The 72089-nt window shown below is 43.6% G+C and overlaps 1 protein-coding gene across 1 annotated transcript; it reads left to right on the top strand.

The window, feature by feature from the left end:
- The first annotated feature begins 32115 nt into the window (after positions 1–32115).
- Positions 32116–35142, top strand: LOC125543204 (glyoxylase I 4-like). The gene is made up of 3 exons (XM_048706471.1): positions 32116–32648; positions 32746–32857; positions 34352–35142. The coding sequence occupies exons 1-3, from the start codon at positions 32449–32451 to the stop codon at positions 34775–34777; spliced, it is 738 nt and encodes a 245-aa protein (XP_048562428.1). The 5' UTR covers positions 32116–32448; the 3' UTR covers positions 34778–35142.
- The last annotated feature ends 36947 nt before the right edge of the window (positions 35143–72089 follow it).

Raw genomic sequence — 72089 nt, 5'->3', positions numbered from 1 at the left:
CAAAGATAGTAGTGATCTCGAGGGTATGATCATCTTGCCTGCACAGTTGTCAGAGTTAACTGGATCCTCGAAAGCAAACTCAACGGGCTTCTCGTTAGCGAACTCGTCTCCCGGATCTACCCAAACAAGACAAGCAAGCAACAAGGACACAATCAACCACGTGCAAGGATCAAACAATATGATGCCAAGATGATATGCTATGCGGGATGCGATGCGGGATGCATATGCAAGATATGACAGGGAATGCATGAACCTAGCCTCAACTTGGAAATCCAAGTGTGCCACTGGAAATATGAGATGAAATCGCTTGAAAACGATATAAAGAACACCGGAATCGGAGTTACGGTTTGGAAATGGCAAGCGATTCAAATATGACACCGGTCTGCGATTTACAGCAAGTAGCCATCTAAATGCAATGATATGAACATGTTACAGCACCCAAACATGACAACAAAATACATGGAAGGGATGCATTCAAGATGCTTAACAAAAGTCTAGCACTGAGCTACGGCCAATTCATCCATTAACAGGTTCAAACAATCATGGCAAAAATGCATATGGCAAACAGATCTCAGACTTCGTGAAATTAACACTTGTCTGGAATTCCAGATCAGGTAGCACTCTTCGGAGCAACAAAACTACATGCTACAGGACCTGAACATGGAAAAGTAAAGCATGGCATGGAGCTACTCAAAGAGCTTAACAAAAGTCCCTTAGTGACCTTGAGCCAAAAGGGATCAGAAAATACAATTGCAAGCATGTGAACATAGCAAAAACATAATCAGTTTTCAGACTTAGTGAAAACTGGCACATGCTGAAACATAACTCAAGTAGGCATGTTTACGAGCTCGATGCACTCACTACGGTGCAAGTCATGAAAAGATAAGCATACACCCATTAAGAACACACAAAATGCAAGCTATACATGGCAATAACAATAGCATAGCATGCACGGATCAACTACAACATCATCGGCAAAATTGCAAACAAGTTGACAATCTGCCCAGATTCACAAAGTAGCAAAAGTAGAGCTCGTTTGACTCAAGCTAGGGTGCTCCATAATTGCAAACAAAGACATGGATGGATAAAGCACTACAAGATTAACAAAACATCCTTACTGATCATCCTCAAAAGAGGCACGGAACACTAGGAAACAACACGAACATATGGCATCATGAGATAAACAGATCAAGGACTTGGTGGAATTGCTAAGTCCCTGAAAACAGAATTACCAAGTGCACCACTTTGCAAGCTTGTGCTAGTCACCACACGCATCACAAAAATACATGGGTTGCACCTCTGGAAAGATGACAAAACCCTTAACAAAATATATGTAGAACTCATGGGCATATCATGCACACAATAATCATGGCAAAAATGACTTAACGCCGAAACGGCAAGAGTTGGAGTACAAATTGGGAAAGTCGCATCCGGGGTGTTACACTAATGCTCGCAGTAGCACCTGGGTATTTGATACTGGTTATGTTGCTAATATTTGCAACTCGAAACAGGGACTATGGATTAAGCAAAGATTGGCTAAGGACGAGGTGACGATGCGCGTGGGAAATGGTTCCAAAGTCGATGTGATCGCGATCGGCACGCTACCTCTACATCTACCTTCGGGATTAGTATTAGACCTAAATAATTGTTATTTGGTGCCAGCGTTGAGCATGAACATTATATCTGGATCTTGTTTGATGCGAGACGGTTATTCATTTAAATCAGAGAATAATGGTTGTTCTATTTATATGAGTAATATCTTTTATGGTCATGCACCCTTGAAGAGTGGTCTATTATTATTAAATCTTGATAGTAGTGACACACATATTCATAATGTTGAAACCAAAAGATGCAGAGTTGATAATGATAGTGCAACTTATTTGTGGCACTGCCGTTTGGGTCATATCCGTGTAAAGCGCATGAAGAAACTCCATACTGATGGACTTTTGGAACCACTTGATTATGAATCACTTGGTACTTGCGAACCGTGTCTTATGGGCAAGATGACCAAAACACTGTTCTCCGGTACTATGGAGAGAGCAACAGATTTGATGGAAATCATACATACAGATGTATGTGGTCCGATGAATGTTGAGGCTCGTGGCGGATATCGTTATTTTCTCACCTTCACAGATGACTTAAGCAGATATGGGTATATCTACTTAATGAAACATAAGTCTGAAACATTTGAAAAGTTCAAAGAATTTCAGAGTGAAGTTGAAAATCATCGTAACAAGAAAATAAAATTCCTATGATCTGATCGTGGAGGAGAATATTTGAGTTACGAGTTTGGTGCACATTTGAAACAACGCGGAATAGTTTCGCAACTCATGCCACCCGGAACACCACAGCGTAATGGTGTGTCCGAACGTCGTAATCGTACTTTACTAGATATGGTGCGATCTATGATGTCTCTTACTGATTTACCGCTATCGTTTTGGGGTTATGCTTTAGAGACGGTCGCATTCACGTTAAATAGGGCACCATCAAAATCCGTTGAGACGACGCCTTATGAAATGTGGTTTGGCAAGAAACCAAAGTTGTCATTTCTGAAAGTTTGGGGCTGCGGTGCTTATGTGAAAAAGCTTCAACCTGATAAGCTCGAACCCAAATCGGAGAAATGTGTCTTCATAGGATATCCAAAGGAAACTATTGGATACACCTTCTATCACAGATCCGAAGGCAAGACTTTTATTGCTAAATTCGGAAACTTTCTAGAGAAGGAGTTTCTCTCGAAAGAAGTGAGTGGGAGGAAAGTAGAACTTGATGATGTAACTGTACCTGCTCTCTTATTGGAAAGTAGTACATCACAGAAACCGGTTTCTGTGACACCTAGACCAATTAGTGAGGAAGCTAATGATGATGATCATGAAACTTCAGAACAAGATACTACTGAACCTCGTAGATCAACCAGAGTAAGATCCGCACCAGGGTGGAACGGTAATCCTGTTCTGGAAGTCATGCTACTAGATCATGATGAACCTACAAACTATGAAGAAGCGATGGTGAGCCCAGGTTCCGCAAAATGGCTTGAAGCCATGAAATCTGAGATGGGATCCATGTATGAGAACAAAGTGTGGACTTTGGTTGACTTGCCCAATGATCGGCAAGCAATTGAGAATAAATGGATTTTCAAGAAGAAGACTGACGCTGACGGTAATGTTACTGTCTACAAATCTTGACTTGTCGCAAAAGGTTTTTGACAAGTTCAAGGGATTGACTACGATGAGACCTCACCCGTAGCGATGCTTAAGTCTGTCCGAATCATGTTAGCAATTGCCGCATTTTATGATTATGAAATTTGGCAGATGGATGTCAAAACTGCATTCCTGAATGGATTTCTGGAAGAAGAGTTGTATATGATGCAGCCAGAAGGTTTTGTCGATCCAAAGGGAGCTAACAAAGTGTGCAAGCTCCAGCGATCCATTTATGGACTGGTGCAAGCCTCTCGGAGTTGGAATAAACGCTTTGATAATGTGATCAAAGCATTTGGTTTTGTATAGACTTTTGGAGAAGCATGTATTTATAGGAAAGTGAGTGGGAGCTCTGTAGCATTTCTGATATTATAGGTAGATGACATATTACTAATCGGAAATGATATAGAATTTCTGGATAGCATAAAGGGATACTTGAATAAGTGTTTTTCAATGAAAGATCTCGGTGAAGCTGCTTACATATTGGGCGTTAAGATCTATAGAGATAGATCAAGACGCTTAATTGGACTTTCACAAAGCACATACCTTGACTAAGTTTTGAAGAAGTTCAAAATGGATCAAGCAAAGAAAGGATTCTTGCCTGTGTTACAAGGTGTGAAATTGAGTAAGACTCAAAGTCCGACCAATGCAGAAGATAGAGAGAAAATGAAAGATGTTCCCTATGCTTCAGCCATAGGCTCTATCATGTATGCAATGCTGTGTACCAGACCTGATGTGTGTCTTGCTATAAGTCTTGCAGGAAGGTACCAAAGTAATCCAGGAGTGGATCACTGGACAGCGGTCAAGAACATCCTGAAATACCTGAAAAGGACTAAGGATATGTTTCTCATATATGGAGGTGACAAAGAGCTCATCATAAATGGTTACGTTTATGCAAGCTTTGACACTGATCCGGACGATTCTAAATCGCAAACCGGATACGTGTTGACATTAAATGGTGGAGCTGTTAGTTGGTGCAGTTCTAAACAAAGCGTTGTGGCGGGATCTACATGTGAAGCGGAGTACATAGCTGCTTCGGAAGCAGCAAACGAAGGAGTCTGGATGAAGGAGTTCATATCCGATCTAGGTGTCATACCTAGTGCACCGAGTCCAATGAAAATCTTTTGTGACAATACTGGTGCAATTGCCTTGGCAAAGGAATCCAGATTTCACAAGAGAACCAAGCACATCAAGAGACGCTTCAATTCCATCCGGGATCTAGTCCAGGTGGGAGACATAGAGATTTGCAAGATACATACGGATCTGAATGTAGCGGACCCGTTGACTAAGCCTCTTCCACAAGCAAAACATGATTAGCACCAAAGCTCCATGGGTGTTAGAATCATTACTGTGTAATCTAGATTATTGACTCTAGTGCAAGTGGGAGACTGAAGGAAATATGCCCTAGAGGCAATAATAAAGTTATTATTTATATTATATCATGATAAAAGTTTATTATTCATGCTAGAATTGTATTATCCAGAAACATAATACTTGTGTGAATACATAGACAAACTAAACGTCACTAGTGTGCCTCTACTTGACTAGCTCGTTAATCAAAGATGGTTATGTTTCCTAACCATAGACATGTGTTGTCATTTGATTAACGGGATCACATCATTAGGAGAATGATGTGATTGACATGACCCATTCCATTAGCTTAGCACCCGATCGTTTAGTATGTTGCTATTGCTTTCTTCATGACTTATACATGTTCCTATGACTATGAGATTATGCAACTCCCGTTTGCCGGAGGAACACTTTGTGTGCTACCAAACGTCACAACATAACTGGGTGATTGTAAAGGAGCTCTACAGGTGTCTCCAAAGGTACATGTTGGGTTGGCGTATTTCGAGATTAGGATTTGTCACTCCGATTGTCGGGAGGTATCTCTGGGCCCTCTCGGTAATGCCCATCACATAAGCCTTGCAAGCATTGCAACTAATGAGTTAGTTGCGAGATGATGTATTACGAAACGAGTAAAGAGACTTGCCGGTAACGAGATTGAACTAGGTATTGAGATACCGACGATCGAATCTCGGGCAAGTAACATACCGATGACAAAGGGAACAAAGTATGTTGTTATGCGGTCTGACCGATAAAGATCTTCGTAGAATATGCGGGAGCCAATATGAGCATCCATGTTCCGCTATTGGTTATTGACCGGAGACATGTCTCGGTCATGTCTACATTGTTCCCGAACCCGTAGGGTCCGCACGCTTAACGTTACGATGACAGTTTCATTATGAGTTTATATATTTTGATGTACCGAAGTTAGTTCGGAGTCCCGGATGTGATCACCGACATGACGAGGAGTCTCGAAATGGTCGAGTCATAAAGATTGATATATTGGAAGCCTATGTTTGGACATCGGAAGTGTTCCGGGTGAAATTGGCATTCTACCGGAGTATCGGGAGGTTACCGGAACCCCCCGGTAACCTAATGGGCCTTAATGGGCCTAGTGGAGGAAGAGGAGAGGAGGCCTAGGGGCTGCCGCGCGCCCCTCCCCCCCAAGTCCGAATTGGACAAGGAGGGGGGCGGCGCCCCCCCTTTCCTTTCTTCCCTCTCCTCCTTCCCCCCAAGTCCTAATCCAACTAGGGAAAGGTGGGGAGTCCTACTCCCGGTAGGAGTGGGACTCCTCCGGCGCGCCTCCTCCTAGGGCTGGACGCACCCACCCTTTGCTCCTTTATATACGGGGGCAGGGGCACCTCTAGACACACAAGTTGATCCTCGTGATCGTTTTCTTAGCCGTGTGTGGTGCCCCCTTCCACCATACTCGTCGATAATATTGTAGCGGTGCTTAGGCGAAGCCCTGCGACAGTAGAACATCAAGATCGTCACCACGCCGTCATGCTGACGGAACTCTTCCCTGACACTTTGCTGGATCGGAGTCCAGGGATCGTCATCGAGCTGAACGTGTGCTAAAACTCGGAGGTGCCGTAGTTTCGGTGCTTGATCGGTCGGGCCGTGAAGACGTACGACTACATCAACCGCGTTGTCATAACGCTTCCGCTTTCGGTCTATGAGGGTACATAGACAACACTCTCCCCTCTCGTTGCTATGCATCACCATGATCTTGCGTGTGCGTAGGATTTTTTTTGAAATTACTACGTTCCCCAACATCTGTCACTCTAGCAACCCATCATCTACTTATTACTTCCCAATGCCTTCCTCTAGGCCCAAATAATGGTGAAGTGTCATGTAGTCGACGTTCACCATAACACCACTAGAGGAGAGACAACATACATCTCATCAAAATATCGAGCGAATACCAAATTCACATGACTACTAATAGCAAGACTTCTCCCATGTCCTTAGGAACAAACGTAACTACTCACAAAGCATATTCATGTTCATAATCAGAGGGGTATTAATATGCATATAGGATCTGAACAAATGATCTTCCACCAAATAAACCAACTAGCATCAACTACAAGGAGTAATCAACACTACTAGCAACCCACAGGTACCAATCCCTGACTTGGAGACAAGAATTGGATACAAGAGATGAACTAGGGATTGAGAGGAGATGGTGCTGGTGAAGATGTTGATGGAGATTGACCCCCTCCCGATGAGAGGATCGTTGGTGATGACGATGGCGATGATTTCCCCCTCCTAGAGGGAAGTGTCCCCGGCAGAACAGCTCCACCGGAGCCCCTAGATTGGTTCCGCCAAGGTACCGCCTCGTGGCAGCGGAGTCTCGTCCCGAAAGCTTGCTTATGGTTTTTTTCTCATCGAAAGACTCCATATAGCAGAAGATGGGCATCGGAGGGCCACCAGGGGGCCCACGAGGCAGGGGGCGCGCCCCCCACCATCGTGGGTAGGGTGTGGCCCCCTCTGGAACTTCTTGCACTCGGTATTTTTTATATATTCTGAAAATGACTTCCGTGAAGTTTCAGGACTTTTGGAGCTGTGCAGAATAGGTCTCTAATATTTGCTCCTTTTCCAGCCGAGAATCCCAGCTGCTGGCATTCTCCCTCTTTATGTAAACCTTGTAAAATAAGAGAGAATAGGCATAAGTATTGTGACATAATGTGTAATAACAACCCATAATGCAATGAATATCGATATAAAAGCATAATGCAAAATGGACGTATCAACTCCCCCAAGCTTAGACCTCGCTTTTCCTCAAGCGAAAGCCGAAATCAAAAAATATGTCCACATGTTTAGAGATAGAGGTGTCGATAAAAATAAAATACGGACATGAGGGCATCATGATCATTCTTAGAACAACAATTTATATAATTCTTGTCATATGATCTCTTATGCTAGAGTAACAATTCAATCACAATTTCAAGTATGAATCATAACTTCATTGAAAACTAAAAAACTATAATTTCAGTCATTGGAGCAATTGCAATTTATGATAACATAGGAAAGAGTCAATATAAGAGCTTTTCAGCAAGTCCACATACTCAACTATCATATAGTCTTTCACAATTGCTAACACTCACACAATACTTATGGGTATGGAGTTTTAATCGGACATAGAGAAAGATAGGGGCTTATAGTTTTGCCTCCCAACATTTTACCTCAAGGGTAATGTCAACAATAATAGTTCATGAAAACTCACATCCAATTAGCCATATATACCAGGATCTTTCCAACATGTTGTGCTTGCCAAAAGATAAAATGTAAAAAGGAAGGGTGAAGATCACCATGACTCTTATGTAAGGTAGGAGATAAAAGTAAAAGATAGGCCCTTCGTAGAGGGAAGCAGAGGTTGTCATGCGCTTTTATGGTTGGATGAACAAAATCTTAATGTGAAAGAACGTCACTTTATATTGCCACTTGTGATATGGACCTTTATTATGCAGTTCGTCGCTTTTCTTTCTTCCATATCACACGATCGTATAAAGCTTATTTTCTCCCACATTAATAAGTCATACATATTTAGAGGGCAATTTTTATTGCTTGCACCGATGACAACTTACTTGAGGGATCTTACTCAATCCATAGGTAGGTATGGTGGACTCTCATGGCAAAACTGGTTTAAGGGTGTTCGGAAGCACAAGTAGTATCTCTACTTGGTGCAAAGAATTGGGCTAGCATGAGGGGGAAAGGCAAGCTCAACCATGTTGGATGATCCATGACAATATAATTTATCTTAGATGTAAGAAAACATAACACATTACATTGTCTTCCTTGTCCAACGTCAACTCTTTAGCATGTCATATTTTAATGAGTGCTCACAATCATAAAAGATGTCCAAGATAGTATATTTATATGTGAAGACCTCTCTTTCTTTATTACTTCCTATTAATTGCAACGATGACCAAAACTATGTTTGTCAACTCTCAATAACTTTTATTCATCATACTCTTTCTATGTAAGTCATTACTCTCCATAAGATCCATATGATCTCTTTGTTTCTTTTTATTTCTTTCTCTTTTCTTTTATTCACTCAAGATTATGGCAAAATAATCAAGCCCTTGACTCAACACTAATCTTTATTATATATTGCTCACGGACTCGATTACATAGAAGGATCATAAAGCAAAACTCACAACTAGATCATACTAAAACTTTATGCTACTAGATCAAGATATTACCAAAAGGATCAAACTAAGAAAAACGGTAAAGATAGAAATGATGGTGATACGATACCGGGGCACTCCCCCAAGCTTGGCAGTTGCCAAGGGGAGTGCCCATACCCATGTGATTATATCTCTTTTGTTGGTGAAGAAGATGGTGGTGATGATGGATAGTCGCACATCGAGCGTAGGAGGTCTTCTAACTTGCGGATAATGCCTTTGAGTGCGATGATATGCTCCTTCAACAAAATATTTTCACGTGTGAGATACTTATTTTGTATACGAGCTAACTCAATCATCTTGAAAGCTTCGATCTCAGTTGGGGTAAGAAGATTGTGATCAAATTGAAGGATGTCTTCTGTTGCCGGAAATTGGTCCTCCATGGTTTTCTTGATCCCTTTATCCTTGTTGATCTCCATGGGTTCTTCTCTCTTCAGCTCTATCTTCATTAGCCAAGCATCGTTGCCCTCATTGTTGGAGGAGGAGGGAGACGACATGATGCTTGGCTTTGACAACCCTGGCAGAAAACAGCTCGAAACAAGAACATGAGATTTTTGCGTGATACGGGAGTCAAAACCTTCGGGAGATTATATAATGAATTTTTACCGACCAAAAGAAGTAACGTGTAAGAAAACGGAGTCCAGAGAGCACACGAGGTGTCCACGAGGCAGGGGGCGCGCCCAGGGGGTAGGGCGCACCCTCCACCCTCGTGGAGCCCTCGTGTCCCTCTCGGACTGCTTCTTATTTTTCTATTTTTCTAAATATTCCAAAACGGAGAAAATTGCCATTAGAACTGTCTTGGAGTGGGTTTACTTACCGTACCACATACCTATTCCTTTTCAGAGTCTGAAACGTTCTGGAAAGTGTCCATTATGTATTCTTCTGGGGTTACGGTTTCAATAATATTGGTTTCAACAGTTATAGGATTACCTGAGATATAATGTTTGATTCTTTGACCGTTCACCACCTTCGTATGTGTGCCTTCGAAGTTATTGATTTTTATGGTGCCGGAACGATAGGCCTCCTCGATAACGTAAGGACCTTCCCATTTAGAGAGAAGTTTTCCTGCAAAAAATCTTAAACGAGAGTTGTATAGCAATACATAATCACCTACATTAAACTCACGCTTTTGTATTCTTTTGTCATGCCATATTTTAACCTTTTCTTTAAACAATTTGGCATTCTCATAGGCTTGGGTTCTCCATTCATCAAGTGAGCTAATGTCAAATAACCTCTTCTCACCAGCAAGTTTGAAATCATAGTTGAGCTCTTTAATATCCCAATAAGCCTTATGTTCTAGTTCGAGAGGTAAGTGACATGCTTTTCCATAAACCATTTTATACGGAGACATACCCATAGGATTTTAATATGCAGTTCTATAGGCCCATAATGCATCATCAAGTTTCTTGGACCAATTCTTTCTAGATCTATTAACAGTCTTTTGCAAAATTAATTTGAGTTCTCTATTACTCAATTCTACCTGACCACTAGATTGTGGGTGATAAGGGGATGCAATTCTACTCGAAGCCTCGAAAAAATAACTTCTTTAAGCATCTTAATAGAGGTGTTATGATCAGCACTACTAGTTGGAATAGCTTCTACCCACTTAATAACGTAATCGACAGCAACTAAAATATGTGTATATCCATTAGAGGCAGGAAAAGGTCCCATATAATCAAAGCCCCAAACATCAAATGGTTCAATAACAAGTGAATAATTCATAGGCATTTCTTGACGTCTACTAATATTACCAATTCTTTGACATTCATCACAAGACAAGACAAACTTACGGGCATCCTTGAAGAGAGTAGGCCAATAAAAACAGGATTGCAATACCTTATGTGCAGTTCTATCTCCAGCGTGGTGTCCTCCATAAGCTTCGGAGTGACACTTGTGTAGGATCTGTTCCTGTTCATGCTCAGGTACACAACGTCTAATAATACCATCTACTCCTTCTTTATAAAGATGTGGGTCATCCCAAAAGTAATGTCTCAAATCATAGAAGAACTTCTTCTTTTGCTGGTATGTAAAGCTAGGTGGTATAAATTTAGCAACAATATAATTAGCATAATGAGCATACCATGGAGCAGTATGAGAAGCATTTATGACATTTAATTGTTCATCAGGAAAGCTATCATCAATAGGTAGTGGGTCATCAAGAACATTTTCTAACCTAGACAAGTTGTCTGCAACGGGGTTCTCATCTCCCTTTCTATCAATAATATGCAAATCAAATTCTTGTAGCAGGAGAAACCATCTAATAAGTCTAGGTTTAGCATCTTTCTTTTCCATAAGATATTTAATAGCAGCATGATCAGTGTGAATAGCTACTTTAGAATCAACAATGGACAGGACTTACCCACTGACTATCAGCAACGGGATAAGTTATACCTGCCTCAAGGAGCTTTAGTATTTCTTTTCTTACCACTTCTTTCATCTTAGGATTCAGTCGTCATTGGTGATCAATAACTGGTTTGGCATCTTTTTCCAAATTTATTTTGTGTTGACATAGAGTGGGACTAAGGCCCTTAAGATCATCAAGAGTATATCCAATAGCAGCACAGTGCTTTTTCAGAGTTTTCAATAATTTTCTTCCTCCTTCTCTAAAAGGTTAGCACTAATAATAACATGATATATCTTCTTTTCATCAATATAAGCATATTTAAGAGTATCAAGCAATGGTTTAAGCTCAAACACGGGATCACCCTTGGGTGGAGGAGGATCCCCTAAGATTTCAACAGGCAAGTTGTGTTTCAGAATAGGTTCCTGTTTAAAGAACACTTCATCTATTTCCCTTCTTTCATTCATATACATATCATTTTCATGGTCTAGCAAATATTGTTCTAAAGGATCACTAGGAGATACGGCAATAGAAGCAAGACCAATAATTTCATCTTTACTAGGCAATTCTTCTTCACGGTGTTGTCTACGAAATTTAGAAAAGTTAAACTCATGAGACATATCACCTAAACCAATAGTAATAACATCCTTTTTGCAATCTATCCTAGCATTAACAGTGTTTAAGAAGGGTCTACCAAATATAATGGGACAAAAGCTATCTTGTGGGGAACCAAGAACAAGAAAATCAGCAGGATATTTAGTTTTCCCACACAAGACTTCAACGTCTCTAACAATCCCAATTGGTGAAATAGTATCTATATTGGCAAGTTTAATGGTGACATCAATTTCTTCTAACTCGGCAGGTGCAATATCATGCATAATTTCTTTGTATAAGTCAATAGGTATTGCACTAGCACTAGCACCCATATCACACAAGCCATGATAACAATGATCTCCTATTTTAACAGAAATAACAAGCATGCCTACCACAGGTCTATGTTTATCTTTAGCACAGGGTTTAGCAATTCTAGCAGTTTCATCACAGAAATAAATAACATGCCCATCAATATTATTAGCCAAGAGATCCTTGACAATAGCAATATTAGGTTCAACTTTAACTTCCTCAGGAGGTGTATAGGTTCTAATATTGCTTTTACGAACCACAGTTGAAGCTTTAGCATGATCTTTTATCCTACCAAGAAAAGGTGGTTTCTCAACATAAGCAGTAGGAATAATAGGATCATTATAAGTGATAGTCTTTTCTTCAACTTTAATAGGTGCAACTACTTTTACTTTTATGGGAGGATGATATTTAAACCACTTCTCCTTAGGGAGATCAACATGAGTAGCAAAAGATTCATAGAAATAAGCTACTATCTCAGAGTCAAGTCCATATTTAGTGCTAAATTTACGGAAAACATTGGTATCCATAAAATATTTAACACAATCAAACTTAGGTGTCATACCTGACTCCTTACCTTCGTCGAGATCCCAATCTTCAGAGTTGCGTTTAATTCTTTCCAATAAATCACATTTGAATTCAATAGTCTTCATCATAAAAGAGCCAGCACAAGAAGTATCGAGCATGGTGCGATTGTTGTCACAAAGTCGAGCATAAAAATTTTGAATAATCATTTCTCTTGAGAGCTCATGATTGGGGCATGAATATAACATTGACTTAAGCCTCCCCCAAGCTTGAGTGATGCTTTCTCCTTCGTGAGGCCAAAAATTATATATATAATTACGATCACGATGAACAAGATGCATAGGATAAAACTTCTGATGAAATTCCAATTTCAATCGTTTGTAGTTCCATGATCCCATATCATCACATAGCCTATACCATGTCAATGCGTCTCCCTCCAAAGATAAAGGGAAGACCTTCTTCTTGATAACATCATCGGGCATACCTACAAGCTTAAATAATCCACAAACTTCATCCACATATATTAGGTGCTCATCAGGATGTAATGTTCCATCTCCTTAAAACGGATTAGCTAGCAGTTTTTCTATCATACCCGAAGGAATTTCAAAGTAGATTTCATTTTCAGTAGGTTCAGTAGGTTGAGGAGCAACTCTTTGCTCTACTGGTCGAGGTGAAGATACCCCGAACAAGCCCCTTAGAGGATTACTTTCCATAGTAACAAGTGACAGTAAATTTCAGCACACTATATAAAATTTTTCCTTACCAAATTCCACCTACCAAAGGCGCTTAACTCCCCGGCAACGGCGCCAGAAAAGAGTCTTGATGACCCACAAGTATAGGGGATCTATCGTAGTCCTTTAGATAAGTAAGAGTGTCGAACCCAACGAGGAGCAGAAGGAAATGATAAGCGGTTTTCAGCAAGGTATTCTCTGCAAGCACTGAAATTATAGGTAACAAATAGTTTTGTGATAAGATAATTTGTAATGAGCAACAAGTACAAAAGTAAATAAACTGCAGCAAGGTGGCCCAATCCTTTTTGTAGCAAAGGACAAACCTGGACAAATTCTTATATAGAGAAAAGCGCTCCCGAGGACACATGGGAATTATCGTCAAGCTAGGTTTCATCACGATCATATGATTCACTTTCGGTACTTTGATAATTTGGTAGGTGGGTGGACCGGTGCTTGGATGCTGTCCTTACTTGGACAAGCATCCCACTTATGATTAATCTCTATTGCAAGCATCCGCAACTACAACAAAAGTATTAAGGTAAACCTAACCATAGCATGAAACATGTGGATCCAAATCAGCCCCTTACGAAGCAACGCATAAACTAGGGTTTAAGATTATGTCACTCTAGCAACCCATCATCTACTTATTACTTCCCAATGCCTTCCTCTAGGCCCAAATAATGGTGAAGTGTCATGTAGTCGACGTTCACATAACACCACTAGAGGAGAGAGAACATACATCTCATCAAAATATTGAACGAATACCAAATTCACATGACTACTAATAGCAAGACTTCTCCCATGTCCTCAGGAACAAACGTAACTACTCACAAAGCATATTCATGTTCATAATCAGAGGGGTATTAATATGCATATCGGATCTGAACATATGATCTTCCACCAAATAAACCAACTAGCATCAACTACAAGGAGTAATCAACACTACTAGCAATCCACAGGTACCAATTCCAGACTTGGAGACAAGAATTGGATACAAGAGATGAACTAGGGTTTGAGAGGAGATGGTGCTGGTGAAGATGTTGATGGAGATTGACACCCTAACGATGAAAGGATCGTTGGTGATGACGATGGCGATGATTTCCCCCTCCCAGAGGGAAGTGTCCCCGGCAGAACAGCTTCGCCAGAGCCCTAGATTGGTTCCGCCAAGGTTCCGCCTCGTGGCGGCGGAGTCTCGTCCCGAAAGCTTGCTTATGATTTTTTTCTCATCGAAAGACTCCATATATCAGAAGATGGGCATCAGAGGGACACCAGGCGGCCCACGAGGCAGGGGCCCCGCCCCACCCTCGTGGGTAGGGTGTGCCCCCCTCTGGAACTTCTTGCGCTCAGTATTTTTTATATATTTTGAAAATGACTTCCGTGAAGTTTCAGGACTTTTGGAGCTGTGCAGAATAGGTCTCTAATATTTGCTCCTTTTCCAGCCCAGAATCCCAGTTGCCGGCATTCTCCCTCTTTATGTAAACCTTGTAAAATAAGAGAGAATAGGCATAAGTATTGTGACATAATGTGTAATAACAACCCATAATGCAATAAATATCAATATAAAAGCATGATGCAAAATGGACGTATCAGTGGCTTTGTCTGGGCCTTCTCCATTTGGATGTGGGAGCGGCTGCCGGTGGGGCATCCGGAGAAGTTGCCAAGACGCCCGTGGGGTGCCTATAGCGAAGACGGCGACGAGACTCGACACCCCACCGTAGCTTATGAGTGGGATGTTGTCAAACTCTACACGGGCCTAAACAAGACTTCATACAAGACCTACACCAACGAGTTGAACGCTTTGACCCATACGCAGGTATATGAACTCGCTCAACACCTTTCTCTTTGGTTCCACTTTTGACCGAGAGTGGGAACTTACCAATGTATATGTAATAGGTAAACTGATGGCCGTATCATGACCGACAGTGGGGCTTTGATCTGAACGTGATGTGCGATGCGGATCGTGGTCTCTGGCGGTGCATCGTGCCCATGATCTGTGTGTACGCCGTCGAGTGGTACTTTCCACACCGCGTGGCCACACAGTTTGAGATTTATCAGCATAGCCCACCGATACCGGCGGCCACGCGCTCCACCTGTGAGCGCTTTGTTCTCCGTGCCCATGATTTCATTACGCTTATCATGTTTCATGTTTCTTATGATGATCTCATTGCACTTATGATGATTCTTGTTGCTTATGCCTTGCAGGATGAGCCAGTAGAAGAATCAGTCGATCACAGACTAGGGAGAGGAGCATAAAACTCATGTGACGGAGTGGAACCGACGGAGGTACCGTAAAGACGTGGAGAGGAAAGTGACTGACTGGGATGCTTACCTGAGCCGACACATGAGGTGGTACGATGATGGCCAGAAGCACCGTCTTCGTCTCAGGCCTTGGTGGATGGTGGAAGACATCGCGGAGCTAGAGAGGGATGACCCTGAGGAAGAGGCCTACCAGACCGGCATCAGAGACATGCATAGTGGATTTAGGGAGTTTGCACCCCTCATCAATAGAGTGGTAAGTTTGAACCGACGGTTGTATTTAAATTAGTTTATTCATCATCGTGACTAACTTATGTCGTTGCAGTCTGGTGAGCTGAACATATGCATCTTTGAAGCCTCGGATGCACTAGGTGATCTCCCCGGGAGCATAGAATCTGAGAACAAAGTGAGGGGGACGATGAAGGTACAATTTCAGCCTCATCAAAACAGATGCATCTTGTTCACTTGCAATCAGTCGATCTGATACTTATTATGCCCTTGTTTCATTGTGAGTGCAGAAGTTCGTGAAGCGTTGTCGCAAGCTGGTAGGGCTGCTTGGGTGTGTTGGAGCTGGGTCAGTTGAAGCTTATCAGCACGTAGCCACACCGGGTCTCATCGGCTCATCGAGCCATGCTCCCTCGTCGTCTAGGTTGGTTGGGGAGGAGGAGCAGGAGGCCACTGAAGGAAATATGCCCTAGAGGCAATAATTAAGTTATTATTTATTTCCTTATATCATGATAAATGTTTATTATTCATGCTAGAATTGTATTAACCGGAAACATAATACATGTGTGAATACATAGAAAAATAGAGTGTCACTAGTATGCCTCTACTTGACTATCTCGTTGATCAAAGATGGTTATGTTTCCTAACCATAGACATGAGTTGTCATTTGATTAACGGGATCACATCATTAGGAGAATGATGTGCTTAACTTGACCCATTCTGTTAGCTTAGCACTTGATCGTTTAGTTTGTTGCTATTGCTTTCTTCATGACTTATACATGTTCCTATGACTATGAGATTATGCAACTCCCGTTTACCGGAGGAACACTTTGTGTGCCACCAAACATCACAACGTAACTAGGTGATTATAAAGGTGCTCTACAGGTGTCTCCGAAGGTACTTATTGGGTTAGTGTATTTCGAGATTAGGATTTGTCACCCCGATTGTCGGAGAGGTATCTCTGGGCCCACTCGGTAATGCACATCACTATAAGCATTGCAACTAATGAGTTAGTTGCGGGATGATGTATTACGGAACGAGTAAAGAGACTTGCCGGTAACGAGATTGAACTAGGTATTGAGATACCGACGATCGAATCTCGGGTAAGTAACATACCGATGACAAAGGGAACAACGTATGTTGTTATGCGGTTTGACCGATAAAGATCTTCGTAGAATATGTGGGAGCCAATATGAGCATCTAGGTTCCGCTATTTGTTATTGACCGGAGACGTGTCTCGGTCATGTCTACATAGTTCTCGAACCCGTAGGGTCCGCACGCTTAACGTTACGATGACAGTTATATGTTTTGATGTACCGAAGATTGTTCGGAGTCCCAGATGTGATCAAGGACATGACGAGGAGTCTCGAAATGTTTGGATGTCGGAAGTGTTCCGGGTGAAATCGTGATTTTACCGGAGTACCGGGAGGTTGCCGGAACCCCCCGGGGCTTAATGGGCCTATATGGGCCTTAGTGGAAATAGAGGGAAGCAAGGGGAGTGTGGGGCGCGCCCCCCAAGGCCCAAACCGAATTGGTTTAGGGCAAGGGGGGCCGGCCCCCTCTTTCCTTCTTCCCCTCTCTCTTTCCTTCTCCTGAATCCTATTCCAACTAGGAAAGGGGGGAGTCCTACTCCCGGTGGGAGTAGGACTCCTGGCGCGCCCTCTCCCTGTCCGGCCGCACCCCCCTTGCTCCTTTATATACGGGGGCAGGGGCACCCCATAGACACACCAATTGATCAAGTTGATCTTTTAGCCATGTGCGGTGCCCCCCTCCACCATAGTCCACCTCGATAATACTGTAGCGGTGCTTAGGTGAAGCCCTGCGTCGGTAGAACATCAAAATCGTCACCACGCCGTCGTGCTGACGAAACTCTCCCTCAACACTCGGCTGGATCGGAGTTCGAGGGACGTCATCGGGCTGAACGTGTGCTGAACTCGGAGGTGCCGTACGTTCGGTACTTGATCGGTCGGATCATGAAGACGTACGACTACATCAACCGCGTTGTGCAAACGCTTCCGCTTTCGGTCTACGAGGGAACGTGGACAACACTCTCCCCTCTCGTTGCTATGCATCACCATGATCTTGCGTGTGCGTAGGAATTTTTTTGAAATTACTACGTTCCCCAACAGTGGCATCCGAGCCTGGTTTTATGCGTAGATGTCATATGCACGAGTAGAACACAAGTGAGTTGTGGGCGATATAAGTCATACTGCTTACCAGCATGTCATACTTTGGTTCGGCGGTATTGTTGGATGAAGCGGCCCGGACCGACATTACGCGTATGCTTACGCAAGACTGGTTCTACCGACGTGCTTTGCACACAGGTGGCTGGCGGGTGTCAGTTTCTCCAATTTTAGTTGAACCGAGTGTGGCTACGCCCGGTCCTTGCGAAGGTTAAAACCACACCAACTTGACAAACTATCGTTGTGGTTTTGATGCGTAGGTAAGAACGGTTCTTGCTAAGCCCGTAGCAGCCATGTAAAACTTGCAACAACAAAGTAGAGGATGTCTAACTTGTTTTTGCAGGGCATGTTGTGATGTGATATGGTCAAGACATGATGCTAAATTTTATTGTATGAGATGATCATGTTTTGTAACCGAGTTATCGGCAACTGGTAGGAGCCATATGGTTGTCGCTTTATTGTATGCAATGCAATCGCCCTGTAATGCTTTACTTTATCACTAAGCGGTAGCGATAGTCGTAGAAGCATAAGATTGGCGAGACGACAACGATGCTACGATGGAGATCAAGGTGTCGCGCCGGTGACGATGGTGATCATGACGGTGCTTCGAAGATGGAGATCACAAGCACAAGATGATGATGGCCATATCATATCACTTATAGTGATTGCATGTGATGTTTATCTTTTATGCATCTTATCTTGCTTTGATTGACGGTAGCATTATAAGATGATCTCTCACTAAATTTCAAGATAAAAAGTGTTCTCCCTGAGTATGCTCCGTTGCCAAAGTTCGTCATGCCCAGACACCACGTGATGATCGGGTGTGATAAGCTCTATGTCCATCTACAACGGGTGCAAGCCAGTTTTGCACACGCAGAATACTCAGGTTAAATTTGACGAGCCTAGCATATGCAGATATGGCCTCGGAACACTGAGACCGAAAGGTCGAGCGTGAATCATATAGTAGATATGATCAACATAGTGATGTTCACCATTGAAAACTACTCCATTTCACGTGATGATCGGTTATGGTTTAGTTGATTTAGATCACGTGATCACTTAGAAGATTAGAGGGATATCTTTCTAAGTGGGAGTTCTTAAGTAATATGATTAATTGAACTTAAATTTATCATGAACTTAGTCCTGGTAGTATTAGCATATCTATGTTGTAGATCAATAGCTCGCGTTTAGCTCCCTTGTTTTATTTTTGATATGTTCCTAGAGAAAACTAAGTTGAAAGATGTTAGTAGCAATGATGCGGATTGGATCCGTGATCTGAGGTTTAATCTCATTGCTGCACAGAAGAATTATGTCCTTGATGCACCGCTAGGTTACAAACCTATTGCAGGAGCAGATGCAGATGTTATGAACATTTGGCTAGCTCAATATGATGACTACTTGATAGTCTAGTGCACCATGCTTAAATGGCTTAGAATCGGGACTTCAAAGACGTTTTGAATGTCATGGACCATATGAGATGTTCCAGGAGTTGAAGTTAATATTTCAAGTAAATACCCGAGTTGAGAGATATGAAGTCTCCAACAAGTTCTATAGCTAAAAGAGGGAGAATAGCTCAAGCAGTGAGCATGTGCTCAGATTGTCTGGGTACTACAATCGCTTGAATCAAGTGGGAGTTAATCTTCCAGATAAAATAGTGATTGACAGAATTCTCTAGTCACCATCACCAAGTTAGTAGAACTTCCTGATGAACTATAATATGCATGGGATAACAGAAACGATTCCCAAGCTCTTCGTGATGCTGAAATCGACGAAGGTAGAAATCAAGAAAAACATCAAGTGTTGATGGTAAACAAAACCACTAGTTTCAAGTAAAGGGACAAAGGGAAGAAAGGGGAACTTCAAGAAGAACAGCAAGCAAGTTGCTGCTCAAGTGAAAAAACCCAAGTCTGGACCTAAGCCTGAAACTGAGTGCTTCTACTGCAAAGGGACTGGTCACTAGAAGCAGAACTACCCCAAGTAATTGGTGGATAAGAAGGATGGCAAAGTGAACATAGGTATATTTGATATACATGTTATTGGTGTGTACTTTACTAGTGTTTAGAGCAACCCCTCAGTATTTGATACTAGTTCAGTTGCTAAGCATAGTAACTCGAAACGGGAGTTGCAGAATGAACAGAGACTAGTTAAGGATGAAGTGGCGATGTGTATTGGAAATGGTTCCAAGATTGATATGATCATCATCGCACACTCCCTATACTTTCGGGATTAATGTTAAACCTAAAATAAATATTATTTAGTGTTTGCGTTGAGCATGAATATGATTGGATCATGTTTATTGCAATACGGTTATTCATGTAAGTTGTAGAATAATTGTTGTTCTGTTTACATGAATAAAACCTTCTATGGTCATACACCCAATGAAAATGGTTTGTTGGATCTCGATCGTGGTGATACACATTTTCATAATATTGAAGCCAAAAGATGCAAAGTTAATAATGATAGTGCAACTTATTTGTGGCACTACCGTTTAGGTTATATTGGTGTAAAGCGCATGAAGAAAATCCATGCTGATGGGCTTTTGGAATCACTTGATTATGAATTAGTTGATGCTTGCGAACCATGCTTCATGGGCAAGATGACTAAGACTCCGTTCTCCGGAACAATGGAGCGAGCAACAGATTTGTTCGAAATCATACATACTGATTTATGTGGTCCGATGAATATTGAGGCTCGCGGCAGGTATCATTATTTTCTGATCTTCACAGATGATTTGAGCAGATATGAGTATATCTACTTGATAAAACACAAGTCTGAAACATTTGAAAAGTTCAAAGAATTTCAGAGTGAAGTGGAGAATCATCGTAACAAAAAATAAAAGTTTCTACGATATGATCGCAGAAGTAAAATATTTGAGTTACGAGTTTGGCCTTCAGTTAAAACAATGTGAAATAGTTTCACTACTCACGCCACCTGGAACACCACAGTGTAATGGTGTGTCCGAACGTCGTAACCGTACTTTATTAGATATGGTGCGATCTATGATGTCTCTTACCGATTTACCACTATCATTTTGGGGTTATGCATTAGAGACAGCTACATTCACATTAAATAGGGCACCATCTAAATCCGTTGAGACGACACCGTATGAACTATGGTTTGGCAAGAAACCTAAGCTGTCATTTCTTAAAGTTTGAGGTTGCAATGCTTATGTGAAAAAGTTTCAACCTGATAAGCTCAAACCCTAATCGGAGAAGTGCGTCTTCATAGGATACCCAAAAGAAAATGTTGGGTACACCTTCTATCACAGATCCGAAGGCAAGATATTCATTGCTGAGAATGGATCCTTTCTAGAGAAGGAGTTTCTCTCGAAAGAAGTGAGTGGGAGGAAAGTAGAACTTGATGAGGTAACTGTCCCTGCTCCCTTATTGGAAAGTAGTTCATCACAAAAATATGTTCCTGTGACTACTACACCAATTAGTGAGGAAGCTAATGATGATGATCATGTAACTTCAGATCAAGTTACTACCAAACCTCGTAGGTAAACCAGAGTGAGATTCGCACCAGAGTGGTACGGTAATCCTGTTCAGGAGGTTATGTTACTTGACCATGACGAACCTACAAACTATGAGGAAGCGATGATGAGCCCAGATTCCGCGAAATGGCTTGAGGCCATGAAATCTGAGATGAGATCCATGTATAAGAACAAAGTATGGACTTTGATTGACTTGCCCAAAGATCGCCGAGCCATTGAGATTAAATGGATCTTCAAGAGGAAGATGGACGCTGATAGTAGTGTTACTATCTACAAAGCTAGAATTGTCGCAAAAGGTTTTCGACAAGTTCAAGGTGTTGACTGCGATGAGAGTTTCTCACTCGTATCTATGCTTAAGTCTGTCCGAATCATGTTAGCAATTGCCACATTTATGAAATCTGGCAAATGGATAAACAAAACTACATTCCTTAATGGATTTATTAAAGAAGAGTTGTATATGATGCAACAAGAAAGTTTTGTCAACCTAAAGGTGCTAACAAAATATGCAAGCTCCAGCGATCCATCTATGGACTGGTGCAAGCATCTCAGAGTTCGAATATATGCTTTGATAAGTTGATCAAAGCATATAGTTTTATACAGACTTGCGGTGAAGCCTGTATTTATAAGAAAGTGAGTAGGAGCACTACAACATTGCTGATAAGTATATGTGAATGACATATTGTTGATCGGAGATCATGTAGAATTATTCTGCAAAGCATAAAGGAGTGTTCGAAAGGAGTTTTTCAAAAAAAATACCTCGGTGAAGCTGCTTACATATTGAGCATCAAGATCTATAGAGATAGATCAAGACGCTTGATAAGTTTTTCAATGAGTACATACCTTGACAAGATTTTGAAGTAGTTCAAAATGGAACAGTCAAAGAAAGAGTTCTTGCCTGTGTTACAAGGTGTGAAACTGATTAAGACTCAAAGACCGACCACGGCAGAAGATAGAAAGAGAATGAAAGTCATTCCCTATGCCTTGGCCATAGGTTCTATAAAATATGCCATGCTGTGTACCAGATTTATTGTATACCCTACACTGATTTTGACAAGGGAGTATAATAGTGATCTAGGAGTAGATCACTGGACAACGGTCAAAATTATCCTTAATGGAATAAGGATATGTTTCTCGATTATGGAGGTGACAAAAAAGGTTCGTCGTAAAGGGTTACGTCGATGCAAATTTTGACACTGATCCAGATGACTCTAAATCTCAATCTGGATACATATTGAAAGTGGGAGCAATTAGCTAGAGTAGCTCCGTGCAGAGCATTGTTGACATAGAAATTTGCAAAATACTTACAGATCTGAATGTGGCACACCCGTTGACTAAACTTCTCTCACAAGCAAAACATGATCACACATTAGTACTCTTTGAGTGTTAATCACATAGCGATATGAACTAGATTATTGACTCTAGTAAACCCTTTGGGTGTTGGTCACATGTCGATGTGAGCTATGGGTGTTAATAACATGGTGATGTGAACTATTGGTATTAAATCACATGGCAATTTGAACTAGATTATTGACTCTAGTGCAAGTGGGAGACTGAAGGAAATATACCCTAGAGACAATAATAAAGTTATTATTTATTTCCTTATATCATGATAAATGTTTATTATTCATGCTAGAATTGTATTAACCGGAAACATAATACATGTGTGAATACATAGACAAACAGAGTGTCACTAGTATGCCTCTACTTGACTAGCTCGTTGATCAAAGATGGTTATGTTTCCTAACCATAGACATGAGTTGTCATTTGATTAACGGGATCACATCATTAGGAGAATGATGTGATTAACTTGACCCATTCCGTTAGCTTAGCACTTGATCGTTTAGTTTGTTGCTATTGCTTTCTTCATGACTTATACATGTTCCTGTGACTATGAGATTATACAACTCCCGTTTACCGGAGGAACACTTTGTGTGCCACCAAACGTCACAACGTAACTGGGTGATTATAAAGGTGCTCTACAGGTGTCTCCGAAGGTACTTGTTGGGTTGGCGTATTTTGAGATTAGGATTTGTCACTCCGATTGTCGGAGAGGTATCTCTGGGCCCACTCGGTAATGCACATCACTGTAAGCCTTGCAAGCATTGCAACTAATGAGTTAGTTGTGGGATGATGTATTACGGAACGAGTAAAGAGACTTGCCGGTAACGAGATTGAACTAGGTATTGAGATATCGATGATCGAATCTCGGGCAAGTAACATACCGATGACAAAGGGAACAATGTATGTTGTTATGCGGTTTGACCGATAAAGATCTTCGTAGAATATGTGGGAGCCAATATGAGCATCCAGGTTCCGCTATTGGTTATTGACCGGAGACGTGTCTCGGTCATGTCTACATAGTTCTCGAACCCGTAGGGTCCGCACGCTTAACGTTACGATGACAGTTATATGTTTTGATGTACCGAAGATTGTTCGGAGTCCCGGATGTGATCAAGGACATGATGATGAGTCTCGAAATGGTCGAGACATGAAGATTGATATATTGGAAGCCTATGTTTGGATGTCGGAAGTGTTCCGGGTGAAATCGTGATTTTACCGGAGTACCGGGAGGTTACCGGAACCCCCCCGGGGCTTAATGGGCCTATATGGGCCTTAGTGGAAATAGAGGGAAGCAAGGGGAGTGTGGGGCGCCCCCCCCCCCCGAGGCCCAAACCGAATTGGTTTAGGGCAAGGGGGGCCAGCCCCCTCTTTCCTTCTTCCCCTCTCTCTTTCCTTCTCCCGAATCCTATTCCAACTAGGAAAGGGGGGAGTCCTACTCCCGGTGGGAGTAGGACTCCTCCTAGCGCGCCCTCTCCCTGGCCGGCCGCACCCCGCCTTGCTCCTTTATATACGGGGGTAGGGGCACCCCATAGACACAACAGTTGATCAAGTTGATCTTTTAGCCGTGTGCGGTGCCCCCCTCCACCATAGTCCACCTCGATAATACTGTAGCGGTGCTTAGGTGAAGCCCTACGTCGGTAGAACATCAACATCGTCACCACGCCGCCGTGCTGACGAAACTCTCCCTCAACACTCGGCTGGATCGGAGTTCGAGGGACGTCATCGGGCTGAACGTGTGCTGAACTCGGAGATGCCGTACGTTCGGTACTTGATCGGTCGGATCGTGAAGACGTACGACTACATCAACCGCGTTGTGCAAATGCTTCCGCTTTCGGTCTACGAGGGTACGTGGACAACACTCTCCCCTCTCGTTGCTATGCATCACCATGATCTTGCGTGTGCGTAGGAATTTTTTTTTAAAATTACTACGTTCCCCAACAACCACACATGAATAAGGGGAGGAGGAGGAGGAGGCCACACATGAAGAAGGGGAGGAGGAGGAGAGCAACGGGGAGGAGAAGTACGATGAAGATTATGGATCTCCACCAATTCAAACATCTCAAGCATCTCAGCTGCCAAAGAGGAATTCGAAGAAGAAGGATTTGCTGAGTCCAGACCCTTTCCAGAGACCGGTTCCTCGCCGGCCCAAGAATAAGACCGAAGAGACTCGTTCAAAGAGTAACGAGGACCGTACCTCCAAGAGGGAAAGGAGCAACTGATTATGCTCTTCGATACTTGGCTCTTTTAGTTTGGTTGAATTTCGTTTGGTTGAACTTGTCTAGTGGTTGTGAAACTACGTGGAACTATGTGTTTGCTATTTGTGGATCTATGTGTTTGAAATGTTCTATGCACTTCAAGTTATCTTAATATGGATCTATGTGATGCCCAAGTTTAATTGTTTAAAATCTATGATATTGCTGTTATATTTGTGAAACTTACTGTGATATTGCTGTCATACTGAATTTGAGAACAAGCAACCAAATGAACTTGAAAAAACAAAACAGAGAACCCTACCGCCAGGCACCCTGGCGGTAGGGTTAGACAACCTACCGCCAGCCCCCATGGCGGTAGGGTGAACCTACCGCCAGGGCCCTTTCATATTTCGTTACAGAAGCTATATACGGCAAAACACAAGACCCTACCGTCAGGGGTCCTGGCGGTAGGGTCAGACAACCTATCGCCATGGGGGCTGGCGGTAGGGTGAACCTACCGCCAGGGCCCTTGCATCTTTCGTTACAGAATGTATGCACGGCAAAATCCTGCCACACCTTACCGCCAGAGGCACTGGCGGTAAGGTTAGACAGCCTACCGCCAGGGCCCCTGGCGGTAAGTTACTTATCCACGCCAGCACGTGGTGACGGCCGCCGTCCCCTCCGTCACACCCTACCGCCAGGGACGTTGACGGTAGGCTGTCTAACCTTACCGCCAGAGACACTGGCGATAGCGAAAAGGTCAAATTCTGAAAATATTTCAAACCGGGGTCAGATCTTGATTTTGTTTGTCAAAAGGGTAAAAGCACGAAATTTAGCCGCATCGAGCGACGTTTGAGTGATTTGGTGACACCCCCGGTCTTGTCCAATCACAGTATGTTTCTGCCCATTCCGTCATGCAGCTAGTAGAAAAGATGCTCCGACAACCGAGTGACCTGCAGTGATACGTGCTCCGTCTCAATTTCCATGAAATATCAAAGAAGTGAAAAGAGGTCTCAATGGAAAACCACAGGCCGCGCTGCGCTCAATTATTCTAGACGCCATCGGCCTATCGCGGGGTACGTGCGCCACTCATCCCGTAGTACTCCGTACGTACCCTGTACTCTGATCCCTTCTCACTCCTCACATGCGTTTTGCTCTGCACGACAACTTCAACTGACCAAAACACAAGCAAGCAAGCAAGCAAGCGAGAGGAGAGAATCTCTGGCGAACGGACGGACACCGGAGCAGGAGCCTCCTCCCCGCACCGATCACCTCGGCGTACGGCCGCCGGGCGGTGTGCCGGCCGGATCTTGTCCGCGCGCGCCCGCCGCGGGAATCGGCTCGATCTCTCTCGAGATGGAAACGGGGCACGCACGTCGTCAGCAGAAGGAGGGCCATGCATGCATGCTCTCCCTGCTCCTCGTTTAGCCGGGGAGCTCTGTCGCAGGTCACGGGGCGTACGAGGGCTCGACAGTGCGCTCTGCCCGTGCCACGCTGCTGGCTTGCTGCTGCCGTCCCTCCGAGGAGCAGGCCTGTACTGCTGCCCTGCTGTCCGTAGTTGTTCTGCACGGAGGCCCACGGTGCAATATCCATGTAAATTCGTTCTTTTCGAAAATGGTCTAGTATTGATCATCATCAAACCAACAGTACGGTTTACCACCCTAAAAAAGGTAGTACGGTTTACCACCAGAACATTCATTACTAAAGGGACTGTCAAACTTTAGAAAAGAAATATGCACCATTCTTGAATGCGGGAAGGGCCTAGAAGAGGCATACGCCGAGGCTCGAGGTTTCAAGAATTGTTCATCCAGATTTTCGACGTCCCATTTTAAGATCTTGCCACTTTCTCGTGAAACATTTACACAACAAAGCACTTCTCATGAAACATTTACAAAGTTTCTCAACAGACATGATCTGCCATGGGTTCACTTAATTTGGAACACTTACTATCCCAACAGTGCACCTGCCGACAGACCAATGGGTTCATTTTGGTGGAAGGCAATCTTGAAGTTACTACCTGAGTTTCAAATCCATGGCATCTTGCAGTGTGGGACAAGGAAGATCTGTACTTTTCTAGCATGACAAATGGAACAGCACACCCCTTAATATCCAATATCCCGAGTATTATTCTCTTTTACCATTGATAAATCCATCTCTGTTTGACAAGTGGTTGAGACTGAAAGCTTTGAAGGAATCTTGTACATGACACTGTCTATTCAGGCCTTTGATCAATTTCAAGAGGTGCAATGAACATTGAACCAGACCAGATTCCCCAACAGTGATGATACATGCCAGTATCCTTGGAACTCTGCTAATTTTTCTACTGCCAAGATGTACAACATCCTAATGCAGGTGGAAATGGTTTCTCCCATTTTTAACAAGATTTGGAAATCTTCAGTTGTCCAGAGATACAAAATCTTCTGATGTTTTGTTGCACTTGACAGATTGAATATCAAAAGCCTTCTTCACAGAAAGTCCTTATATATGCCCTCCTATACCTATGTGAACTTTCTGATGAGCATGTGGATGAGACCCCCTCCCCCCCCCCCCCCCCCCCCCCCACACACACACACATCTTTTCTGGGACTGTAAGTTTGCTCTCCAATGCTGGGATATGATCACTCCCAACAAAAAAGAGATATTTCTGTTATCCAGGAAAACAACTTGGCCTTGATCGAACTACTGGCTTGGCTATGAGCATAGTTATTATGAGTTGCTGGCATATTTGGATGCAGAGAAACAACAAAATATTCAAACATATAAGCCACAGCATCACCTTCTGGAAATTGCAACCCACGAAAGATCTAGAGCTGCTCAAATTCAGAACTAAGCAGCAACTACATCAAGTTCTTCAAGGATGGATTGAGTCAAGATTAACCTGATTTTTAATCTTTATTATGTTTCCTAGAACAGGCGTTGGATAGAGGGATTCATCCTTCCCCTTGTATTTTATTTTTCTTTGTACATAGCTACTTTGGGTTATATTAATGAAAATTTACCGTAGAACTATTGTTCTACTGTCTCTGCCTAAAAAAGATCTTACCACTTAATCATCGTGAGAGCCTCGATCTTCGGCGTACTCAAGAGAAGATAATTGACAACACTATGGCTACAATGAAGAAACCATGAGGGACCTGAATGCAATCTTCTTTCTTGGTCAAGTTTTTCATAAAAATACCGGACAACTCACCCTATGTGACTGTTGTGTTTTTTGTAGTTAGAGCATCTACGGCCGGACACAACAAATCCGATCCCTCAAACACCCACGGATGCACCCAAGCGCGTCCGCGGATAGTGACTAGTCAGTCCCTCAACAATCTCTTCCCCAACTCGATACCTCAATTTAGAAACCTCAAATTCATACTATTACATGCAACATAAACCTAATCTAAGCGAAGCACGTTTCGACTCTGCCGTGCCCATGTCCCGCCGCCGGCTGCCCCCCTCGAAGTGTTGGTCCGGTCACCGGTGAGGTAGAGTAGGACATGGAACACACATCGGCTCACCGGACTCAAGGCGCCGCCTTCTCTCATGCCCTACTCTTTCTCGTCGGAGCCTGAAACCTTGACAGTGCCAGTGGATGTGAGATCGATGATGGATCCGTCCTGGGAGGAGCCTGTGACGTCCACCACGACGCGGTTACGGTGCTCGGACTCGTGCACCATACGGGGCGCCGAAGAATGCGACTCCCCTCGCCAACGTCCACAGCCGCAAGGGCTATTGCTATCTCCCGCGCATGCTGCCTCGCACGACGGGCACGCCGTGCCATATTTGCTTCGGACGACGCCCATGCATTCACCTCCGGCTCAACGCGCCAACAAAGGGGTTGCGCGTCCGCCACCGCGTTCGGACGCCAAACGGACCACACCGCCTCTGGTGAGGCAGCGGCGGCACACATCACAGCAGATCCATGCGTCATTTGGGCAGATACAATGAATTTCCGATCGAAGGAGTCCGAGCGTTGTCGTGGGGCAGCCTCATCCTGAGAGCGACGGAGCCCACAGTCATCTCCTCCTCGGGGCCGCGCGGATGAGCTCGGAGTCAACAGATCTGGAGGTGTAGGACTCGGATCCGCTACCCGCCATGTCCGAGATAGTCGGACGTAAGCTTGAGTGGCGGACTGGAGTGGAGTGCCTAGGGTTCGGTCTGGGGAGCGGATGTGAACAAATATATGTGGGGTCGGGTGGGCCGGGTCCAACGTGGCGGATGAGCCCGAGCCTCCCCGTATCCGTCTCATATTTAGGATGGATACGAAGGGTGTCGGTCAGTCCGGCGTTTGAGGCCAGTTTGAGGCGCCCATCTGGATCGGACTTTTTTGACCTGTCAATGACCGAGCCGTCTGCCTGGGCGTATGAGGGTGGTTTGAGGTGCCCGGTTGTTGATGCTCTTATGGTCCATTCGATAAAAGAAATGGGGATGGGAGGGTGGGAAGGGAAAAGGGGACCGACATTTGTTCGTTAGGAAATAACCAAATACTTGATAAGCTAGAAATGATAAATCCACATGCTGCTCATCGTTGCTTCCTCACAAAAAGCCACTTTTTGGAATGTTGGGCCTAAACTTTCAGTCCAGAGACCTGAAACAGCTGTACAGTGATTGATTGAATCCCAAGTCTCAAGTGCAAGTAGGCAACTAGCCATTGCTGGAGCTCTACGGGTTGGCAGCCATGGAGCGAGCTGACGGGGCGGCCAGACACACTCGATAAGGCCTCCACATGCTTCAGCGTACGTACACGGGTAACGCTCCTCGAGGAAAACGTGCGCTGTCGACGGCCCAGCCCGGCCGGTCAGCACCGCGTGTCCGGCCAAACCCCCTTTGCATACGCGCAGTACGTTCGCGTGGGGGACACGGAGGGGTGACCTGATAGCGATGCTGCATGCTATCCCTCCCAGAGTCCCAGTCCCAGCATGCGCTTCAAAAACACACACTGACACGCATATATAAATGTTCTTTATTTATGCAGTGGAAACATATGGCTGTTCTTTTCTGCAATGGAAGTATATGCAGAACATATATGTGATTGCGCTTATATTTATGCACACTCTTCCTTACCCCCTGTGGCACGTGGGAGCATACAAAAGGATACTCCTTCCGTCCGAAAATATTTATTAAAAATAAATAAAAAATGAATGTATCTAAAGTTAAAATACATGTATTTTTTACAAGTATTTTCGGACGTAGGAAGTACTAATTGATGTAATGGTTTGAAAGTACCAGCAGCAGGGTGCTCTATCGGTTATTCAGGCAGCAATATCTTCAGGAAATATGTGCCGAAACAGTAAAATTATATTTTTATGAGTAAAAAGGACCAGATTTTATAGATTATTCAAACAATGAGCAACAGATTTTACACAGTGAAACAGGCACAATCAGTAAAGACATTCGCTGAAACAAAATGTTACATCAAGGTACTTCGGGGTAGTCGTCCTAGCTTCACCTTTCGCATCTCGATTTTTCCTTCACATTTCCAACCATAAAACTGTGAAAACCAAATCCAACATAAGCATAAAGGTTTTACATTGCCGCATGACTCATCCATCTCCAATAGATAAGAAACTTAGGTTGCTAGACACGTCGTGGCCACAGACACACTTCTTGCAATGTAAGCGGCCTCACTACTGCATCATCACAATAAGGTCGAATAAAAAGACCATACAAAGGAATGAAACTAAAACATCAGTGCATAAAACAAACCCACAACTGCCAAGTTAATTAGGCCGAAGCATCGGATGACACCACCAAATCGGTAGCCATTGATTTGTGGTCCAGACACACCACATACTCTTCGGTGCCAGTCGTGACTAAGACGGGGTTAGAGTGGTGGACTTTTATTCCACTTGACATTGCCTCTACCATCGCGTCTATACCTTTAGGACACATGAAACACAAATAGAGAAGACAATTGAAATTGCTCTCCGAGTGTTCTTACGCGGTTCCCCTCGCCTCCTAGTATGTCCGAGATGAGGGAATGCGGAAACCAGACTCCAGCTCGCTCACGACTAGAGTCTTTTCCTTGCATTCTCTCCTATCAATTCAAAGTGTTCTAGTATCACTCTAGGTATATTTTTTGCAATAAAACCTATTTCTATATATACACAATATGCAATCTCGAAGGGTCTCATGACTACCTTCCAAAAAAAGGGGTTTCATGAGAATCAAAATATGTCATTTCTCCAAGAGAAAAACTAGAATTTCTCAAGCAGGGTATTTGTCATCACCAATAGGCACCATGACTCCTTTTGGGGATCACTTGGCTTGGCACTAGGCCCCTAAACGAGCACTACCCCACATGATACAACATCACTCGTGAGTCATGGCACCACATGATTGTCGTTGAGGCGGTTTACTTTGTCCGATGAATTCCGGTTGCAGGTGATCATCACAACGGCACGAACTTATTGGCTTGAAATTAACTAGGTGATCTAGCTCAAGTAGGTCAGTGTCAGTGAAACTTGCAGTCGTCGTCGTGTCAATTTTCCATGTAATGTATGTGTTCGGACCTCTGTTTCCGCAAACGGTTTTGGTGAATCTCAGTGTAGAGATCAGATGGTTGTTGTTGTTGTTGTTGTTGTTGTTGTTGTTGTTGTTGTTGTTGTTGTTGTTGTTGTTGTTGTTGTTGTGAATATGTGTTTGGTAGCCAGGTGGTGGGGGTATCATGAAAAGGAAAAAGGAGAACATAATTGGACAACGCGCAACTAGCTAAAAACGAGGAGCACGACGCAATGATGCTCTTATGCACAGACAACAAAATCATAGCACACCATCATCTGCTCTTGCCCTTTTTGAAAAAATCATTTGTTCTCGCCTCACTCTCATGGAGCTGGCTGATATTTTATCCATGGTTTTAAATAGCCCGTTATAGCTTCGTTATAGCACGCTATAGCGTTTACAAAAGGTCTTGCGTTAAAAGACTTTGGTTCAAACAAATGAACAAACATTATAAATAGCGTGCTATAGCACGCTATAGCGTTTAGCGCGCTATTTAAAATTTTGATTTTATCCCGCGGCGCGTATATGGATCTCGCTCCTTTATTGTGTGTATGTACTCTCTAGCACGAATAGCCCGGCCGCTTATCGATCTCACTGGGGGAGGGTCTTGCACTTTTCGTCAACCTACCTAGCTGAGTAGCTGTCGGCGCATCGCATGTGCGAGCTCTCTCTAATCTCTCTCTATATATACCACCCTCGAGCTCTCTTGCAGCTCACAGGCTCTCACCCGTAGCCACAGCCACTACCTTCCTTCCCTCCATCGAGTCGTACGCGCGTCCACTTCCTCCCTGGAGTCCGGCGCGTACGTCTTCGCCGGAGCAAGCTACCTACACGCGGCGGTCGGCCATTGTCTCCACCGAGTCCATTCCATCGATCTCGGCGACTGGTCAGTAAACTGATCTGCAGCTACCTAGAGAGTAGCGTGAGTGTGTGACGGAGCTTGGCAGCCGGCCCGCAGCTACATATACAGGGCAGCTGGGTTGGCGGGGTTCTCGGAAAAGAACAACACTCCAACAAGAAGGAAAGGCTTTTGAGCACGTGAGGATGGTGAACACGGCGTCGGCCGGCGTGAACAAGGCGGCGGCGGCGGCGGCGCAGGGGGGTCACCGGGCGCTGCCGCTGGCGTCGCTGAACCACATCTCCGTGGTGTGCCGGTCGCTGGAGAGCTCGCTCAGCTTCTACCGCGACGTCCTCGGCTTCATCCAGATCCGCCGCCCGGGCTCCTTCGACTTCGACGGCGCATGGTACGTGGGTTCCATCCATCCATCGGCCGGCGGTGTGGGGCACTAACATATTTCTAGGTCCGCCACTGACACATGGAATGACCGCCGGATTTTTCAGGCTGTTCAACTTCGGCATCGGCGTGCACCTGCTGCAGGCGGAGGACCTGGAGAGCCTGCCGCCCCAGAAGACGGAGATCAACCCCAAGGACAATCACATCTCCTTCACCACGGTACTATACCAATACAACCACCACCATTGCCGCACTTCTGCTCATTCTTCTGCCCATTGTTATTCAGAGCAGTAGCTCCTGTAGCAAGTGTCGTCAGAAGCACAAAAGGAAAGAAAGAAAAAACAGACAGTTGCACTGCCCACACCCTGGCCTGTACCTCACACGACACATGCAACTTGCACTAGTTAGAAATAGAATAGTCTACCCAATTCTTCGAGAAGCAGATCGATCCATGTGAGAAGAGACGGCTGGAATTGCTTCTGGTTGTCATCTTGTGACCACGCTCGATCGGCCAAACTAAGTACAGCCAAGCCGTTCCCGTCTCCTTCCATCCCACAGAGATCGACTTCTCTCCTTCCTCCTTCCGGATTTGTTCGCCAGGTACAACACAAGTGGCGTCGATCTGATCCACCTCGTACGTACGTACGTCGTCAAGCTGAGAAACGACAACCGAGATCCATGGTCAAATATATGTACAGCTAGTCGCTATAGAGTAGCTAATGAGCATTGCTCTAGTTGGTTATTCTTGGCCAATGTCAATCGGAGTAGCTAGAGTGGTAGCGCTCAGAACCTTCTCACCATCTGTTCCAGGGTGTGGATGTGAATTGTGAAACGCACGGCTCCATTCATATTGGATGCGTCCAAACAAACAGATCTCGATCCAAGGATGCTTCCAGCTCAACTACACTTAACAAACACAACACCAGAACATAGTTACTACATGGTGGAGTACGTAGCTAGTACGTATATATTAATTCAAGTGAGATCTCGAGTTGAAAATCAGCCCATGAGGAATGCATCCACATGCACGATCATGCGGCGCCATCACCATGCACGCATGCATGTCCACCCTTGATCTCACGATAACAATCATACTAGCATAAAATAAAGTCCTGAGTCCTGACCTGGGGAATACATGCACAGTGTACACCGTATCACCATCGCGATGCCTCCATATGCTCTCTGCAGTTGCACCCACGTTGATCACGGCACTTCAGCTAGATCTCGTCGTGCGCCAGTGGCTCTACTGGCTAGACTTTCGTCGTGCCCGTCTACTCCGTGTGTGCCACTGTGGTTGCACAATTTCCTTTCTGTCTCAATGCACATGCACACTGGAGAGCGATTCTCCACCCGGCCGGACTGGATACGGAGCCCCCCGTGAGCTACCGTGATGGAGCGCGACACGGTGGACACATGCGTGAGCTGGACTGTGACAGGTCACATGCGCATATTATGCATACAGTGTCCACTGTCTAGCGCTAGCAAACACCTTGCGTATAGTGTGCCTTGTGCTTATAGTGTTTCGCCTAGCTAGATTACATGTGATAATGTGATGTGATGGTTTGCGCGCGAGAGGATAGATAGATCCAACAACAAGGATACGTGTCATGTGTGTGTGTGTGCATGTGGATGGAGATGATTCGTTGTGTGGCTGGGAGTGCGTGGTTCGTGGGCTGACGTGTCATGCGTTGATTGGTATCGTATGCATTGCAGTGCGAGAGCATGGAGGCGGTGCAGCGGCGGCTCAAGGAGCTGGGCATCCGGTACGTGCAGCGGCGGGTGGAGGAGGGCGGCATCCACGTCGACCAGATCTTCTTCCACGACCCCGACGGCTTCATGATCGAGGTCTGCACCTGCGACAACCTCCCCGTCATCCCGCTCGTCACGCACCTCGACGCCGCCGCCGCCTGCGCGCCGCCCGCGGTCGTCGCGCCCAGCTGCAAGAGGGTCTCCAACCAGCACCAGCAGCAGCTCAGCACCATCGTCACGGCGGCCGTGCCCGAAGTCCCGCCAACGGCGGCCCCGGCGCCGCAGCAGTCCGTCGGCGGCGGCTGCGTCGGCGAGGTCGTCGACCCGGCGGCCAGCATGTCCGCCAGCGCCATGATGACCTGCTCGGAGCACGCCTGCATGCAGGTGTAATCATTCATTCGCCCGTTGGCTTGCGAGGACGCGACGTTTTGACGGACTGTCGAGCTCGAGCTCGAGCCACGCATCGTTTGTTTCTGCGGTTTCTTTTGCCCGGCCGTAATTAGCTGTGTTTAGCACCGGCCCGGTTTCTTTTCTTCGTCCAATATATTCGAGTACGTACGTAAATTGTATTCAGCTGCTTGTGGGTAGCTCTGGCCATCGCTTACGCTGGAGTGGATCCATTGACCTCTCAGCCAGGTAGATAGCTAGTGGCTTGCTCTGCATGCATGCCAGTGTGTGTTGCACTTGCACATATATATATGTATGTATGTTGTCATATATCTGTGTAATTCAATTTAGTGATCATTCAGTAATCAGTATCAGTGCCCCCCCCCCCCCCCCCCCCCCCCCCCTCCACATGTATATATGCATATATACATGTAATACCATACGCAATTGAAGAAAAATTCACCTCTCTCTACAGCGAGTCCCTCTCGTACCGATGGTCGTGGCTTAGTTGCTTCAACAGAATGTGCTGCTGTGCATCATGTATACTTGCTAATCATCTACTCGCCTTTCATGCCCCAGCTGCGATGCTCCTTGTGAAGACGTTGCACACATCGCTCTTCTCTGCCCGGCCGCGTCTTAAATGTGGATCGACATAGGATTCGTGCCGCCTCCATCGATCTTTAGACCTTATTTCGGAGGCTGCAGCTCCCGACAGCCTCGACCCCAACATTTGGCCTTCTTGTATCACTCATCATTCTTTGAAAAATATGGGACTCTCATAATGTTCTAGTCTTCCATGACGAAAATCACCTTGCAGGATGACTGTTAGAAACATTGTGCTAGATGTTTCTCTGATCTTTAGGTCAAAAACATTACGTCAAAGGACGGCCAAGTCTTGGCAGCTTTATCTCTCATCTAGATTTAAGTCCCTCTTGTAATGTAAAAGGTGTGGCTAGATCTCGGTCGACTAAGACTTAACCAAGTCTCAGTTAAGTAATAGAACATATATAAAAGAAGAAGAATTTTTTTACACGGATCTCCACGTAAGATCGCATCGACTGAGACTTCGTTAAGTCCCAATCGACTGAGTTTTAGCAATCCCACAATGGAATATAGTACTACATTAGAGTGATAATATATTCAGGTGAAGAAGTTCTTCCCTCCCGTGACCGTTTAAAAAAATGAACTACTCAACAACGAACAACCTCGAGATGTATCGTGTGTACATGTGGCAGTACAATTGCTATCTAAGATATTATCCTTCCTGATCTAATCAAGCTCTTAATTAGGTTCCATGTTGGCATGTGATCGGCGACTTGTTTGGCATGCATGTTTGCTTCTGCTCCGATCCACCGTTCTTTCAGGCGGTGAATGCACGTAACATGCATGTGATGGCAATCAGTAACTTGCTGTCATGCATGGTGCATGTTTTAGCTGCTTGCTCCAGCCGCATAATAAAACGGCTAGTTGATCAATTCGGTTAGTCGAAGCGTATGCGGATCTGAACTTGGGCAAGTGAGATGTGAGATAATTATCAACCAGATCAGTCAACCCTACGCGAAATTCTTGCCAGCTGTCAGGAATTTCCATGAGAATTTCAGATCTACATCTGCAAAACCTGCATACACATGGATGCATGTCTGGTCGATTTTCTCCTGCCTTTGTCCCTCCCAGGGGTCAATGGTATACACAGGAATCCAAGGAGAATGTACAGAAACTACACATTGCAGCATGTTGAATTATAGATGGGTCTTGGGTGCATAGATGACATAATTTCTAAAAAAATCTCAAAGGCTCATGTGGGGTTTCGTAGCATCGTCGGAAGTTTAGTCCCATTATGTTAGTGGAGAATAGCTGAGACCTTCTTATAAGAGATTCCATTTCTATTTTCAATTCTATGGGAGCTTGAGTTTAGGGGTGATATACACACACTACTCCTCCGCCGCCCGCCTCGCCTCGCTCGCAGTGTTTGATTGACGAGGCGAGAGCTCAAACATGTGCCATGCCTGCACTTTTATTTTGCCTGTCAGGAATGAATATTTAAGTGACAATTAATTACGAGTTATTAACGAAGGCGCCACAAAACCGAGACGTCGTCACCTAGATCAGATCGCATCTGTTTTGCCTCCTCATGCAGAACCCATCGTCGTTTCTCTCGCCGCCACTACTTCCGGCGATTCCATTCCGTTGACTACGTGCACGACTGTACGAGAGAGTAGGCCTCCAAAACCCTGTCATTTGAGATCCTGCACTAGGAGAAGGGCGATTGGGTTTCCGGGGAGCGTCTCAGGTGCAATTGCTCGCTGTTGTTCCTCTACTTCGACTACGTCCTCGACCTCCTGGACATCACAATAGTTCATGACACAGCAGAAGTTTTTGCCGCCATGGCTTTTGTGCTGGCCAACTGACGGGTGTGATATGTTAATCATGTGCTAGGCATGCTTGTCGTTTTCATGGATGCTCCACTTCTATGTCTAGTATGAGCTCACATGTTTAGATATCGGTATGAGATTAATATTGTTATTATTAGATTAATTAACATTTTTTTGTTAATATAACACTAAAATAAATCATGAACACGGCATTGAACATGGGAATAAACAGTAGAGCGATAAGCGGATTAAACTCTCCAATCAGTCAAGTCATAGCCGCGACGGTGGCGGCAGCCTTCTTCTCGGCTTCGCTCGAAATGGTGATGTCAAAGGACACGAGAAAGTGACGAAGTAGTGCTCGAAAACGAAAAAGAGGGAGCAATCGCTCTCAAAAACCTAATTGGCCTTCACCGAGTGTAGGATCGCAAAAGGTGGGGTTTCGAAGGCCTGCTCTCGACAGTGGGCAGTGCGCGAGGAGGTAGTTAAGTGTACCCATGACATAGGTTTGGCCTTGGCTCGATCATGAAATACAACACGCGCGGAGCAGGCGTGGCGTGGTGGGCGGAGGAATAGTGCGCGGAAACCACTTCCTTTTCTCAAGTTCCAACAACATGTGAAAAAGAAACACTTATAAAGGGGTCTCAAATTCTGTCCACTTGTGAGGCCCCTTAGTGATTATTATTTTTGAATTTGTTTCATGCCCCCAAAGACCATCTATATTTCAGCAGTTATTATCATCTTAATTATTTATTTATGAATGATATTAATCAAAAAAATTACTAATCTATCCAACATACACGACAAAGATGCCAGGTAGTTGACAAGCGGAGGGGCAAATTCCAAACACTGAAAGAATGTACATCCCAATTTTTTAAATAAAAACTTCACAAATTTCAAAAACCATTCAGAAATTAAATGTGTCCTCTGAATGTCAAAAATGCATTCTTGAATTGCAAAATGGTCCACAATCTAGAAAATTCAAGAATATTAAAATTCAAGGGTTAGAAAATGGTCATGAATATATAAAGATGTTCCAGAATGTATAAAATGTTAACAAAAACTTACAATTATTCACAATTGCATGGAAATGTTCCTATTTTCTAAAAAATGTTCACAAATTCTAATAAAGAACTGCCAATAAAATTAAATTGAAAACCATGGAAAGAACCAAGAGAAAATGCTCATGTTCGCTATCCCGATCTACACATTAAAATAGGCAATGTTCACTCCCTATAGGTCCTGGCAGGATGAAGGAAAATCGTCAGCACAAGCTGCTAAATAGTGGGCTGGGCTATGCCTTGCTTATAGCGAGGCAGAAGTCAGCCTTCCGCGTTCGACTGCTGGCTATAGCAACCGGTGATGAGCCCACCCAGCAGGGACCTGTATTGGCCACACTGATATCATGATGACATCACGGTGTCAGGCTAGCTTGTTTTTTTCCCTTTCTCTCTTTCTTTTATTTCAAATGAATATATTGAAAAACAGACGTTTACTTATTTTTATACAAAATAACGAAATTTTAAAAAGTAACATAGTATTAAAAAATTGACATGATTTAACAAAATGTTCTTGGCAATGAAAAAATGTTCTCACATTTCAAAAAATATGTATGTGAATTTTAAAATAGTGTATACCAAAAAAGTGATTCCGTGATAAAAAATCATAATATTAAAAATGTCTGTATAAAATTTAAAATAAATATTCACTTGTTTAAAAAAAATGTTTATACAGATGTAAAACTATGTTCATGTCGATTAAAAAATGTTTCTTCGCAATTTTAAAATGTACGGGATATTTCAAAAATATTTTCGTGTTTCATTTAAATATTCATGACATTTACAAAATTTAATACAATGTAAAATGTTATCGTGTATTTTAAAAAGTGTTCAAAACATGTATTTTAAATAAAATGTGCATCATGTTTTTATAAAATATACAATATGTTTTAAAAAAATGTTTCACGTGTGCACTGAAAATGTACATTGTGTTCTGAGAAAAGGTAGGCATGTGTTAGCAAGCAAAACCCAGCAAAGAAACAAAAGAAACACGGAGAAAACCAAGAAAGAAAGAAGAAACTAAAGTATAATGAAGAAAGAAAGAAAAAACAGAACCGATGAAAAAACAAAGACAAGCGAAGTATAAGGAAAAGCAAAAACCCGAAGAAATCGAGGATAAAACAAACAAAAGACGGTAACGAACGCAACAAGAACTTTTTTTAGAACAGTCTGCTACGCTTATTGATAATAATCAACAGGATATAAGGAGAGTCATGAGGTAGACTGAGCCATATGTGTCTATCCTAATCTAACGAAGAAGTAAACTAGTTAGATTGTGGGTTTCATAGTTTGAGCCTCTTTTTTCATAGGCGAAGTTACACCAATAGCACCAATTGCCTCTGTGCACCAGATACATCCACCTACGATGTCCTTAACCACGTTTTGACAGTCCATCGCAATGTCCAATCTCCTGAGATTCAAGTCCAAAGGTCAAAGCAATGCCTTCACGACATGCCTTCAGGGTATCAGGATCCGAACGAAGAAATGCACACATTACTCGGCCGTACCATACGCGTCGTCGCCGTGGGGCTTTGCGGGTGAGACAGGGAAAATCCATCTCTGCACCTGAACTCATCTGCACCCATGCCGACGAAAAAAATCAAAAGAAATACTAGAAGACTTAAAAAAATTCCCAATTTTTTGTGCGTGGTAGATAATTTGATGCGTGAGGTTTTCTCCAATTTTCAAATCATTTGAACATATGAGTCGATCGCAGCAAAAAAGACAAATTGGGGTCTGTAAAAATGTTTACTGTTCATGTACTGTTTTTGATCAATTTGTCTTTTTTGCTGAAGTTGCTCAGATGTTCAAACGACTTGAAATTTGGAGCAGAACTCACGCATCAAATTGTCTGCCGCACAAAAAAAATTTGGATTTTTTTTTTTAACGAATTTTTTCTAACCAGGTGCAGATGAGTCTGGGCACCGAAACGTCCTACTCGTGAGACAGATGCTATACTCTATATAAGTGAGATATAACATTTGCACTAAATAGTGTACAAGGCCCGCACCTCCCGCTCTGGGCGTTCTTCGTTCCTAACTGGCCGACCCATCTTGGGGGTGCGTTTCCTGGTTTTTTTAACTATCCTTCTTGGTTTACTTTTTTTTCAAAGATCATTTTAAGAATTCTTGATTTTTTGAAAATCAAGATTATTTCTAAAATTCGGGCTCTTTTTGTTAAAATTCATGAAATTTGCAAAAGACGCTAACGTTTCTCCAAATTCACCTTTTTATATCACAAACATTTTTTAGATTTGATGACATTTTTAATCTGGGAGAATTTGTCAAATGTACGATTCTAATATTTTGAAAAACCAAAAATTGTTTTTTAGGAAACCATTACTTGTTGGTTTTTAGTTGGCGTGTAAGCAAGCGAGCGACGTAGATCGTTATTGGGATATGGCCCACTGAGCATGCGTGTGAGTGTGATAGCGCCAGTCGGCGCTTGAAATGTCTAGTTATTTATTTTGAGGCAAAAGAAATACACCAAGCTCGAATGAGTACCCACCTTTGGTGATTACTTAGTGGACCGTGGCCGAACAAGCATATGCTGCACTGGCTTTAACGGTTTTGGAACCTTTCACTTGGTTTTTAGAAGGTTTTTGATCGGGGATTCCTCCTTTTCTCCCCCATATTTTTATTTACTTGCTTATCAGTTTCATTCTAATCTTTTGTCTTTCATTGTCATTTTCCCTTTCTCTTTGTTTAACTTTACATTTCTCGAATACGTGTCAACTATTTTTTTAATACACAATGAATATTTTCCATACGTAGGACGGAACAAATTAGGTACAGGAGCAACATTTTTCAAATACACAATTACCATTCATCCAAATTCATGTTGAATGATTGTAAATACACTATGAACATTTTTAATACACAAAATATATTTTAAAGCACATATTTAACATTTTTAAGAAATGTGATGATCATTTCTGGTTGAACATGCGAATATTTTTTTCGTGCTAATGAACTTATTTTAAGGGCCTAAATATTTCTAAAAATTGGGAGAACAAAATTTAGAACATTTTTTCTTAAATATAGTGTATATTTTCTATAATGTGTGAACTGTTTTAAATGTCATGAAAATTTTATTTAATGGTTCAACTTTTTATAAATTGTGCAAACAAATGTTTGCGTCTCATAATTTTTTATAATGTCACGAAAATATTTTAAGACGAGTCAAAATTATTAAATGTTAAAAAAGTTGATGGTATAAACATTTTTCATAACTGTTGTGAACAATTATTCTATATTTCCTGAACGTTTATTTAATGCATGAATATCAATGAAAATTTCGAAAATGTATGTAATTTATTTCATATATATATTCAGAAAATATAATGAAAAGTAAACAAATAAAAAGGAAAAAGAAGGAAAACCTATACTAAGGATTGTGCTAGCTAGCTTGTAGACAACGCATGGAAAACAATATATGTTAGGACGTGCTACCTGGGTCGGGATCAACACAGGGGCGCTTGACGCGAGATGAGTGTCTAGCTTGCCACGATAGCTATGTCTTGCTTATTGTAGACGTACGCTCCTCTCGGCTCTGGTGCCACCAGTAGTTGGCCGGCCAAATAAAATTCGGTGTTCGAAAGCTTTCTAGGAGAGGTTTTGGAATGTTCTATCGATAGGTACACATCAGATGCACAAGCTTTGATGTGATTTCCCCTTTTTATTTTTATTTTCCTTTTTTTAATGAATGATACGCATGCTTGTGCTTATTCGAGGAAAAAAATTATTTTCCTTTTTTATCTGTTTTTTATTTTCAAATACATGTCTAGTGTTTTAAATATACTTCAAAAAAATTCATACACAGGTTGAACATTTTTCACATACATATTAAGTACTTTTCAAATAAATGTTGAATTTTTATCTGAATATACGTTGAACATTTGGGAACTGCACATTGACCATTTTTCCAATACATAGTGAACATTTTTTAACACATGCTTGAATACTTTTCACAATTTCATGAACATTGTTTAGAAACATGAAAACAGTTGCTATATGTAGACCATTTTTTTTCTACATGGCAAAAAATATTTTATATATTTGAATTGTTTCAGAAACAGCACAAACAATTTTTTATATTTCGTGAATTATTTTTATAGATATAATGGAACATATTTTTAAATACAGGAATACTTTGCATGTCATAAACAACATTTTCAATTGTACATATATTTCCTAAAATTACGCAAAGAAATATCTATTTTCGTGGACATTCTTTTTAAAAAATTCCGGAATATATTTTTACATAGGTGACATTATTTTAGTTTCACAAAAAAATTGAATGGTACGAATAATTTTAAAAATTGCACCAGCAAATTCATTAATGTTTTTTTAGTGTGCGCTGAACCTTTTGAAAAATTTATACAAAATAATATCCCACAAATGTACATTTCATGAACATTCGTTTTTAATATATGTGTGTATATAATATTTCAAATTACAAACAAAAGTAAAGAAAAGTTAAAAATAATGAGAGTTTTTTTTTAACGAAACTAACATATGTAATACTACTATGCCGGCCGACTACATGCTCTCATTTAGGTGAGGCGTTGGTTTGTCTCACAATAGGCGAGATATAGAACTTATTTTATTAATAATTGATCCAATTTATATGAAAAATACGTAGGTTGAAGAAGTTATCAAGAAAAATGATTGAGATTCTTCCAATATGCTATTCTTGATATCATGTTTTTTTATTCTTGATCCTATCAAGTATGGATTCTAGATTGTTTGTTGGAGCATCCTGACCAGTCTAGTTCATTGTGATATGATCCTGAGGGATGACGCAACCCAGGAGCAACTAATTAAGGGGCACTACTTGAAGGCCTCCTCAGAGGTCACTTTCTTGATCTAGAAGCACCAAATAACCGCTGCCACATATCACGCGTGGACGCACTATTGGGTTTTCATCTTTTTACGTTTTTTTGGCCTTTTGGTTGTTCTTAGGTTTGGTAGACTTTTTTTTTTGTTTTTCAGAAAGAAGTGAAGCATAGTTGTGCTTCTAAAAAAGAAAAGGCATATATATGCTCCCCCGAAAAAGGAAAAAACACTGCCTATGCTTCCTCGAGAAGCACAATTATGCTTCCTGTAGAAAGAAAACATAACATGTGCTTCCATGAGAAGGAAAAGCACAGTTGTGCTTCCTCAGAAAAGGAAAAAAACAAACTATGTGCTTCCGTGAGAAGCACAATTGTGCCGCTCGAAAAGAGAAAATTGTAGTTGTGATTTTCAAAGTGAAAAAGGCAGAAATGTACTTTAGGTTTTGGTTTCCATTTTTTTTTGTTTCTGGTTTTTTCGTTACCATTTTTAGTTTTAGTTTTTTTCTACAATTCTATTTTTGGTTTTCCCTCTACAGCTGATCTGAGGTTTTCCTCCGGAGCCAATGCCGTGGAGAGGAGTACACCTCTAAGACAACGCTTCCAAGAAAGGTCACGGCACCCGCGTGCGCCGCCGTCGCCGGCTCCGATGAAGATCGGAACAAGGATTTCTCCCAGAGTTGTGTCCACCATCAGTCGCCACCGGCCGCCGCCCACGATCCACCGTCCCAGTTGAAGTCGACCTCACTCTGACCGCGGGATCCCACGATCCACCGTGCCCAGACACGCAGGACCCCCTGCCCGTAGCTGCCAACCACCACCGCAGCACCGCCGCGGCCACCACACCACCGCAACAAACACCTGCATCGTAAGGAGCAACAACCAGAACGGAGCACCGACGCGCCAGATCCAGATCGAACCACTTGAGTGAAGCAGCTGAGCAGGAGCGGACCCTCCACTCGCAGCACACCTCATGCCACAGGGACGTCGTGCCGACCACGCCCAGCAGTCGTCGTGCCCGCTGCGAGCCAGCTGTCACCGCGCCCGCCGCCGGTCCGCGCCCCACGCACGCATCCGGAGTCGTCGCGCGCATGCGCGCCGCCATCGCATGCTGTCCACAACCAGGCCGCGCTGGGAGCTCGGACCGAAGCCGCCGTCCCTGCACCCCTCCCTCCGCCCGCAGCCTACGCGAAGCTCCGTGCGCCGGCCGCCATCCGCCGCCCGCCGCCGCCAGCTCCGCCTCGTGAGCGCCCAGGAAACGACGGGGAGAAGAGGCCCAGCCGTCGCCAGATCCGCGCGGGCTTCGCCCGGCGGATCCCATGGGCGGCGGCGAGGGGAGTGGGTGGCGAGGAGGTCGCGCGGTAGACGGGGCTGAGCCGTCGCCCGTGTCGCCCCGGGGAGGGAGCGATGCGAGGGCTGGGGGAGTGTGGTTGCCGGCACCGAATTAAAATATTTTTGTTCTTTCTTGCAAGAGGTGAGTTTAAGCATGGATTTTCTTCTAGAAAAGTAAGCATTGTTTTTATTCTTGTAATCAAGTGGCTCATGTGCTAGCTAATTACAGTCATTGTAATAAGTCTTTTTTAGTTGGTTGGTAGGCCGTCTGATTGTATCGTTAGTAAGCTCGTAGATGATATAATTGTTCATCCATAAAGCTAGCCATGATATATAGCCTTCCTCAAAGGGCGCAGCAAGGTCTCAATCGACTAAGATTTAACCAAATCTTGGTCAAATGATACAACACATAAAACATAAAAAACTAAAAGAAAATTTTACATGAGTTTTCACGTAAGATCCATAAATATAGTATCAAGAGGGACTTATTAATTAAGTCTCATCTGACTGAGCTTTAGCAATCCCGTTGCTCAAAAAGGGATTTGGGTGCAAAACCTCTCCTCCATTCAAACGCGCGCCGGCGGCCTGCTCTCCCCCGGACGAGAATTCCTCGTCCCCCATCGCAGAGGAGACGCCGAAAAAAGAACGGAGCCCCACACATCACATGCGAGTGACCCAGCCGGCACGGCGAGTTCCGGCCCGACAGCTACCGTCGTTTGTGCAACTAAGAACAAGGGGCACCTACCTACCTTGTTCTCCTTGCGATGCATGGCGACGGTGGAGCGGCTGCGTTGGTCCCTCCCCTCCCCTCCCCGGCGAACGTTCCACTTCCACCCCGTGTCCCCTTCCGTTTGGACACCAGCTTCCCTCCGGCCGGAGACGGACACGCGAACGTGACGACTCATGGATGCGACGCCGCGCTTTACAGGCCCGCTCCTCCTCCGGCGCCGTCGCTGTCGACCAAAGCTAGCTAGCGACGCTCATCCCGTCGAGTCACCGGAGCACCGAGCTAGCTACAGACGTTCGTTCGAGGAAGCAGCGAGCGGAGGGAAACGAGCGTGCATGCTGCCAACTGTAGCTTTTCCCAAGTGATGTCACGGCCCCGTTAATCAATCGTTGGCGGATGAGGCTCGTCAGCTGGTCAGCATGCAGTGCACCTGCTACTGTTAATCTGCTATGTCCATGTATCCACACCGCCTTGTTCCAATCGAATCCAGATTGGATGATTCTCTCCGTCTCGGCCTCATCGATCTCGGATACCTTGGCGACCAAGTTGTAGTACGTGAGCATTCTGTGGCACGTCCAAGTCGTCAACGATGGCTGCTCTGCTTGTCACTTGTCAGGACTGAAAACTATTCGGCGTGGAAAAGGGCTACCGTGGCCCAACATTATTCTGAGGTGGTCTTCTGCGCCTTTGGAACCAAGCTCACCACCTTTCCATTTCATCGACGGAAATACAGTAATAAAATAAGGGTTCAATTACAAGCCACATAAAGACCGACATTACAAGAATGAAAAGAAAGAATCCTATGCAAAAATCAGCGCATGTCCCTCTCCACCAAGAAAAATGAGACAAATCACCATTTCACCCGAGCTCGACACAGCTCCATCATGAATCTGCAACTTTGCGGACCTCATAAGTAGTTTGCCTGAAGCAAAACCATTGCCATTGAAAAAATCAGACCGGTGCAACGTGTCCTCGGACACGCCATCAAACTTCAGAACTGACACCCCCCGCACGACTACCATGTCGGAGGAGGAAACCAGAACTGTCAACCTCGAACCATCAACCCAACACAGGAGGCACCTTCTTCCAGCTGTCACATGCGTACACAACCGTCTGCACGTACTCCCGGACGGCAAAACCTTCCTGCCCCACCGTGATCCGCCGCAGAGCATGGAAAGGTAGCAGAAGGATAGACACACCTGAACGGGTCGCGTGGCGGCAGCCATTAGAGCACGGAAAGGCAGCCCAACGTCGTCAACACGATCATCGTATACAATTGGTTATACGGGATTGGATATGGATCTGGGTGGGCCAACTTATTATATTAGAACTAGCTGAATGCCTGTGTGTTGCCACAATTATGAAATACTTAATTTAGATAAATATAATAATACTTAAAAAATGTAATGCTCTTAGACTTTGAAATATGTTTCCAACGAGTAAAAATAATTTGTTATACTTAGTTTTCTGCAACTTCGACTTCATCATGTTCCATTTCGTGTGACGCGTTTTTGTAGGAATTTTCCTCTTTCATCTCAAATTAAAATCCTAATTTTCTGCTTCTTTTCCTTGCGCAAAAACTATTTACAAAATTGTTTTCAGACATATAGGAAAACAACAAAAAAAGCTTTTAGAGGGAGAGAGGGAGCAGCCCAGCCTACCTGGCGTAGCCCACCTCCCATCCGGCCAGCGTCGGCCTTCTCCCAGCCCAAACCGGTGCAAACCCTAGTGTCCACCCCAGCTGTCACCTTCTAACTCTTACCATCACGAACGGTGGCACTTCTCCTTTTGCACTTAGCCCCCCTCCCCCCCCCTCGGCCGCCAGCTCTTTTCTTCCAATCGGTCCCTCCCCCTCTCCCTCTCTCTCTATTCCTTTCCTTCCCCAATGCCACCATCTCCCTCTATTGCGCTGTCAGCCAGAGCAAGTCAAGCGTCCCGGCTCCTCCATGCACACCACCCACTCGAGCTCCTCTCCAGCCATCGTTCTGCTTCGTCCCCACCACTCCCAGTCCGAAGCCCTAGAGACAACAATAAAGTTATTATTTATTTCCTTATATCATGATAAATGTTTATTATTCATGCTAGAATTGTATTAACCGGAAACATGATACATGTGTGAATACATGGACAAACAGAGTGTCACTAGTATGCCTCTACTTGACTAGCTCGTTGATCAAAGATGGTTATGTTTCCTAGCCATAGACAAAGAGTTATCATTTGATTAACGGGATCACATTATTAGGAGAATGATGTGATTGACTTGACCCATTTTGTTAGCTTAGCACTTGATCGTTTAGTTTGTTGCTATTGCTTTCTTCATGACATATACATATTCCTATGACTATGAGATTATACAACTCCCGTTTACCGGAGGAACACTTTGTGTGCTACTAAATGTCACAACGTAAATGGGTGATTATAAAGGTGCTCTACAGGTGTCTCCGAAGGTACTTGTTGGGTTGACGTATTTCGAGATTAGGATTTGTCACTCTGATTGTCGGAGAGGTATCTCTGGGCCCACTCGGTAATGCACATCACTTAAGCCTTGCAAGCATTGTGACTAATGAGTTAGTTGCGGGATGATGTGGTACGGAACGAGTAAAGAGACTTGCCGGTAACGAGATTGAACTAGGTATTGAGATACCGACGATCAAATCTCGGGCAAGTAACATACCGATGACAAAGGGAACAACGATGTTGTTATTGAAGGAAATATGCCCTGGAGGCAATAATAAAGTTATTATTTATTTCCTTATATCATGATAAATGTTTATTATTCATGCTAGAATTGTATTAACCGGAAACATAATACATGTGTGAATACATAGACAAATAGTATGTTGTTGGAAATATGCCCTAGAGGCAATAATAAATTGATTATTATTATATTTCCTTGTTCATGATAATCGTTTATTATCCATGCTAGAATTGTATTGATAGGAAACTCAGATACATGTGTGGATACATAGACAACACCATGTCCCTAGTAAGCCTCTAGTTGACTAGCTCGTTGATCAATAGATGGTTACGGTTTCCTGACCATGGACATTGGATGTCATTGATAACGGGATCACATCATTAGGAGAATGATGTGATGGACAAGACCCAATCCTAAGCCTAGCACAAGATCATGTAGTTCGTATGCTAAAGCTTTTCTAATGTCAAGTATCATTTCCTTAGACCATGAGATTGTGCAACTCCCGGATACCGTAGGAGTGCTTTGGGTGTTCCAAACGTCACAACGTAACTGGGTGGCTATAAAGGTACACTACAGGTATCTCCAAAAGTGTCTGTTGGGTTGGCACGAATCGAGACTGGGATTTGTCACTCCGTGTAAACGGAGAGGTATCTCTGGGCCCACTCGGTAGGACATCATCATAATGTGCACAATGTGATCAAGGAGTTGATCACGGGATGATGTGTTACGGAACGAGTAAAGAGACTTGCCGGTAACGAGATTGAACAAAGGTATCGGGATACCGACGATCGAATCTCGGGCAAGTATCGTACCGCTAGACAAAGGGAATTGTATACGGGATTGATTAAGTCCTTGACATCGTGGTTCATCCGATGAGATCATTGTGGAACATGTGGGAACCAACATGGGTATCCAGATCCCGCTGTTGGTTATTGACCGGAGGACGTCTCGGTCATGTCTGCATGGTTCCCGAACCCGTAGGGTCTACACACTTAAGGTTCGATGACGCTAGGGTTATAAAGGAAGTTTGTATGTGGTTACCGAATGTTGTTCGGAGTCCCGGATGAGATCTCGGACGTCACGAGGAGTTCCGAAATGGTCCGGAGGTAAAGATTTATATATGGGAAGTCCTGTTTTGGTCGCCGGAAAAGTTTCAGGGTTTATCGGTAACGTATCGGGACCACCGGAAGGGTCCCGGGGGTCCACCAAGTGGGGCCACAAGCCCCGGAGGGCTGCATGGGCCTAGTATGGGAGGGGACCAGCCCTAGGTGGGCTGGTGCGCCCCCCCCACAAGGGCCCAAGGCGCCTCCAAGAGGGAAGGGGGCAAACCCTAGGGCAGATGGGCCCTAAGGCCCACCCCAGGTGCGCCTCCCCCTCTCCCCCTTGTGGCCGCCACCTAGATGGGATCTAGGGGCTGCCGCCACCCCTAGGGAGGGAACCCTAGGTGGGGGCGCAGCCCCTCCCCTTCCCCTATATATACTTGAGGTTTGGTCTGCCCAACACACACGAGTTTCTCTCCTTCTTGGCGCAGCCCTACCCCTCTCCCTCCTCGTCTCTTGCGGTGCTTGGCGAAGCCCTGCTGGAGTACCACGCTCCTCCACCACCACCACGCCGTCGTGCTGCTGCTGGATGGAGTCTTCCTCAACCTCTCCCTCTCTCCTTGCTGGATCAAGGCATGGGAGACGTCACCGGGCTGTACGTGTGTTGAACACGGAGGTGCCGTCCGTTCGGCACTAGGATCATCGGTGATTTGAATCACGACGAGTACGACTCCATCAACCCCGTTCACTTGAACGCTTCCGCGTAGCGATCTACAAGGGTATGTAGATGCACTCTCCTTCCCCTCGTTGCTGGTTTCTCCATAGATAGATCTTGGTGACACGTAGGAAAATTTTGAATTTCTGCTACGTTCCCCAACAGTGGCATAATGAGCCAGGTCTATGCATAGTTTCTATGCACGAGTAGAACACAAAGTAGTTGTGGGCGTTGATTTTGTTCAATATGCTTACCGTTACTAGTCCAATCTTGATTCGGCGGCATTGTGGGATGAAGCGGCCCGGACCGACCTTACACGTACTCTTACGTGAGACTGGTTCCACCGACTGACATGCACTAGTTGCATAAGGTGGCTAGCGGGTGTCTGTCTCTCCCACTTTAGTCGGATTGGATTCGATGAAAAGGGTCCTTATGAAGGGTAAATAGCAATTGGCATATCACGTTGTGGTTTTTGCGTAGGTAAGAAACGTTCTTGCTCGAAACCCATAGCAGCCACGTAAAACATGCAAACAACAATTAGAGGACGTCTAACTTGTTTTTGCAGGGTATGCTATGTGATGTGATATGGCCAAAGGATGTGATGAATGATATATGTGATGTATGAGATGATCATGTTCTTGTAATAGGAATCACGACTTGCATGTCGATGAGTATGACAACCGGCAGGAGCCATAGGAGTTATCTTAATTTATTTATGACCTGCGTGTCAACATAAATGTCATGTAATTACTTTACTTTATTGCTAACCGTTAGCTGTAGTAGTAGAAGTAATAGTTGGCGAGACAACTTCATGAAGACACGATGATGGAGATCATGATGATGGAGATCATGGTGTCATGTCGGTGACGATGATGATCATGGAGCCCCGAAGATGGATATCAAAAGGAGCAATATGATATTGGCCATATCATGTCACTATTTGATTGCATGTGATGTTTATCATGTTTATACATCTTATTTGCTTAGAACGACGGTAGTAAATAAGATGATCCCTCACTAAAATTTCAAGAAAGTGTTCCCCCTAACTGTGCACCGTTGCGAAAGTTCGTCGTTTCGAAGCACCACGTGATGATCGGGTGTGATAGATTCTTACGTTCACATACAACGGGTGTAAGCCAGATTTACACACGCGAAACACTTAGGTTGACTTGACGAGCCTAGCATGTACAGACATGGCCTCGGAACACAGAAGACCGAAAGGTCGAACATGAGTCGTATAGAAGATACGATCAACATGAAGATGTTCACCGATGTTGACTAGTCCGTCTCACATGATGATCGGACACGGCCTAGTTGACTCGGATCATGTCATCACTTAGATGACTGGAGGGATGTCTATCTAAGTGGGAGTTCATAAGATGAACTTAATTATCCTGAACATAGTCAAAAGGTCTTCGCAAATTATGTCGTAGCTCGCGCTTCAGTTCTACTGTTTAGATATGTTCCTAGAGAAAATTTAGTTGAAAGTTGATAGTAGCAATTATGCAGACAGTAAAAGGCTTATGTCCTTAATGCACCGCTCAGTGTGCTGAACCTCGAACGTCGTCTGTGGATGTTGCGAACATCTGACATACACATTTTGATAACTACGTGATAGTTCAGTTAAAGGATTTAGAGTTGAGGCACCGAAGACGGTTTTTGAAACGTCGCAAAACATATGAGATGTTTCGAGGGCTGAAATTGGGATTTCAGGCTCGTGCCCAGGTCAAGAGGTAAAAGACCTCCGACGATTTTCTTAGCCCGCAAACTAAGGGAGAAAAGCTCAATTGTTGAGCTTGTGCTCAGATTGTCTGAGTACAACAATCGCTTGAATCGAGTGGGAGTTGATCTTCCAGATGAAATAGTGATGGTTCTCTGAAGTCACTGCCACCAAGCTACTAGAGCTTCGTGATGAACTATAACATATCAGGGATAGATATGATCCTTGAGCTATTCGCGACACTGCGAAAGTAGAAATCAAAAGGGAGCATCAATCGTTGATGGTTAGTAAAACCACTAGTTTCAAGAAGGGCAAGGACAAGAAAGGGATACTTCATGGAACAACAAATCAGTTGCTGTTCTAGTGAAGAAACCCAAAGTTGAACCCAAGCCCGAGACTAAGTGCTTCTGTAATAAGGGGAACAGTCACTGAAGCAGAACCACCCTAGATACTTGGTAGATGAGAAGGCTGGCAAGGTCGACAGAAGTATATTGGATATACATTATAATGTGTACTTTACTAGTACTCCTAGTAGCATCAGGGTATTAAATACCGGTTCGGTTGCTAAGTGTTAGTAACTCGAAACAAAAGTTTACGGAATAAACGGAGACTAGCTAAAAGGTAGATGACGATATGTGTTGGAAGTATTTCCAAGGTTGATCAAATATCGTACGCTCCCTCTACCATCGAGATTGGTATTAAAACCTAAATAATTGTTATTTGGTGTTTGCGTTGAGCATAGACATGATTGGATTATGTCTCTCGCGATACGGTTATTCATTTAAGGAGAATAATGGTTACTCTGTTTATTTGAATAATACCATCCTGATCGTAGTGATACACATTTTTCATGCCAAAAGTATAAGATAGTAATGACAGTACCACACAAATGTGGCACTGCAATTTGAGTCATATTGGTATAAAACGCATGAAGAAGCTCCATGTTGATGGATCTTTGGACTCACTCATTTTCTGAAAGGATTGAGACATGCGAACCATGTTTGTTGGTAGATATGCATGAAGAAACTCTATACAGATGGATCGTTTGGACTCACTTGATTTTGAATCACTTGAGACATGCAAATCATACCACATGGGCAAGATGACTGAAAGCCTCGTTTTCAGTAAAATGGAACTAGAAAGCAACTTGTTGGAAGTAATACATTTTGATGTGTGCAGTCCAATGAGTGCTGAGGCGTGTAGTGGATATCGTTATGTTCTTACTTCACAGATGATTTGAGTAGATGTTGAGTATATTTACTTGATGAATCACGAGTCTGAATTATTGAAAGGTTCAAGTAATTTCAGGATGAAGTTGAAAGATCGTCGTGACAAGAGGATAAAAGATCCATGATATGATCATAGCGATGAATATCTGAATTACGAGTTTGGCACAGAATTAAGACATTGTGGAAATTGTTTCACAACTAATACAGCCTGGAACACCATAGTGTGATGGTGTGTCCGAACATCATAACTGCACCCTATTGGATATGATGCAAACCATGATGTCTCTTATCGAATTACCACGGTAGTTTATGGGTTAGGCATTAGAGACAACCACATTCACTTTAAAAAGGGCACCACGTAATTCTGATGAGATGACACCATATGAACTATGGTTTAGAGAAACCTAAGCTGTCATTTCTTAAAAGTTTGGGGCTGCAACGCTTATGTGAAAAAGTTTCAGGCTAATAAGCTCGAACCCAAAGCGGATAAATGCATCTTCATAGGACACCCAAAACAGTTGGGTATACCTCCTGTCTCAAATCCGAAAGCAATAAGGGATTGTTTCTAGAATCGGGTCCTTTCTCGAGGAAAAGTTTCTCTCGAAAGAATTGAGTGGGAGGATGGTGGAGACTTGATGAGGTTATTGAACCGTCTCTTCAATTAGTGTGTGGCAGGGCACAGGGAGTTGTTCCTGTGGCACCTACACCAATTGAAGTGGAAGCTTATGATAGTGATCATGAAACTTCGGATCAAGTCACTACCAAACCTCGTGGGATGACAATGATGCGTACTACTTCAGAGTGGTACGTAATCCTGTCTTGGAAGTCATGTTGCTAGACAACAATGAACCTACGAGCTATGGAGAAGCGATGGTGGGCCTGGATTCCGATAAATGGCTCGAGGCCATAAAATCCGAGAGAGGATCCATGTATGAAAACAAAGTGTAGACTTTGGAAGAACTACTTGATGGTCGTAAGGCTGTTAGGTACATATGGATTTTAAAAGGAAGACGGACAATGATGGTAAATGTCACCATTAAGAAAGCTCGACTTGTCGTTAAGATGTTTCCCGACAAGTTCAAGGAGTTGACTACGATGAGACTTTCTCACTCGTAGCGATGCTAAGAGTCTGTTGGAATTATAATAGCAATTACTGCATTATTTATGAAATCTTGCAGATAGGATGTCAAAACATTGTTTCCTCGACGATTTTTTGAGGAAAGGTTGTATGTGATACAACCGGAAGGTTTTGTCAATCCTGAAAGATGCTAACAAGTATGCAAAGCTCCAGCAATCCTTCTAAGGACTGGAGTAAGCATCTCAGAGTTGGAATGTATGCTTTGATGAGATGATCAAAGTTTTGGGTGTATACAAAGTTTATGAGAAACTTGTATTTCCAAAGAAGTGAGTGGGAGCACTATAGAATTTCTGATGAGTATATGTTGTTAACATATTGTTGATCGGAAATGATGTAGAATTTCTGGAAAACATGCAGAGTTATTTGAAAAGTGTTTTTCAATGGAAAGCCTGGATTAAGCTACTTGAACATTGAGCATCAAGATCTATAAGGATAGATCAAAACGCTTAATGGTACTTTCAAATGAGCACATACCTTGACATGATCTTGAAGGTGTTCAAGATGGATCAGTTAAAGAAGGAGTTCTTGCCTGAGTTGTAAGGTATGAAGTTAAGACTTAAAGCTCGACCACGACAGAAGAAAGAGGAAGGACGAAGGTCGTCCCCTATGCTTTAGAGGCAATAATAAAGTTATTATTTATTTCCTTATATCATGATAAATGTTTATTATTCATGCTAGAATTGTATTAACCGGAAACATAATACATGTGTGAATACATAGACAAATAGTATGTTGTTGGAAATATGCCCTAGAGGCAATAATAAATTGATTATTATTATATTTCCTTGCTCATGATAATCGTTTATTATCCATGCTAGAATTGTATTGATAGGAAACTCAGATACATGTGTGGATACATAGACAACACCATGTCCCTAGTAAGCCTCTAGTTGACTAGCTCGTTGATCAATAGATGGTTACGGTTTCCTGACCATGGACATTGGATGTCCGTTGATAACGGGATCACATCATTAGGAGAATGATGTGATGGACAGACCCAATCCTAAGCCTAGCACAAAGATCGTGTAGTTCGTATGCTAAAGCTTTTCTAATGTCAAGTATCATTTCCTTAGACCATGAGATTGTGCAACTCCCGGATACCGTAGGAGTACTTTGGGTGTGCCAAACGTCACAACGTAACTGGGTGGCTATAAAGGTACACTACAGGTATCTCCGAAAAGTGTCTGTTTGGGTTGGCACGAATCGAGACTGGGATTTGTCACTCCGTGTAAACGGAGAGGTATCTCTGGGCCCACTCGGTAGGACATCATCATAATGTGCACAATGTGATCAAGGAGTTGATCACGGGATGATGTGTTACGGAACGAGTAAAGAGACTTGCCGGTAACGAGATTGAACAAAGGTATCGGGATACCGACGATCGAATCTCGGGCAAGTATCGTACCGCTAGACAAAGGGAATTGTATACGGGATTGATTAAGTCCTTGACATCGTGGTTCATCCGATGAGATCATCGTGGAACATGTGGGAACCAACATGGGTATCCAGATCCCGCTGTTGGTTATTGACCGGAGGACGTCTCGGTCATGTCTGCATGGTTCCCGAACCCGTAGGGTCTACACACTTAAGGTTCGATGACGTTAGGGTTATAAAGGAAGTTTGTATGTGGTTACCGAATGTTGTTCGGAGTCCCGGATGAGATCCCGGATGTCACGAGGAGTTCCGGAATGGTCCGGAGGTAAAGATTTATATATGGGAAGTCCTGTTTTGGTCGCCGGAAAAGTTTCGGGGTTTATCGGTAACGTACCGGGACCACCGGAAGGGTCCCGGGGGTCCACCAAGTGGGGCCACAAGCCCCGGAGGGCTGCATGGGCCTAGTATGGGAGGGGACCAGCCCTAGGTGGGCTGGTGCGCCCCCCCCCACAAGGGCCCAAGGCGCCTCCAAGAGGGAAGGGGGGCAAACCCTAGGGCAGATGGGCCCTAAGGCCCACCCCAGGTGCGCCTCCCCCTCTCCCCCTTGTGGCCGCCACCTAGATGGGATCTAGGGGCTGCCGCCACCCCTAGAGAGGGAACCCTAGGTGGGGGCGCAACCCCTCCCCTTCCCCTATATATACTTGAGGTTTGGTCTGCCCAACACACACGAGTTTCTCTCCTTCTTGGCGCAGCCCTACCCCTCTCCCTCCTCGTCTCTTGCGGTGCTTGGCGAAGCCCTGCTGGAGTACCACGCTCCTCCACCACCACCACGCCATCGTGCTGCTGCTGGATGGAGTCTTCCTCAACCTCTCCCTCTCTCCTTGCTGGATCAAGGCATGGGAGACGTCACCGGGCTGTACGTGTGTTGAACACGGAGGTGCCGTCCGTTCGGCACTAGGATCATCGGTGATTTGAACCACGACGAGTACGACTCCATCAACCCCGTTCACTTGAACGCTTCCGCATAGCGATCTACAAGGGTATGTAGATGCACTCTCCTTCCCCTCGTTGCTGGTTTCTCCATAGATAGATCTTGGTGACACGTAGGAAAATTTTGAATTTCTGCTACGTTCCCCAACATATGTCACTAGTATGCCTCTACTTGACTAGCTCGTTGATCAAAGATGGTTATGTTTCCTAACCATAGACATGAGTTGTCATTTGATTAACGGGATCACATCATTAGGAGAATGATGTGATTGACTTGACCCATTCCGTTAGCTTAGCACTTGATCGTTTAGTTTGTTGCTATTGCTTTCTTCATGACTTATACATGTTCCTATGACTATGAGATTATGCAATTCCCGTTTACCGAAGGAACACTTTGTGTGCTACCAAACGTCACAATGTAACTAGGTGATTATAAATGTGCTCTACAGGTGTCTCCGAAGGTACTTTTTGGGTTGGTGTATTTCGAGATTAGGATTTGTCACTCCGCTTGTTGTATTGAAGGAAACGTCTGCATCTGCTCCTGCAATAGGTCTGTCACCTAGCGGCAAGCAAGTTGCTGCTCAAGTGAAGAAGCCCAAGTCTGGACCTAAGCCTGAGACTAAGTGCTTCTACTGCAAAGGGACTGGTCACTGGAAGCGGAAATGCCCTGAATATTTAGTGGATAAGAAGGATGGCAAAGTGAACAAGGGTATATTTGATATATATGTTATTGATGTGTATCTTACTAGTATTTATAGTAGCCCCTAGGTATTTGATACTTGTTCGGTTGCTAAAAATTAGTAACTCAAAACAGGAGTTACAGAATAAATAGAGACTAGTTAAGGGTGAAGTGACAATGTGTATTGGAAGTGGTTCCAAGATTGATATGATCATCATCGCACACTCTCTATACTTTTGGGATTAGTGTTAAACCTAAATAAATGTTATTTGGCATTTGCGTTGAGCATGAATATGATTTGATCGTGTTTATTGCAATACGGTTATTCATTTAAAATCAGAGAATAATTGTTGTTCTGTTTACATGAATAAAACCTTCTATGGTTATACACTCAATGAAATTGGTTTGTTGGATCTCGATCGTAGTGATACACATATTCATAATATTGAAGCCAAAAGATGCAAAGTTAATAATGATAGTGCAACTTATTTGTGGCACTGCCGTTTAGGTCATATTGGTATAAAACGCATGAAGAAACTCTATGCTGATGGGCTTTTGGAATCGATTGATTATGAATCAGTTGATGCTTGTGAACCATGCCTCATGGGCAAGATGACTAAGACTCCATTCTCCGGAACAATGGAGCGAGCAACAAACTTGTTGGAAATAATACATACTGATGTATGCAGTCCAATGAGTGTTGAGGCTCGCGGCGGGTATCATTATTTTCTGACCTTCACAGATGATTTGAGCAGATATGGGTATATCTACTTGATGAAACATAAGTCTGAAACATTTGAAAAGTTCAAAGAATTTTAGAGTGAAGTGGAAAATCATCGTAACAAGAAAAAAATCTACGATCTAATCGCAGAGGCGAATATTTGAGTTACGAGTTTGGCCTTCAATTAAAACAATGTGGAATAGTTTCACAAACTCATGCCACCTAGAACACCACAGCGTAATGGTGTGTCCGAACGTCATAACCGTACTTTATTTGATATAGTGCAATCTATGATGTCTCTTACCGATTTACCACTATCATTTTGGGGTTATGCATTAGAGACAGCTGCATTCACATTAAAAAGGGCACCATCTAAATCCGTTGAGACGACACCGTATGAACTGTGGTTTAGCAAGAAACCTAAGCTGTCGTTTCTTAAAGTTTGGGGTTGCGATGCTTATGTGAAAAAGTTTCATCTTGATAAGCTCAAACCCAAGTCGGAGAAGTGCGTCTTCATAGTATACCCAAAAGTAACTATTGGGTACACCTTCTATCACAAATCCGAAGGAAAGATATTTGTTGCTGAGAATGGATCCTTTCTAGAGAAGGAGTTTCTCTCGAAAGAAGTGAGTTTGAGGAAAGTAGAACTTGATGAGGTAACTGTACCTGCTCCCTTATTGGAAAGTAGTTCATCACAGAAACCGGTTCTTGTGACACCTACACCAATTAGTGAGGAAGCCAATGATGATGATCATGAAACTTCAGATCAAGTTACTACCGAACCTTGTAGGTCAACCAGAGTGAGATCTATTGGGGAACGTAGTAATTTCAAAAAAATTCCTACGCACACGCAAGATCATGGTGATGCATAGCAACGAGAGGAGAGTGTGATCTACGTACCCTTGTAGACCGACAGCAGAAGCGTTATGACAACGCGGTTTATGTAGTCGTACGTCTTCACGGCCCGTCCGATCAAGCACCGAAACTACGGCACCTCCGAGTTCTAGCACACGTTCAGCTCGATGACGATCCCCGGACTCCGATCCAGCAAAGTGTCGGGGAAGAGTTCCGTCAACATGACGGCGTGGTGACGATCTTGATGTACTACCGTCGCAGGGCTTCGCCTAAGCACCGCTACAATATTATCGAGGATTATGGTGGAAGGGGGCACCGCACACGGCTAAGAATATGATCACGTGGATCAACTTGTGTGTCTAGGGGTGCCCCCTGCCCCCGTATATAAAGGATTAAGGGGAGGAGGCCGGCCGGCCCCTATTGGCGCGCCAGGAGGAGTCCTCCTCCTAGTAGGAGTAGGACTCCTACTAGGAGGGGGAAAGAAGTGGGGAGGGAGAAGGAAAGGGGGGCGCCCCCCCTCTCCTAGTCCAATTCGGACCAGGGGGGAGGAGGCGCGCGGCCCACCTTTGGCTGCCCCTCTCTCTCTCCACTAAGGCCCATATGTCCCATTACTTCTCCCGGGGGGGTTCCGGTAACCCTCCGGCTCTCCGGTTTTCTCCGAAATCACCCGAAACACTTCCGGTGTCCGAATATAGCCGTCCAATATATCAATCTTTATGTCTCGACCATTTCGAGACTCCTCGTCATGTCCGTGATCACATCCGGGACTCCGAACTAACTTCGATACATCAAAACTCATAAACTCATAATATAACTGTCATCGAAACCTTAAGCGTGCGGACCCTACGAGTTCGAGAACAATGTAGACATGACCGAGACACGTCTCCGGTCAATAACCAATAGCGGAACCTGGATGCTCATATTGGTTCCTACATATTCTACAAAGATCTTTATCGGTCAGACCGCATAACAACATACGTTGTTCCCTTTGTCATCGGTATGTTACCTTCCCGAGATTCGATCATCGGTATCTCAATACCTAGTTCAATCTCGTTACCGGCAAGTCTCTTTACTCGTTTCGTAATACATCATCTCGCAACTAACTCATTAGTTGTAATGCTTGCAAGGCTTATGTGATGTGCATTACCGAGAGGGCCCAGAGATACCTCTCCGACAATCGGAGTGACAAATCCTAATCTCAAAATATGCCAACCCAACATTCACCTTTGGAGACACCTGTAGAGCTCCTTTATAATCACCCAGTTACGTTGTGACGTTTGGTAGCACACAAAGTGTTCCTCCAGTAAACGGGAGTTGCATAATCTCATAGTCATAGGAACATGTATAAGTCATGAAGAAAGCAATAGCAACATACTAAACGATCGGGTGCTAAGCTAACGGAATGGGTCAAGTCAATCACATCATTCTCCTAGTGATATGATCCCGTTAATCAAATGACAACTCTTTGTCTATGGCTAGGAAACATAACCATCTTTGATCAACGAGCTAGTCAAGTAGAGGCATACTAGTGACACTCTGTTTGTCTATGTATTCACACAAGTATTATGTTTCCGGATAATACAATTCTAGCATGAATAATAAACATTTATCATGATATAAGGAAATAAAATAATAACATTATTATTGCCTCTAGGGTATATTTCCTTCAGTCTCCCACTTGCACTAGAGTCAATAATCTAGATTACACAGTAATGATTCTAACACCCATGGAGCTTTGGTGCTGATCATGTTTTGCTCGTGGAAGAGGCTTAGTCAACGGGTCTGCTACATTCAGATCCGTATGTATCTTGCAAATCTCTATGTCTCCCACTTGGACTAGATCCCGGATGGAATTGAAGCGTCTCTTGATGTGTTTGGTTCTCTTGTGAAATCTGGATTCCTTTGCCAAGGCAATTGCACCAGTATTGTCACAAAAGATTTTCATTGGACCCGATGCACTAGGTATGACACCTAGATCGGTTATGAACTCCTTCATCCAGACTCCTTCGTTTGCTGCTTCCAAAGCAGCTATGTACTCCGCTTCACATGTAGATCCCGCCACAATGCTTTGTTTAGAACTGCACCAACTAACAGCTCCACCGTTTAATGTAAACACGTATCCGGTTTGCGATTTAGAATCGTCCGGATCAGTGTCAAAGCTTGCATCAACGTAACCATTTATGATGAGCTCTTTGTCACCTCCATATATGAGAAACATATCCTTAGTCCTTTTCAGGTATTTCAGGATGTTCTTGACCGCTGTCCAGTGATCCACTCCTGGATTACTTTGGTACCTCCCTGCTAGACTTATAGCAAGACACACATCAGGTCTGGTACACAGCATTGCATACATGATAGAGCCTATGGCTGAAGCATAGGGAACATCTTTCATTTTCTCTCTATCTTCTGCATTGGTCGGACTTTGAGTCTTACTCAATTTCACACCTTGTAACACAGGCAAGAATCCTTTCTTTGCTTGATCCATTTTGAACTTTTTCAAAACTTTGTCAAGGTATGTGCTTTGTGAAAGTCCAATTAAGCGCCTCGATCTGTCCCTATAGATCTTGATGCCCAATATGTAGGCAGCTTCACCGAGGTCTTTCATTGAAAAACTTTTATTCAAGTATCCTTTTATGGTATCCAGAAATTCTATATCATTTCCGATTAGTAATATGTCATCTACATATAATATCAGAAATGCTACAGAGCTCCCACTCACTTTCTTGTAAATACAGGCTTCTCCAAAAGTCTGTATAAACCCAAATGCTTTGATCACACTATCAAAGCATTTATTCCAACTCCGAGAGGCTTGCACCAGTCCATAAATGGATCGCTGGAGCTTGCACACTTTGTTAGCTCCCTTTGGATCGACAAAACCTTCCGGCTGCATCATATACAACTCTTCTTGCAGAAATCCATTCAGGAATGCAGTTTTGACATCCATTTGCCAAATTTCATAATCATTAAATGCGGCAATTGCTAACATGATTCGGACAGACTTAAGCATCGCTACGGGTGAGAAGGTCTCATCGTAGTCAATCCCTTGAACTTGCCGAAAACCTTTTGCGACAAGTCGAGCTTTCTAGACAGTAATATTACCGTCAGCGTCAGTCTTCTTCTTGAAGATCCATTTATTCTCAATTGCTTGCCGATCATTGGGCATGTCAACCAAAGTCCATACTTTGTTCTCATACATGGATCCCATCTCAGATTTCATGGCTTCAAGCCATTTTGCGGAATCTGGGCTCACCATCGCTTCTTCATAGTTCGTAGGTTCATCATGATCTAGTAGCATGACTTCCAGAACAGGATTACCGTACCACTCTGGCGCGGATCTTACTCTGGCTGATCTACGAGGTTCGGTAGTATCTTGTTCTGAAGTTTCATGATCATTATCATTAGCTTCCTCACTAATTGGTGTAGGTGTCACAGAAACTGGTTTCTGTGATGTACTACTTTCCAATAAGGGAGCAGGTACAGTTACCTCGTCAAGTTCTACTTTCCTCCCACTCACTTCTTTCGAGAGAAACTCCTTCTCTAGAAAGTTTCCGAATTTAGCAACAAAAGTCTTGCCTTCGGATCTGTGATAGAAGGTGTATCCAATAGCTTCTTTTGGATATCCTATGAAGACACATTTCTCCGATTTGGGTTCGAGCTTATCAGGTTGAAGTTTTTTCACATAACCATCGCAGCCCCAAACTTTCAGAAACGACAACTTTGGTTTCTTGCCAAACCACAGTTCATAAGGCGTCGTCTCAACGGATTTTGATGGTGCCCTATTTAACGTGAATGCGGCCGTCTCTAGAGCATATCCCCAAAACGATAGCGGTAAATCAGTAAGAGACATCATAGATCGCACCATATCTAGTAAAGTACGATTACGACGTTCGGACACACCATTACGCTGTGGTGTTCCGGGTGGCGTGAGTTGCGAAACTATTCCACATTGTTTCAAATGTACACCAAACTCGTAACTCAAATATTCTCCTCCACGATCAGATCGTAGGAATTTTATTTTCTTGTTACGATGATTTTCAACTTCACTCTGAAATTCTTTGAACTTTTCAAACGTTTCAGACTTATGTTTCATTAAGTAGATATACCCATATCTGCTTAAGTCATCTGTGAAGGTGAGAAAATAACGATAACCGCCACGAGCCTCAACATTCATCGGACCACATACATCTGTATGTATGATTTCCAACAAATCTGTTGCTCTCTCCATAGTACCGGAGAATGGTGTTTTTTTCATCTTACCCATAAGGCACGGTTCGCAAGTACCAAGTGATTCATAATCAAGTGGTTCCAAAAGTCCATCAGTATGGAGTTTCTTCATGCGCTTTACACCGATATGACCCAAACGGCAGTGCCACAAATAAGTTGCACTATCATTATCAACTCTGCATCTTTTGGCTTCAACATTATGAATATGTGTGTCACTACTATCGAGATTCATCAAAAATAGACCACTCTTTAAGGGTGCATGACCATAAAAGATATTACTCATATAAATAGAACAACCATTATTCTCTGATTTAAATGAATAACCGTCTCGCATTAAACAAGATCCAGATATAATGTTCATGCTTAACGCTGGCACCAAATAACAATTATTTAGGTCTAATACTAATCCCGAAGGTAGATGTAGAGGTAGCGTGCCGACCGCGATCACATCGACTTTGGAACCATTTCCCACGCGCATCGTCACCTCGTCCATAACCAATCTTCGCTTAATCCGTAGTCCCTGTTTCGAGTTGCAAATATTAGCAACAGAACCAGTATCAAATACCCAGGTGCTACTGCGAGCATTAGTAAGGTACACATCAATAACATGTATATCACATATACCTTTGTTCACCTTGCCATCCTTTTTATCCGCCAAATACTTGGGGCAGTTCCGCTTCCAGTGACCAGTCTGCTTGCAGTAGAAGCACTCAGTTTCAGGCTTAGGTCCAGGTTTGGGTTTCTTCTCTTGAGTAGAAACTTGCTTGCTATTCTTTTTGAAGTTCCCATTCTTCTTCCCTTTGCCCTTTTTCTTGAAACTAGTGGTCTTATTGACCATCAACACTTGATGCTCCTTCTTGATTTCTACCTCCGCAGCTTTCAGCATTGCGAAGAGTTCGGGAATAGTCTTATTCATCCCTTGCATATTATAGTTCATCACAAAGCTCTTGTAGCTTGGTGGCAGTGATTGGAGAATTCTGTCAATGACGCAATCATCTGGAAGATTAACTCCCAATTGAATCAAGTGATTATTATACCCAGACATTTTGAGTATATGCTCACTGACAGAACTGTTCTCCTCCATCTTGCAGCTATAGAACTTATTGGAGACTTCATATCTCTCTATCCGGGCATTTGCTTGAAATATTAACTTCAACTCCTGGAGCATCTCATATGCTCCATGACGTTCAAAACGTCGTTGAAGTCCCGATTCTAAGCCGTAAAGCATGGCACACTGAACTATCGAGTAGTCATCAGCTTTGCTCTGCCAGACGTTCATAACATCTGGTGTTGCTCCAGCAGCAGGCCTGGCACCCAGCGGTGCTTCCAGGACGTAATTCTTCTGTGCAGCAATGAGGATAATCCTCAAGTTACGGACCCAGTCCGTATAATTGCTACCATCATCTTTCAACTTTGCTTTCTCAAGGAACGCATTAAAATTCAACGGAACAACAGCACGGGCCATCTATCTACAATCAAACATAAACAAGCAAGATACTATCAGGTACTAAGTTCATGATAAATTTAGGTTCAATTAATCATATTACTAAAGAACTCCCACTTAGATAGACATCCCTCTAATCCTCTAAGTGATTACGTGATCCAAATCAACTAAACCATGTCCGATCATCACGTGAGATGGAGTAGTTTTATTGGTGAACATCGCTATGTTGATCATATCTACTATATGATTCACGCTCGACCTTTCGGTCTCCGTGTTCCGAGGCCATATCTGTATATGCTTGGCTCGTCAAGTATAACCTGAGTATTCTGCGTGTGCAACTGTTTTGCACCCATTGTATTTGAACGTAGAGCCTATCACACCCGATCATCACGTGGTGTCTCAGCACGAAGAACTTTTGCAACGGTGCATACTCAGGGAGAACACTTCTTGATAATTAGTGAGAGATCATCTTAAAATGCTACCGTCAATCAAAGCAAGATAAGATGCACAAAAGATAAACATCACGTGCAATCAATATAAGTGATATGATATGGCCATCATCATCTTGTGCTTGTGATCTCCATCTTCGAAGCACCGTCGTGATCACCATCGTCACCGGCGCGACACCTTGATCACCATCGTAGCATCGTTGTCGTCTCGCCAATTTTATGCTTCCACGACTATCGCTACCGTTTAGTGATAAAGTAAAGCATTACAGCGCAATTGCATTGCATACAATAAAGCGACAACCATATGGCTCCTGCCAGTTGCCGATAACTTGGTTACAAAACATGATCATCTCATACAATAAAATTCAGCATCATGTCTTGACCATATCACATCACAACATGCCCTGCAAAAACAAGTTAGACGTCCTCTACTTTGTTGTTGCAAGTTTTACGTGGCTGCTATGGGCTTAAGCAAGAACCAATCTTACCTACGCATCAAAACCACAACGATAGTTTGTCAAGTTGGTGTTGTTTTAACCTTCGCAAGGACCGGGCGTAGCCACACTCGGTTCAACTAAAGTTGGAGAAACTGTCACCCGCTAGCCACCTTTGTGCAAAGCACGTCGGGAGAACCGGTCTCGCGTAAGCGTACGCGTAATGTCGGTCCGGGCCGCTTCATCCAACAATACCGCCGAACCAAAGTATGACATGCTGGTAAGCAGTATGACTTATATCACCCACAACTCACTTGTGTTCTACTCGTGCATATAACATCAACACATAAAACCTAGGCTCGGATGCCACTGTTGGGGAGCGTAGTAATTTCAAAAAATTTCCTACGCACATGCAAGATCATGGTGATGCATAGCAACGAGAGGAGAGTGTGATCTACGTACCCTTGTAGACCGACAGCGGAAGCGTTATGACAACGCGGTTGATGTAGTCGTACGTCTTCACGGCCCGACCGATCAAGCACCGAAACTACGGCACCTCCAAGTTCTAGCACACGTTCAGCTCGATGACGATCCCCGAACTCCGATCCAGCAAAGTGTCGGGGAAGAGTTCCGTCAGCACGATGGCGTGGTGACGATCTTGATGTACTACCGTCGCAGGGCTTCGCCTAAGCACCGCTACAATATTATCGAGGATTATGGTGGAAGGGGGCACCGCACACGGCTAAGAATATGATCACGTGGATCAACTTGTGTGTCTAGGGGTGCCCCCTGCCCCCGTATATAAAGGATCAAGGGGAGGAGGCCGGCCGGCCCCTATTGGCGCGCCAGGAGGAGTCCTCCTCCTAGTAGGAGTAGGACTCCTACTAGGAGGGGGAAAGAAGTGGGAAGGGAGAAGGAAAGGGGGCGCCGCCCCCCTCTCCTAGTCCAATTCGGACCAGGGGGGAGGAGGCGCGCGGCCCACCTTTGGATGCCCCTCTCTCTCTCCACTAAGGCCCATATGGCCCATTACTTCTCCTGGGGGGGTTCCGGTAACCCTCTGGCTCTCCGGTTTTCTCCGAAATCACCCGGAACACTTCCGGTGTCCGAATATAGCCGTCCAATATATCAATCTTTATGTCTCGACCATTTCGAGACTCCTCGTCATGTCCGTGATCACATCCGGGACTCCGAACTAACTTCGGTACATCAAAACTCATAAACTCATAATATAACTGTCATCGAAACCTTAAGCGTGCGGACCCTACGGGTTCGAGAACAATGTAGACATGACCGAGACACGTCTCCGGTCAATAACCAATAGCGGAACCTGGATGCTCATATTGGTTCCTACATATTCTACGAAGATCTTTATCGGTCAGACCGCATAACAACATACGTTGTTCCCTTTGTCATCGGTATGTTACTTGCCCGAGATTCGATCGTCGGTATCTCAATACCTAGTTCAATCTCGTTACCGGCAAGTCTCGTTACTCGTTTTGTAATACATCATCTCGCAACTAACTCATTAGTTGTAATGCTTGCAAGGCTTATGTGATGTGCATTACCGAGAGGGCCCAGAGATACCTCTCCGACAATCGGAGTGACAAATCCTAATCTCAAAATACGCCAACCCAACATTCACCTTTGGAGACACCTGTAGAGCTCCTTTATAATCACCCAGTTACGTTGTGACGTTTGGTAGCACACAAAGTGTTCCTCCGGTAAACGGGAGTTGCATAATCTCATAGTCATAGGAACATGTATAAGTCATGAAGAAAGCAATAGCAATATACTAAACAATCGGGTGCTAAGCTAACGGAATGGGTCAAGTCAATCACATCATTCTCCTAGTGATATGATCCCGTTAATCAAATGACAACTCTTTGTCTATGGCTAGGAAACATAACCATCTTTGATCAACGAGCTAGTCAAGTAGAGGCATACTAGTGACACTCTGTTTGTCTATGTATTCACACATGTATCATGTTTCTGGTTAATACAATTCTAGCATGAATAATAAACATTTATCATGATATAAGGAAATAAAATAATAACATTATTATTGCCTCTAGGGCATATTTCCTTCAAGATCCGCACCAGAGTGGTATGGTAATCCTGTTCTGGAGGTCACGTTAATTGACCATGACGAACCTACGAACTGTGAGGAAGCGATGATGATCTCAGATTCCGCGAAATGGCTTGAGGACATGAAATCTGAGATGGGATCCATGTATGAGAACAAAGTGTGGACTTTGGTTGACTTGCCCGATGATCGGCAAGCCATAGAAAATAAATGGATCTTCAAGAAGAAGACGGACGCTAATAGTAGTGTTACTATCTACAAAGCTAGACTTGTCGAAAAAGGTTTTGACAAAGTTCAAGGTGTTGACTACTATGAGATTTTCTCACTCGTAGCGATGCTTAAGTCTGTCTGAATCATGTTAGCAAATTGTCACATTTTATGAAATCTGGCAAATGGATGTCAAAACTACATTCCTTGATGGATTTCTTAAAGAAGAGTTGTATATGATGCAACTAGAAGGTTTTGTCGATCCTAAAGGTGCTAACAAAATGTGCAAGGTCCAGCGATCCATCTATGGACTGGTGCAAGCATCTCAGAGTTGAAATATACGCTTTGATGAGTTGATCAAAGCATATAGTTTTATACAGACTTGTAGTGAAGCCTGTATTTACAAGAAAGTGAGTGGGAGCACTACAACATTTCTGATAAATATATGTGAATGACATATTGTTGATCGGAAATAATGTAGAATTTTCTGGAAAGCATAAAGGAGTATTTGAAAGGAGTTTTTTTAAAGAAAGACCTCAGTGAAGCTGCTTACATATGAGCATCAAGATCTATAGAGATAGATCAAGACACTTGATAAGTTTTTTCAATGAGTACATACCTTGACAAGATTTTGAAGTAGTTCAAAATGGAACAGTCAAAGAAGGAGTTCTTGTCTGTATTGCAAGGTGTGAAGTTGAGTAAGACTCAAAACCCGACCACGGCAAAAGATAGAGAGAGAATGAAAGTCATTCCCTATGCCTCAGCCATAGGTTCTATAAAGTATGCCATGCTGTGTACCAGACCTATTGTATACCCTGCCCTGAGTTTGGCAAGGGAGTACAATAGTGATCTAGGAGTAGATCAGTGGACATTGGTCAAAATTATCCTTAGTGGAATAAGGATATATTTCTCGATTATGGAGGTGACAAAAGGTTCGTCGTAAAGGGTTACATCGATGCAATCTAGATGACTCTAAGTCTCAATCTGGATACATAATGAAAGTGGGAGCAATTAGGTAGAGTAGCTCCGTGCAGAGCATTGTTGACATAGAAATTTGCAAAAATACACACGGATCTGAATGTGGCAGACCCGTTGACTAAAATTCTCTCACAAGCAAAACATGATCACACCTTAGTACTCTTTGGGTATTAATCACATAGCGATGTGAACTAGATTATTGACTCTAGTAAACCCTTTGGGTGTTGGTCACATGACGATGTGAACTATGGGTGTTAATCACATGGTGATGTGAACTATTGGTGTTAAATCACATGGCGATGTGAACTAGATTATTGACTCTAGTGCAAGTGGGAGACTGAAGGAAATATGCCCTAGAGGCAATAATAAAGTTTTTATTTATTTCCTTATATCATGATAAATGTTTATTATTCATGCTAGAATTGTATTAACCGGAAACATGATACATGTGTGAATACATAGGCAAACAGAGTGTCACTAGTATGCCTCTACTTGACTAGCTCGTTGATCAAAGATGGTTATGTTTCCTAGCCATAGACAAAGAGTTGTCATTTGATTAACGGGATCATATCACTAGGAGAATGATGTGATTGACTTGACCCATTCCGTTAGCTTAGCACTTGATCGTTTAGTTGTTGCTATTGCTTTCTTCATGACTTATACATGTTCCTATGACTATGAGATTATGCAACTCCCGTTTACCGGAGGAACACTTTGTGTGCTACCAAACATCACAACGTAACTGGGTGATTATAAAGGTGCTCTACAGGTGTCCTCGAAGGTACTTGTTGGATTGGCGTATTTCGAGATTAGGATTTGTCACTCCGATTGTCGGAGAGGTATCTCTGGGCCCACTCGGTAATGCACATCACTTAAGCCTTGCAAGCATTGTGACTAATGAGTTAGTTGCGGGATGATGTGTTATGGAACGAGTAAAGATACTTGCCGGTAACGAGATTGAACTAGGTATTGAGATACCCACGATCGAATCTCGGGCAAGTAACATACCGATGACAAAGGGAACAACGTATGTTGTTATGCGGTTTGACCGATAAAGATCTTCGTAGAATATGTAGGAACCAATATGAGCATCCAGGTTCCGCTATTGGTTATTGACCGGAAACGTGTCTCGATCATGTCTACATAGTTCTCGAACCCGTAGGGTCCGCGTGCTTAAAGTTCGATGACGGTTATATTATGAGTTTATGTGATTTGATGTACCGAAGGTAGTTCGGAGTCCCGGCTGAGATCAGGGACATGACGAGGAGTCTCGAAATGGTTGATATGTAAAGATCGATATATTGGACGACTATATTCGGACATCGGAAAGGTTCCGAGTGATTCATGTATTTTTGGAGTACCGAGGAGTTACGGGAATTCACCGGGAGAAGTATTGGGCCTTATTGGGCCATACGGGAATAGAGGAGAGATGCCAAAAGGAAGGAGGCGTGTGCCCCCTCTAGTCCGAATTGGATAAGGGGTGCAGCCCCCTTTTCCTTCTCCCTCTCCCTCTCTTTCCTTCTCTCCTACTCCGGAAAGGAAAGGGGAATCCTACTAGGACTTGGGAGTCCTAGTAGGACTCCCCACACTTGGCGCGCCCCCTCTAGGGTCGGCCTCTCCCTCCCTTCTTTATATATGGGGGCAGGGGGCACCTCTAGACACAACAATTGATCTCTTGGATCTTTTAGCCGTGTGCGGTGCCCCTCTCCACCATAGTCCACCTCGATAATATCATAGCGGTGCTTAGGCGAAGCCGTGCGACGGTAGAACATCAACATCATCACCACGTCGTCGTGCTGACGAAACTCTTCCTCAAAGCTCGGCTGGATCGGAGTTCGAGGGACATCATCGAGTTGAACGTGTGCAAAACTTGGAGGTGCCGTGCGTCCGGTACTTGATCGGTCGGATCATGAAGACGTACGACTACATCAACCGCGTTGTGCTAACGCTTCCGCTTTCGATCTACGAGGGTACGTGGACACACTCTCCACTCTTGTTGCTATGCATCACCATGATTTTGCGTGTGCGTAGGAATATTTTTGGAATTACTACGTTCCCCAACAGGCACAAGTTCCTACTAGGGCGGTAGTATGGGAGCTCCATCCGAAGGACGCGCGGCAGCCCCTTCCAACGGCGGCGTGGGGTCCATCCAATAGCGGCACGGGAGCTCCATTCGTCGAAGAGGGATTACCCAAGCGGGAGGTAGAGAAGGAAATAAACGAACCGTTCAGTTTGACTTATCGGTGGCAGATCATGTAAAAGATCTGAACTATCAGGGGCAAATTTGGAAAGAAAATGTCGGAATGAGAACGACGGACCTAACTCAAGCAATTTAATAGTAAAGATAATCACTAATTAATGGCAAAAGACTATACTGCCCTTAATGAGTTTGGGTGACCTCATATCATAATCGTTTTACACTAAATCTTCGGTGCTGGATTCACAATATACACCAAAATCCAACGGGAAGTGCATGAATGAATCCGGGTATATATGAACCTACTTCGGAAAACATATTTTTAAATGCTAAAAAAATCTTAAAAAGGTTGCGCGGATATATCTCCATCTTCTATGTGTGTGCATAAAGTTTCACAAAAAAAACAACTTTTTTGTGGCATATGCAAAAAAACAAAAAATTGTATGGTGAAATGCTATTTAGAAGCACTGAAATTTGTCTTTTTTGCGGAGATAAAACAAAAAAACATTTTTTCACAAAACTTTATGCCACACACACACATTTGCGAACAAGTATGCGTGAAATTTTCTTTTGAGTTTTTCACATTTTAAAATGTGCTTAAAGTGCATTCTTTTGAAAAAAGTGGGTGCATATGCCCATGGGTTCAGGAGTGCCCTCTCAAAATCCAACAACTAACATTGTAAAGATTTGAAAGTGTTGTTTACTATTGGACCATTGCAGGTTCACATTTTTTACCCACACAGTGGTGAGGCGGGTTTGCATGTCAACTAATTTTTGTGAATACACAGTTGTTTTAGTTGGAGCCTTGCTTGTGTTAGCATGTCTGTCATTGTCTTCCCGTGGCCCGTATGTCGGCGACCCATTGGCCACGCTGAACTCAACAAAACTCTACATTCGATTTTCCATAAAATAAGGCATATTGGTATAAAAAAATTGAACTACATTTAAAATCTAAACTACTCCCTGGCCTCGATATCGTTCGGGAACGAGGACACGCGTTGTACTAGCCTCGTGAGCGGCCACCTTGGCCCACCTATTCGCCATGCCTTCCGGCACCCAGTGATGCGCCTCCATCGCTGCTGTACAATGAGGTCAATAGCGGAACCCACATGCTTGCTTCATCCCTCAACTTTAACAATGTCAGGAAATAAACGAACCGTTCAGTTTTACTTAGCGGTGGCAGACCATGTAAAGCATTCGAACCATCAGGGAAAAAATTAGAAAGAAAATGTCAGAACGGAAACGACGAACCTACCTCAAGCAATTTAATAGTAAAGATAATCACTAATTAATGGCAAAAGACTATACTGCCCTTAATGAGTTTGGGTTGGGGGTTGTACAGGACATCAAAATACAACAACTAACATTGTAAAGATTTGAAAGTGTTGTTTACAATTGGACCATTGCAGATTCACAATTTTTTTTGACCCCTTTCATAGAGCGGTGAGGCGGGTTTGCATGTCAACTAATGTTAGTGAGATACATATTTGTTTTAGTTGGAGTTTTGGTTCCCGTGGCCCTATATCGACGACCCATTGGCCACCCTGGATTCAACAAAATCCTAGATTCGATTTTCCTTAAACTTAGGCATATTGGTACAACAAAATTCAAACTAAACCAAAAATCTAAACTACTCCCCAGCCTCGACGTCGTTCGGGAACAAGGACACGCGTTGTACCAGCCTTGCGAGAGTCTGCCTTGGCCCACCTATTCGCCATGCCTTTCGGCGCCCAGTGATGCACCTTTGTCGTTGTTGTACAACGAGGTTAACATCGAAACCCACCCACCTGCATCGTCCCTCAACTTTAACAATGTCAAGT

The sequence above is a fragment of the Triticum urartu genome, chromosome 3, assembly GCF_003073215.2.
Source record: "Triticum urartu cultivar G1812 chromosome 3, Tu2.1, whole genome shotgun sequence".
NCBI lineage: Eukaryota > Viridiplantae > Streptophyta > Magnoliopsida > Poales > Poaceae > Triticum > Triticum urartu.
The sequence above is the reverse complement of the archived record's forward strand: the minus strand, read 5'-3'. Positions and strand labels throughout refer to the sequence as shown.

Bases quoted from the DNA above. Each gene is read 5' to 3' on its own strand.
- LOC125543204 (XM_048706471.1), top strand. From the start codon at position 32,449: ATGGTGAACACGGCGTCGGCCGGCGTGAACAAGGCGGCGGCGGCGGCG. The intron at 32,649-32,745 runs GTACGTGGGTTC...CGGATTTTTCAG, and splicing joins TTCGACTTCGACGGCGCATG to GCTGTTCAACTTCGGCATCG. The intron at 32,858-34,351 runs GTACTATACCAA...TATGCATTGCAG, and splicing joins ATCACATCTCCTTCACCACG to TGCGAGAGCATGGAGGCGGT.